Source organism: Urocampus carinirostris, chromosome 14 (genome assembly GCF_059441175.1).
Source record: "Urocampus carinirostris isolate Australia breed hairy pipefish chromosome 14, RoL_Ucar_1.0, whole genome shotgun sequence".
Classification (NCBI taxonomy): Eukaryota; Metazoa; Chordata; class Actinopteri; order Syngnathiformes; family Syngnathidae; genus Urocampus; species Urocampus carinirostris.
This window is the reverse complement of record NC_142362.1, coordinates 31,627,622-31,699,710: the sequence shown is the minus strand read 5'-3', so window position 1 is coordinate 31,699,710 and position 72,089 is coordinate 31,627,622.

Genomic DNA, 72,089 nt, shown 5'->3' with positions numbered 1-72,089 from the left:
AACACCTTGATATGTTTTTGGTGAACCATTCCATTGTAGCATGTGCTTTATTTTTGGATCATTATTTTGTTGGAAGAAAAATCTCCGTCCAAGTCTCAGGTCTTTTGCGGACTCCATCAGGTTTTCTTCCATAACGGTCCTGTATTTGGCTCTATCCATTTTCCCATCAATTTCAACCATCTTCCCTGTCCCTGCTGAAGAAAAGCAGGCCCAAACCATGATGCTGCCCCCACCATGTTTGACTGTAGGGATGGTGTGTTGAGGGTGGTGAGCTCTGCTGCTTTTACGCCAAACATAACATCTTGCATTGTTGCCAAAAAGTTTGATTTTTGTCTCATCTGACCAGAGCACCTCCTTCAACATGTTTGGTGTGTCTCGCAGGTGGCTTGTGGCAAACTTTAAACAACAGTTTTTTATGGATATCTTTAAGAAATGGCTTCCTTCTTGCCACTCTTCCATCAAGACCAGATTTGTGCAGTATACGACTCATCCTTGTCCTATGGACAGATGATCCCACCTCAGCTGCCAACCTCTGCAGTTCATCCAGAGTGATCATGGGCTGAAAGTTCGTGACGGCCCTATCTTGGTCGATTTTCAGTGGTCTGATACTTCTTCCAATTTAATATTATTGCTTGCAAAGTGCTCCTTGGGATGTTTAAAGCTTGATAAATCTTCTTGTATCCAAATCCAGCTTTAAACATCTTCACAACAGTATGTCGGACCTGCCTGGTGTCTTCCTCGTTCTTCATGATGCTCTCTGCGCTTTAAACGGAGCTCTGAGACTATCATAGTGCAGGTGCATTTATACAGACACTCGATTACACAAAGGTTTATTCCATTTATCATCGTTTGTCATTTAGATCAACACTGAATTGTTCAGAAATCCTCACTGAACTTCTGGACAGAGTTTGCTGCACTGAAAGTAAAGGGGCTCAATAATTTTGCACACCCTTTTTTTTCGTTTTTTTTTTGTTAAAAAAGTTTAAAATGTGTTCGACTTCATGATTGAGTCCCACTTTTTTTTGACGCTTCACAAGAAATAACAGTTTTATATTTTGATGTTTGGATTCTGAAATGTGGCAAAAAGTCATGAAGTTCAAGGGGGCCAAATAGTTTCTGGGCCAATGTAGACCTTAAACACACAAAATATAGCACTGAAGCAACTTACGAAACATCGACTGGAACATTTCGTTCATAGGTAGGGCAGCGTCTGTATAGGTTTTCTTTTTAATTCTACCTTGCCATACAGAGGAAAATCCAGTTCACGAGCAGTACCGAAGGGTACCACCAGAGACCGCTCGAAACCGCTCACCCTTTATGACTGCTTTCCCTCCAACATCAGCTGGTCCAGGTTGTGCCTGCAAACTACTCAAGGCAAAACATAAAAACTATCTTTCTTAAGATAATGGTTCTTAAGTAGGGCAGCGTCTGTACCTATTATAAAAACAATAAAAAAATAGTTATAACAAGACTAAATCCACTATGTAATCCTTATACCACTACGATATAACGACCATAGGAAAAGGAATTCGATTTTATATAATCATTATAATGGTTTTTACGGTACTATGTTGTATGTTATTTAGGCTGAAATCGTTCCCATAATACTCCATTACAATCTTGTACAACATGGCATCATGAGTAAAAATAGTGTCATAATGAGATGAAAACTTTTTCCTATGCTTTTTAGGGGGGTTCTGTCCCCCATTAAACATAATAACCGAGGGGAAATGTCGAAAAATTGTTAAAACGTCATATTGTCAGATATAACGAAATTGTGAATAACGAAATTGTGAATATGCTTAATTGCTGTTAAGATTGTTAGTAGTGTCAATAAAATTGTTCAAACCAAAAAACTCATTACATTGCCCATTTTATTTTGTTTGACTTTCTTGGCTTTTGTTCTGAAACGATATCCCAAAAATATGTTCCTATAATCTGATTTTCTTAGTGCCTAAAATCTTTGTGCTGTTTTTATCGTAATTATCCACTAACTCAGGGAGGCCGGCTTCAATTATTCAGTGATAATCCCATTTCCTGGCAAAATGTATAGGTTATGGATCTGTATCGATCAATACTACCATTTATTTACTTGGATCGGCTCCATACCAAAATTTGCAGTATCACCAACCCCTATTTTTGAAGGGGGTGCCTGCCTGAACTTAATCATTCCCCCCAGCGCATGAAATCGTCCGGAAAACAACAAGTGACGGATGCATTATGTTACACGCGTTCATTAGTCACTGTCAAAGCAAATATATAAAACACTCAATTCAAGCATGATAAAGCTCGGCCGGCGCCTCTCGCGCAACAAAACAATATATTTCCGTGAAGAATTTGATGTCATCATTTTCACGGCCACGTGCATCCCCTGATAAGTTCCCTCCTCGGCCTTCCCTGCCGCAGTTGAATTTGTGCTGAACGCTTTTCTTTTGACAAAAGGGTAGAATGGCTGAAATCTTTGCGTGAGGGAGGGCCCGAAAAAGTCACTTTTTTTTAAGTTAAAAACAGAACATGCGACTCTTTTTCATTGTCTGTCTTGTTTTTGTTTTTTTTTAGATTGTAATTTCTTCCTTGACAGCTGGGTAATGAATCATGAAGACAACAAAAATAATTTGTGATTCGCTATAAAACTTAACAACTGCAATAACATTTTAACTATCTTGGAGATGCAGCAATGTCCATCAACTTAATTGCCCGAATTATTATTTTTATTTCTCTTCTTCCCTGGGCTACGTTTGCATCGACACTTGTTGCTCGACGGTTTGTAGGGCTCGAAACATGCGGTAATTTCCATGGAGCACACCTGATTTTAAAAAGCACTTGCTCAAATTTAAGAACCAAAATCAATTTTATTTTTGTACATGCTTCACAGGATTTTAAGCTTCAGGTTTAAATAGCCATACAAAATAACTTTCTAACATCTTAAGTCCGGCACACACCTGACAATGTTTACGGCGGTGTCGTTTTTCAGTTCTGCTACGTTCCGTGTCTTCTGATCACGTCACCATTCAAAATGGTGATTACAAAGACGAGCACGTTTTTACCACTGCACCGAAAAAAACGTGAGTAATGCCTGTATTGCGTAAAATTGGAGCCCTATTGTTCAGGATAACATCGCAAGGGCTACCATAGTGCCAGATTGTAACATAGATTGGTCTTCTTGTGTTTTGGTCATTGGTGCTTGCCGCAGAAATGGCACTGATTGCATTCACTTGTTATTGTTCCTCAAGGATTAAAGGAAACTTCAGTGACTTGACATTGACACTGACCATACATTTTGATAGATAACTTCAGCTGTTAAGTTCAGATATTAAAATGAGTTCTTGATAGGGTAAAATAGTATTATATGTGGTTAGAGGGATTTTGCAGGTTATTCTTTGGTTGATAGGGAGCCAGTGGAGTTGCTGAAGGAGAGGGGGGTTGTGATCGTGATAATGCAAGCGGCAGAGTTATGGACTATCTACAGTTTATGAAGGGGCTTTTGAGGTAGACCATCAGAGGAGGGAATTGCAGTAGTCAAGGCGTGAGGTGACAAGGCTATGGACGATGATTGCGATGATGTTGGGGGTGTGGGAGGGGTTTATGATGCGCAGGTGAAAGTAAGCAGACCGGGTGATGTAATTTATATGAGAGTTGAAGAAGAGTGTATTGTCAAGACAGTGGATTTTCAAAGTAAAAGTATTAGTTGTGTAAACAGAATAGTAAAATCGCTATAAAACAATGTAATCATCAAAAAAAAAAAAAAAAGTATTGTCAAGGATGACACACAGACTTTTAATCTGAGGGAAGGGAAACACTGAGAAACTGTCAATGCAAAGAGAGACCGAACCAACTTCAGAGAGGGGGGATTTGGTGCCAAGGAGAAGTAGTCCGATTTATTGCCGTTAAATTTTAAGAAGTTGATTGTGAACCACGATTTTTTTCAGATAGGCAGGAGTTGAAAGAGTGTGATGGGAACATGTAGTTTGTTTTGCAGAAAAGGAAAGTTCGATGTCATCTGTAAAGCAGTGGAAAGAAATGTTGAATTTATGGAGGATATAGTCTAGGGGGGATATAAGTTATAAAAAGGCGACTGGAGAGGGTCAAACAAGAATGACTTAAGTTGTTAGAAATGAGTGCGACCAGTGAGGTATGAATGGAATGTTTGGAGGGTGGTGTGGGTTATGCCAAGTCTGCAAAGAAGAATGGGTGGGAACTAGTGTCAGAGGTGGGACTTAAGTCAAGGGAGATGAGAATGCGGAGTAAACAGGAATCAGATCTAGTAAGGAGGTACTTTTAGTTTTTAATAAGAGGAGTTTCTGGAATGTGACGCATATGGGAACTGGACTGAAAGGGTTCAAATAAACTGTTGGTATTGAGATGTGCATGAAGTTGGGAGGAGACTACTTTCAAGGATCTTGGAGATCAGAGATTATTTAAATTGTTGGGGCATGAAAGTATTTTTTTTCACATTGGGCGTGACAGTGTTCAGTTTTGATGGAAGATTTGAGGGCACAGGGGTTAGTACTGGTGCAAAGTGAAGAATGGATAGTGGCAGAAATGAGTGCAGGCAGAGAAGAGTTCATTTGACCTGGGTTGAGGGAGTAGGGTCGAGCTCACAATAAACAAATGATGTCAGATACTTTAGAAATACTGGGTAGATTCAAGGAGGAGATGGATTACTTTAGGGGAGGGGTCCAGGTGTAGAAAGAGAACTGTGGGAAAATGATCACCAATCAGCTAGAGTTGAGAATTTTGCTTAATTTCACTAGGAATACAACATGTAAATAGAAAAAGTAAAACAATCAAACTTTTTAAACAAACACAATTGACTATGGTCTTTTTTTATGTTTATTAGCGCAGAAAAAAAAATAAGGACAGCGTGTGCACTTTTTTTCCTTTCATTTACAAGTATTTTTATTTGTTCTTTATTAAGCTGATACAAATCTATAGTATATACTGTATTCTTAGCTACATAACCATCAGAGTTCTCCTTTTTAACGTAAAGTGTTTTTCCTGTGACTTTCTTTGTGTGGTTGTGTGTTTTTTGTATTTATGTGTTTTTTTTTCCTAGATCTTGTCACTTTTCTAGATCTTTCCACTTTTCCCCACTTGCTGCTTCCTGTCAGCAATCACCTGTCTGCAGTGGTGAGAAATAACACATCATTCCTTCCTCTTTCTATCTCACTCTTGTTATTTGTATGTAAGGGACAGTCACACCCAGCCAGGTTAAAATGCATTTTGATGTCTCAATCCTTCGATTGCACTAAAATAATTCAGCGCTGTTGATGGTTATACACATCAAATCTGTGTATTTATATTTATGTAGACTAGCAACGAATCATTTAAACATACACTGCCTTTCAAACGTATATGCTTGGTTCTCATTACAATGATCGCGGACTAGCAGTGGATCACTGAGGTTATGCAGGTGGATCGTGGGAAAGTATTTAGTGGGAGTGTATTTGTTGGGACACGCTGTAATCTAGCACTCAGATGAATTTATTAGCATTGACTTCAATGTTTCTAAAAGCAGTAGCAAATTGGAGAACTCCAACTTTTGTTAATACAGGGTGTAATTTACAACTATTTATTTCAAATGTTTGCTTATGATGTAATAGCTATTCAAGTATTGAAAGTCCAAATGAAATGTAATATTTGCATTTACATGTCATGTGTATATCATTCCATGGCAAATGTTGGAGTTTATCAGAATGCCTTGCAAAAAAAACCTCTTATTAAACACCCATGTATGTTGGATTTTTTTTTTGTTCTTTTGTTAAACAAATGAAGATAGTGTTCTTTATAAACAAGAAAGAAATGCACACCAAACCTGCTGTTGCTACAAGTGTCCAGCAGATAACACTAATGCATCATAAATAACTTAAGAAAGCTATTTTAAAGCAGTTTTCTGATATGGAGTGTAAACTAAGATGCAATTCTTCATGGTTACTATTGTGAAAATAAGACGCCCTTAAACATATACACATTTTAAAAGATCTTAACTATCATTTTATACATCCCGAGAGCCACCACCACTCTAAAGGAGCACACAATACTGTGAAAAAATACAAACTTTATCAACGATTGGAAAAATGAGAATTCTTATCTTATTTGTTGACTTATTTTGGAAATATGTTTCTGCAAAATTGCACTTTTTTATTGAATTATTGTTCAGATGCAGGTAAAACTTACTTTGTAAAGATTTGTACCTATTTATCCTGACATTCTTTTTATGATATTTTTCTCTTTGAATTCTTATTATGTGGTAATCCATGTGTAATCTTGTTTAAAAAAAAATCACTATGAAAATAAAGACAATTCTAATTCTGATTCCAGATCTGAAAAGCTACTTAAAATGTTCTTTTTTTAAATGTGGATTTAGAGTTTTTCTCTAACTTACAGTAAAAAGAGACATATGAAGAAGTCTATTTGTTCTTTAAATATTCTGAATGTAATGTTTAAATAATGAAGGAACCCATGTTGACTACTCAGTTCAGACAGAAATTCCCACCTAAACTCACATGTGGCTTCAACAAACTTACTAAGAATATTTATGAAAAAGAAAAAAGAAGTCTGTTTTCATATGTTAACGGTTTCACAAAAAAGCTAAAACCTCACCTCTCTATTCACAGGTCCTTACAAATAAATTGCCTTTTTTATCATGATACAAATATTACAAAATTGGAAAGCTTTTCCTTTTAGTGCAAGTAAGACATAAAAAAGTTAAACATGTGCAAAAGGGTGGATAAAAACGTTAAAAAACAAAATAGTTTTGATATATAAGAAAAGTGTGCATAGTCACAGTGCCTTATTAATGGCCAGACATGTATTTTTTTTTTATTATTTTATCATTTCAAACCAGCATTGGTTGTGTATTCCAGGCATGTCAAACATAAGCCTATGGGCCGGACCCAGTCTGTTGGATGGTTGAATCTGTTCCGCTAAAAATTTCTGAGTATGTAAAAAAAAAAGCGAGTCTCTAAGTCATCTCAATAAAAAGTTATGATTTTTTTTTAAACATATGTAAACTCGATCCTCTCTTTGGCCACTAGAGGCCAGTAAGATATATACTCTCAGCTTTAGTAGGCCCAGTCTCGTAGTATGCTTTAGTTTCATATTATTGCCCATGCACTGCTAAAATGTTTATATTTGCTTTTTTAATCATTTCAAACCAGTGCAAAAACCAAAGCCCAGATGTGTAATATTAGACCACTAGATGGCAGTGTGTTGCCTGGTATGGGCGAGGTCCAGTGATAAACAGTATAGTGTGGAGGCAGGATGCTAGACAAATATGGCTCAGACTTGAGTGGAAATTCCACTATGTAAATGAAAATGTAAACTTCTTGATGTATAATGAGATATTTTTGTTACCACTGGGAGGCACTATATATTACACACTGTACCTTTAAGGAAAAAAAAATACCACTCCCACCAGTGTGGTAGGTTTGTTCAGGTGTAAGATTGCATTAATTCAACTGTTATAATAAAGGAGTTAATGCATTAAACATCCATCCATCTATTATCTGCTTATCCTCAGTATGGTCGCGAGGGTGCTGGAGCCCAGCCCAGTCATCCTCGGGCAGTGGACAGGGGACACCCTGAACTGGTTGCCAGCCAGTCGGAGGGCACACAGAGATAGACAACTATTAATTTGCTTATTCACACCTAGGGACAATATGAAGCGGCCAATAAACCTGACACGCATGTTTTTCAGAATGTTGGAGGAAACCAGAGTGCCTGGATGAAACCCACAGAGGCACAGGGAGAGCATGCAAACTCCACACAAAAAGGTTGCGGTATATGGACATAAACCCTGAACCTCTGCACCATTGGGCTGTGCCCTAACCACCCAGCCGCCTGCATTAAATATGTAAATCATGATTTTCCTTATTTTTGTGAATAAATGTGTTATGCTTGGAATACTCCCTTTTCAGTGATGACAAATAGGGTAGGTTACCAAAGTAGTCTGAATGATAAAACATAATACTTAAATACTACGGTAAGATGAACATGTTTTATTTACACTCTTTTACTGATCCAAAAACATCAGAGCCTAACTTGTTTATGGGCCACCAGGCTGTACTTTCCCAGGACACACCACAGGAAATGGTGCCCCTACTATGACCCCAGTGGTTGAGGGATCCAACCAACCTTGTATAACTTGATTTTCTGTAGTGCAGTGCTTCGCAAATTTGTCTGGCATGCGAAAGATCCACGGTTCGAGACCAGGTGGAAACATTTGTTGGCCTGGAGATGGATGTGGGCCACCAGGCTGATCTTTCTCAAGACACACTACAGGAAATGGTGCCCGTACTATGACCCTAGTGGTTGAGGGATCCAACTCGCTAATTTTGTTTCATCGATTCTTACATCAAATCTTTTGAGCTATACAATTGTAAAAAAAAGCATTCGATTGGCAGTTGACATTGAGGGGGTGTGGTTTAAGAGCATTCAGCAAGCACGCCCGCAGCATTTAAATCGAAACAAATTCGTAATTCATCATGATTTTATACACTTGCCATTTTTTTTCTATTATTCCAATTTAGTAAAGCTCGTAACAACACTCATCGGTGGTGTGTCAAATTTACAAGACACGCTTATTCTCGCTTTCATGTTTTTTCCCCCGTTAAGTGCCGCACGCTAAGCAACGTTTAATCTTTGAAACTGCAAAACAAATACATTCATGAACATTCATGATGGCACTGAACATCAAACTGGGTTTTTTATTCACGGAGGCGAGAATCAATCTTTTTGTTCGTTTTCACAATTTGCAGGGTGACCTTTGCTCAAGGGCATTGGCACAGCTTCATACCCTGTCAGTCACTATGGCCTCTGGCATTGTTTTCTGTTATTTTCTTCTTGCTTGCCACTGACAGTCTGGATGGTCTTTTTTGGCTGGCTCCATGGCACGCATCATCTTTCTGCGGGGGAAAAAAAAACAAATAAATTAGATGAAACGTCGAAGGACTTCGTTTTTCTTCCATAATGTGACATGAACATTTTGTTCTCTGCAGTGCAAACATGGCGGACATGCAGTTGACAGGCGGGCATTTTGAGTTTAAGGGACAAATAAGGATGTAGAGTGCCTCAGGAAAGTATTGTTCCCCCCCCAATAACTTTCTGTCATATTGCCTCATTTAGGTTTTAAACTTAAAGCTAAAAAACGGAAAACCGTTTCTGAAAATCAACCACATGTGAGACACAATCGTATAATTGAACTTATTTTCAGCATTTTTTCCATTTTTCATTTATTTTTATTCTTTCTTTTTATTTTTGCCCCTTGTTCTCTCAGCTCAGTCAACTGACTCCAGAAGTTCCCTTATGATTTTCTGAATGACCCAAAGTTTTTCTAAATGACTGACTATGACCAACTGTGTGTCTTTATGTCTCAGTTTAAATGCACCCGCTATGTCATTGTTCATAAGTTTCTGAAAGGAGACACTGCAGAACAGACAGCATTATAAAGACCAAATAACACACCAGGAGAGTCTGGGATAATGTTACGGAAAAGTTCCAAGCAGGAACGGGATACAAGAAGCTTTCACAACATTTACACATTTCCCGGAGCACTAGTAGTGTCAAAATGGAGAAAGCATAGATCCACTCCAAACTTACCAAGACATGGCTGTTCCTCTAAATTTTCAGCCCAAACAATGGAAAAAACTAATCAGAGAAGCAACCAAGAGCCCATGATCACATTGGATGACCTACAGGCATACGCAACTGGGCCTAAAAAATCCAGCCTGACATGACCCAGGCCCAGGGTCCAATATTTTTTCAACATCGCTTATCTTCTCATTGTACAGTAGCCTAGATGGTAGAGCGCCCGCTTTGAGACTGGGAGGTCGCTGGTTCGCGCCTCGGCCGAGTCATACCTAAGACTTATAACATTGGTAAAATGGCGGCGCCCTCTGTTGGCTGCGGCTGCATCGGCTCGCTACAACGGGTCAGGTGTATCGACATTTCGTTCTTACAAAGAATGACAATACAAAGGAAATTATTATTATTATTATTATAATATAATCTATTGAAAACATTTGGTAGAGGAACTACAATGACAAAAGGTTATCAAGGGGCGAATACTTTTGCCAGGCACTGTATTTTCATTTTTGCATTTATAAGTTTCTCAACAGTTTAACATATGTTGCCATATGTTACACTGCAATATATGTTATACTGTGAATTATAATCATGAAATAATGGTACGCATCAACAAAAAAAGGCAGAAAGGTTGTAAACATACCGAGCCAACCTAGATAAATAGCTTAGCAAGCTTAAACAAATCCTTGAGGTTTGCTCAAATATTACCGGATATAATTATATTTTGAATGACGAGTTTCGATTCAACAATTTAACATGAACCCTTTGGCAGTTTGGTCTTGAAAAATACATTACATTTTAAATTCAACTGCAGTGGGTAAAACAAAAAACAGCGAAGAGGCAATATCTGACATGAATACCAAAGGATATGGTTAAAACACGCATACAAGTGAAAAATTGCAATTAAATTACTAATATTGATTCACTTTTTGTCATCCTAAGAATATATATATATATATATATATATATATATATATATATATATATATATATATATATATATATATATATATATATATATATATATATATATATATATATATATATATATATATATATATATATATATATATATATATGTCAAAAAATAGAAATTCAATGTTTTAAATATTACTGTTTGCATCCTTTTTGAATTTATTAATTGAGTCATTTTAATGTAATAATAATCTTGTTTTAGAAAATAGCTTCTCGTAGGAAACAATTTAGTTTTATAGCCAACTACATGGATGTCAAAGTCAAGGCCCGCGGCCCCCAAGTGTCCATCTACAGCCCCTGAGATTATATTGATGCACCATTGTATCATGCACCAGGTATCGAGAGCAATGAGCCACATGTGAACATGCAAGTGCACCTGAACAGAATCCTGTACATACGTTGAACACATGACGGACAATTGACGCTTTATTTGCATAACTGATTTTTTTAAAATAGTGTGTAATGGAATGTACTTCAGTTCTGTAGTTGATATAGATACACAGTATTAATTTATTTGTAATGTTGCTGCTTTTTGGTTTGACTTTCTTGGGTATAATTCTGAAACCGTTGAAATATAAATATTTTTTATACTGTTAAAGTTTTCAATGTGGTTATTAAATAAAAAATAAAACATTTTAGTGCTTAGTACGAAGTCCAAAATCAAGAGCCTTCAGCTGGTACAAAATGCTGCAGCGAGGCTTTTAACAAAGACAAGAAAGTTTGATCACATTGCCCTGATTTTAGCTAACCTGCATTGGCTCCCTGTTAGCTTAAGATGTGATTTTAAGGTTCTGTTGGTATTATACAAAATCATGCATAGACTTGCTCCCTCATATCTTTCAGATTTAATTTCCCCTATGTTCCGGTCCGGAGCCTTCGTTGTGAAAACACTGGTCTACTAGTGTTCCCAAGAGCCAAGAAGAGATCCTTAGGTTCGGGAGCGTTCTCCATTCGGGCCCCGGTGCTGTGGAATGCTCTGCCCCCTGAGATTCAATCTGCAACCTCAGTGGAAATTTTTAAATCCAAGCATAAAACACACTTCCATTCTATAGCATATGAATAACCTATATGTTATGTTGACAAGATCTGCGTAATATTTGCCCTCATGTAGGTTTTAGATCAGGGGAGGTCATAATAGTCTGTGGTTTGCAATAATCTGTGGTCTGTGCAGCCCTTTGAGACGCCTTGTGGTTTAGTGCTATAAAAACAAACATGACTTGACTTGATTTCACTTGAATTTGTTTTATAAATTAACTTGAGGGTGAAGAGTTCTTTTTTTTAATGGTTATGACATTTTTAGACAAAAAGTATTAATATTCGATCGGTAATGATTGATGGTTACCTTTATCTATTTGGAAAGGATCTGTATCACAATTCCAAGTATCGCCCACCCGTACGACGTATTTGTAAGAAAAGCACACCTAAAAGATAAAAACAAAGCATAATCATTTGAACATCCGAAATTACAGTAGTGACACCCACGGCTCCATATTTGTACACATTTCACGTCTACTAATGTAAAAACTAGCACGTCTCGATTTTTGTTCCGGTAGAAGTCTCCTTTAACGCTTTTGAAAATTTGGCAGACTGATCTCTGCCAAACGGAAAGGCTATATTTACTTGCCAACAGCACCCCTTACAAGTTATTGGCAGATTAAGACTAGTCTTTAGAACATCTAAAAGCAGACCTAATTCTTGGCGAGGGAGATGCAGCTCAATTTCTGTGGATTTGATGGAGGTGCAAGCAGACATATTTGAGCTCAACCGACGTGGCCTGGCCAACTCCACCCCTGGCATTGATTCTCTTCCTGTGGTCCAGGATGGGATGAGAGAAGCTCCATCCGTTGGACAGGAAGCAAGTGGGCTCTGTTCACACCCACAACGCCACAATCAAACTGAGTAAAAGTAAAACAATCATGGGGGTGTGGGGGATATTTGTTTGTTCATTGGTGGAAGTAAACAGAAACTTGAGCTAAAAACTAAACATCACTTTTTTTTCCAGGTTAAAAACCATCTCAATTATTGACCATTTCTCCAAATTTTCATTTTTAAATCCAAATAATAATGCACATTTTGTTCCATATTTTGAAATCATGCGCTTTAGTTGCGCATTACAGTACTGTATATTGAAAATGACATGTGAGAGTGTTATACTTTTTGTCTTTTATTCTCTTTAAATTTGCTCTAAGTGTTGTCGGTCAGCTGGAAATCTTCATTTAATGAATCGATTCTATTTCAGTTAGTGGTAAGCTCTGGCCTGAAATATCCGGGCTGACACAATGGCTAATAAAGCCCGACCCATTCTGCGCCTGACCAAATAACTTGATTTAAAGGACTTACCCGAAAAACACCCAGATTTTCATATTTAATTTGTGAGGACCTGGATGGGCTTTTCTTTCACCGTTTTTTTTTTTTTTTTTTAATAATTCACCCATCATTGTTCTTTGTTTTTCTTTGCGTCGCACAGCGTCTCGCATCTATCCGAGCGGTTCAGCTGAATCCATTGTGCGACACAAAGAAAAAAAACGGCAAAGAACAACAAAAAACAAAATAAAGTCAGCGAGAGAGAAGCATGACCCGAACCCAAACATAATGATCAACATTTTAGGTCCGGCCCAAGTTTCAACATCTTAACTCCTATTTCAGTCAAGGAGTGTTTATCTCGATTTGAATTGTTTTTTAAGAATCAAATTAGGTAAATATGAACAAACATGAAAAATACACTCTTTAAATAATGAGGACATTACTACAAACTACAGGTACTGATATTCAAAATTAAATAATGAGGAGGCCAAAACAGCTTTATTTAAAGATCTATTAATAAGTGCAATTGGATAGCTACAATACAAATCTATAATCATTCAATTCCTGTGAAGAAAGCAAATTCAGAAAAACAGCAAGAAACAAAACATGCTCAAGTCTTATTTTGTTGCGAAAACTATCTTCAGCTTTGCTGAAAATCTGTATTTTCTTTACTGAGAACTAACATTTTCTTTGCCTAAAACGTCTTTCTTCCACACTGGAAACTACAGTCCTCCTGTTTGCCAATAACTATCTTACTTTACTGTAAAGTAGTGTATTTTTCTTTGTCAAAACCACCTTATTTTCCTTCTTCGAAAATAGTGGCTTTTTTTCTTGGCCAACAATATTTTTTTAAAGAACATTGATCTTATTTTGTTTGCCGAGAACTAGCTTCTCTACTGAAAAAATGAGTATCGGTAGCGAAAATGGTTGGTTAATATGTTGTTCGAAAAAAAAAACAATTTATTTAACAATTGAATTAAGGAGCCTAGTGTATTCTTTTCGAAACTCGTCCCACCTTTTTGGAGCAACACAAAGGTTTTTGGATCAATATATCAGGAAAATGGATGAAACATCTTCTTCATTTATTCTGAAGGGTGGCTACACACACTTGGGATGAATTATTTTTCCCGTTTTTTTAATATACTTTAATCAAGCGGACCCCCTGTGGTGGAGTGGTCACGGGAACCTTTGATGCACAAATGCAACTTAACGTCCCCTCCCCAACCTCACATTTCACCAGTATAAGTCGGATAACATATCTATGTGATTAACTTAAAATACAGTATTCACTTCACATGTCTTGCCATTGTTTGATCATTTTCTGACATTGCGAAACAAAATTCTAACCAAACGTTGAATATTCAAAATATCCATATTTGACAAAAAATAACATATTCTTTACTGAAAAGTAGCACTTACTTCTTTGCCAAAAACTAGCTTCTCTACTAAAAACTACTGTCTTTGTCACGGCCAGAACGGAATCAGGACCTCAATGCGTAGCATAACAACAAGTTTTATTGATAGAAAGAGGAAGGACAGCTCACTGGACGCGGGAAGCAAACCGCTCATGCAATCGGATCGTGATCCGAATACGGAAGTGGATCTTCTGTAGCGGGAGATGGCGGTGTCAGGGACAGAAAAAAACAGGTCGATAGCCGGAACAGGAGAGCAAAAACATGGTCGGGATCAAAAAACGGGTCGCATGCCGGGACGGAAGAGCGGACCTGGTCGGGATCAAAAACAGGTCGTAGAGGGACGAACTGAGAGATCATGAACAGACAGGTGGAAAAACCGGTGCGAAAACGGGACAGGCAGGAGTCAGGGTCAAGATGCTTGCCTTGTAACAACAGAGGTTCGCTGACGGACTGACAACCGGAGAGTGACAGGACTGGGCTTAAATGTGGGGCAGGGAACCAATCAGGTAGCCTGCAGCAGCTCGCGCCAAATGAGCAGGCACAGGTGATGCTAGTCAGTTATCATGACAGTCTTCCTCTTTGCCATTAACTGTCTTACTTTTACTGTAAACTAGTGTCTATTTCTTTGCAAAAAAAAAAACAGCTTCTTGTTTAATGAAAAGTGTCTCCTTTGACAAAACTAGCTCATTCTTTACTAAAAAGTGGCTTATTTTTCTTTGCCAACAACAATTTATTTTTTTAAGAACATTAGTCTGATTTTGTTTGCCAAGAACTAGTTTCAACTCTTCTGAAAAAAAGTGTATGCATATTTGACAAAAATAACCTATTCTTTACTAAAAAGTAGAACCGACTACTTTGCCAAAAAATAGCTCATTCTTTACTGAAAACGAGTGTCTTTTTCTTGGTGAAAATGTTCTATATTCACTCAGTTTGATTATTCATCTTTGCCGAAAATGTATTTTTCTTTACTCAAAACTATTACCTTCTTAGACAAAAACTAGCTTGCCCTTTACACGAGGTACTGAAGTTCAGCATGTTTTTGTTTGGATAAACCAAGTTTCTCCTTTTGCGCTTAAAACCATGATTATTTTTAGTTCTACATAATTACACATATTATGTGTTATTTTATTTCTAAATCTATATACAGCAGATTCATATTTTCATTAGTGAATGCCAGTGAGTTGTAGCAGAACAAGAGTGACCTTGAGCAAAGAGTAGGGTAGATTGGGTATAGACAACCAAGTGTTTGCACTTACATGCACACAATAGACAATAAAAGAAAATGCAGTGTCTTCAATGAAGCTAATGCACTAGCGTAAAAGGCTGACAGTCAATTACCGGGAGCATAGAGCTTAGGCAATCAAGAAATTGTACACATTCACGATCACTGCATTATTTTACAACATTTTGAAAAGGGTTGAGATGATGCAATGCGGGCAGAAAGGCAGGTCGAGGCGGTCAGTGAAGGTTTTAGCCTTACTTTTCGTCACCGTCGGTTATTTGGAGCCGACCGGGGCAGCTGTCTTCTCGCCTTGTTAAAAGGGATCATGCGATGGAGAGACGGCGAGGGGCCAGGCCGTAAATTTGATGGAGAACATAGGAAAGAGAAACTCTTATCGTGTAACTGCTTTCCACAAAGGTCATAAAAGACACCCTGCAGGTATCACTGTGGAAACGCTGGCCAGCAGAGGAGGACTTGTGCTAACACGTGCGTTTTATGCAAAAGGGCCTTGAGATAATGGTCTTAAATTGTCTACGTGCTTGTAAAATATGCGAGGGATTGTGATGCAGAGGTGCCGCACACAATCCAACGGTGCAACAATCGTATATAATGTCCTTCAGCATTGCATTTTATTTCACTTCAGCCAGGGAGGATGCATGCTGTATATTCCTGTCCCCAGATGAACCCCCACTATTTGTATTGTATTCAAAATGATGGCACTCTATTCAGATATTGAGGATTGTAAATGTCATTTTTATGAGTTCCCCTGTCTCTTACGTATCCATAGTGGTAGCTAACCTAGCTAGTTATAGACACAGGGAGCTCTATTGTGTACAGCACTCTATAAAGTTGCTGTAATTTAGTCCTGAGCTTTTGAGAGGACTAGCCAAAAGAACAGCACTTTTTTGCTCTGTGGAAAAGAAAACCCTGTGTTAGCCATGTTATTAGAAAACAGATATTTGTTACAGTTACTACTTTGGAAAACTAATCAAATGTCATGATTACCGATTTGGACCACCTGGACCGCTCATTTGGCTTACGAACCGTTTTTAATCCCGACCACGTCTGCTCTCCGTCCCGGCATACGACCAGTTTTTTGATCCCGATCACGTTTTTACTCTCCTGTCCCGGTTATCAACCTGTTTTTCCGTCCCTGACACCGCCATCTCCCGCTACGGAAGATCCACTTCCGTATTCAGATCATGATCCGATTGCGAGAGCGACTTGCTTCCCGCGTCCAGCGAGCACCGGATCGCGGGCGCTGCCCTTTCCTCTTCCTATATCTCAATAAATTTGTGAGAAACATTACACGATTGGGTCTACCCTCTGTGCTGGTCGTGACATCAAATTGCCTGGATTAACACCCCCTGCCACATTATTTTATTCAGTTGTACTTTGTAGGTATATATCGAAATGCCCACTTTTCGGAAATTGTTGGAGCGGACTGAGGGTTGCGTTTCACAGGGTTAGGAATGAAGGAAAAATCAGCTTGGAAAATACACTATAAACCATGTTTTAAATTGATCAAATAAGTAGCGGAATAAGGCAACAACCCTTGGTGGAGTAACAATAGTAGAAATACAATGTTATTATTCATACAGTACTTGTTACAGAGAAAAGGTATTGCGTTCCAGGAACGCGATCCTATGGAACACTGCAGTCTAAACACATAGCAAGACGTAAGACCACTGAGGGTGCAGTAGTTCCAGGCTCCTCTCCCGCATTCCTCTGCCATACATGTTCTATACAACTTATTTTTTTTCAGTGTGACAAAGGAAAAAAAATATTCAAATGTAGCTATAATCAGCTTTTCTTGAGAGTGGCAAGGGAAGTGTCAGACATGACAGAGGAGTCATTATAAGGGATCGGCGAGAAAAGATGACGAGAGCCCAGGCAATCAGCCCATCCTCTAGTGCAAGAAGAAAATCCCCAAAGGAAAACCGGAGCAAACATTCGATTTGTTAGCGAGCGCGGCTGCTTTCTCGTTTGTCCTACCTTTTGGTGCGCGTCGGGCCCCAACTATTAGAAAGGAACCCCCAGTTTTGCGGATTTTACTCGTGCCTGTCGTTCTTTGGCTTCATCTTGACATCTGTTGTGCTTTAATTGTATAAACTGAGAAAAATAAGGGTTTGATTTGGGTGTAATTAATGCTTTTAATTTGTGTTTTTTTCGTGTTTTATTTTTTATTTGTTGAAAGAATCATTCAGTTTATGCATAATGGAAGTGTGAATCTACTTTTTGTTTCGTATGGGTTCCTAGAGGTTTCGGTACATAAAAGGCGTTTCCTTTTGATACAGATTATCTACAGCCTGTTAGGGGCCGGTCACACAGCCGTTTGCGGCTGAATCACGGCGAGAAATTTCTGCCTGTGAGGCGGACGCTATTGGACGCTTTGAGATCGCCATACAGACGAGATACAGCAGTGCTTTACTCGCGGTCGGAAATTCACACGCGGTTGGCCGCGCGAAAAAGTTTTGAGCTGCGTAGGAGTCGGATTTGGGCACAACACCGGCTCGGGAGCTTTTATACCCGTGGTCCACACGAGAAAATGACGCGGAAATGACGCGATGAGGAAGCGGAACAGTCGCCGGCGTCAGTTTTGCGGGCATACCACCGATGAACAGCGGGTTGGCCAATTTTGCGCATTTTCCATCGCGGGCAACCACGGGCAAAAAAAACCCGCAAAATTTGAGCCGTGATTCAGCCGCAAACGGCTGTGTGACCGGCCCCTTAAAGGAATGGACATGGACATAAAGGAAATACAATTTGCACAACTTAGGAGGAACATCTTCTGACACTTAATAGTTACTGAAAACAGAGCCGGTGCTAAAGTAAAGGCTAAGCGGCTAGCGGCGAAGTGGCGATATAAGCCCACGGTACCGTCCATAATCATGGGGAATGTCAACTCCCTACCGAATAAGATCGACGAACTGGCTGTGCTTGTGAAAGACATCAAAGCATACAGGGAGTGCAGCTTGCTTTGCTTTACGGAAACGTGGCTCACGCCTAGCATCACGGACGCTAACATCGCGCTAAACGGCTTCTGCGCTGTTCGGGCTGACAGAGGGACAAAAGTCAGTGGGAAGCGCAAAGGAGGGGGACTGGCTATCTACGTGAACACGAGGTGGTACAACTCTGAGTCCTGCCATGTGCAAAAGTTTGCAGATGACACTGCGATCGTGGGATGTATCAGAAACGGGCAGGAGGAGGAGTACAGGAAATTGATTCAGGACTTTGTCCGATGGAGCGACGCAAACCACCTGCACCTAAACACCACCAAGACCAGAGAGATGGTGGTGGACTTCAGGAGAACCAGAACTCACCCGGTTCCTGTTACCATCAAGGGAGAATGTGTAGAATTTGTCCAGACCTACAAATACCTGGGTGTGCAGCTGGACAACAAACTGGACTGGACTGCCAACACAGAAGCTCTATGTAGGAAAGGGCAAAGCCGACTTTACTTCCTCAGAAGGCTGGCCTCCTTCAACATCTGCAAAAAGCTCCTGAAAATATTCTATGAGACAGTAGTGGCAAGCGCCCTCTTCTATGCGGCAGCGTGTTGGGGAGGCAGCGTCAAGAAGAAGGATGCCTCTCGTCTCAATAAACTGGCTAGGAAAGCGAGCTCTGTTGTGGGCAAAGAGCTGGACAGCCTAACAACAGTAGCTGAGAGACAGGCACTGAAAAAGCTGAGGTCAATCACGGACAATCCATCGCATCCGCTTCACAGCATTATCTCCGGACAGAAGAGCAGTTTCAGTGACAGACTGCTGTCACTGTCTTGTACTACGGACAGACTGAAGAGATCTTTTGTTCCTCATGCCATGAGGCTCTTTAACTCCACCCGGCAGAGTAAAGGCCCACATTAAACCACACCACCTACATTGGATATTACCGAATCTTACTGCATTATGTGTTCTGTGTAGCACTATTTAGTTACTCTATATAACATGCACGTCACACTGGGTATTTGTATATTGTATTCTTTTGGCTTTATTATTGTATGTTCTCGGGTCAGGGATGCTGCTGGAAATGTGAATTTCCCTTAGGGGATGAATAAAGTATCTATCTATCTATCTATCTATCTAAAACGGCACTACAGTTATTCAGGTTTAAAATGCGTATATTATTTCACTCCCATAAGCCACAATAAACAAAATATTCTGGGCCAGTCAAAAGGACTCTTACATGCCCTACGTAAGACCCAATGGTATTAATTGGTTCAGACTGCATGCTGTGTTCAATAGTGCTTCCCGATAACAACACAATCCTTGCTTTATCTCTGGTTTAAATTTAACGTGTCTTATGGTTTGGTGCACCTTATTCAGTATATGAAACAAATAGCTAACACAGGGATACTATGATGGTGCGCTTAATAATCCGGTGGGCCTTACAGTTACTTCATTCAAATATACAGAAAAGCATAAGGTTCATTTATTGAAACCGAATGAATAATGTGATGATCAAAATTATACAAATATATTCGTGACTACGTATTCAGTAACACATTCTAATAATCTAACAAGATTCATTTGTTTTTGAAAAGTTACTTACAAATACTTTCTGACTCTAACTCCACTTCCACCACAAATTTCTACTCGCGTTTGCAGTTTTTAGCTTTTACATCAGAAAAGAAAGTCGCCTTTCACTCTGCAGGATGCGCGAACATGCACTTGCACACATACACACTTTCTTCCTCTTTTTAGAAGATTCCATTAAAACCTCTTTTTTTCATAAATCAAGTGTAAAATAATTGACCCTGGGGAAGTACTAATCTTATCTAATTTGCGAGCATATAATATCCCTGTCTGATCCCACTCATAATTTGCTTTTTTGGGTTACATGTTGTGTCCTTTATGATCTGAAATGACAGGAAGGATTGCATCATTTAATACTTGTGAAGACTCTTTTTTCCCTTCTTCAAGTGCTTATAGAAACAGAAGCTAATTTCCATCCTCACTCAATTGAATTGGTGGAGACATTCACAGCGACTCCCCAAATGGAGACGAGGGAGCATGTGTGGATATTTCCATGTTTGGGTTTTGTTCATAATGTTTCCGTGTTTGTTCAGGGCTGAGTGGGTGGCAAGAAGTCAGCTACACTTGTGGCTCGTGGGTCAATATTGCAAATAGTGTCTCAACGCAAAGTCAAACACTTTTGATCTCCAGCTGATCCATCTGTTTACCCATACAAATGTATTTCCCGTTATTGCCTGTGGGGACATTGAGCCTCTGTCACCTGCAATGGCGGTCTTTAATACAAAAGTTCTAATAGCAATGTACGCGAGCCAGTCAATCCAGAGTGACTTAAACTCATACAGGTCAAGCTAAAGATTGTGTTTTTCCCCAAAGTGTTATTTGGGCATTTTATTGAAATGAATTTAGTTAGGATAGAAAATATATATCTTCTTTGGTATAAAAAAGGGTAGCACGGCGGAGCAGCGGTTAGCACGTGTGCGGCACAGTTCTGAGGTCATGAGATCAAACCTCCTGTGTGGAGTTTGCATGTTCTCCCCGTGCTTGTGTGGGTTTCCTCTGGAAACTCTGGTTTCCTCCCACTTTCCAAAAACATGCCAGGTTAAATGGCCAGTCCAAATTGTCTCTAGGTGTGAATAAGCGAGCAAATTGTCCCTGTGTGCCCTGCGACTGACTGGCAACCAGTTCTGGGTGTCCCCTGCCCACTGCCCTGAAGATTGCTGGGATGGGTCCAGCACCCCCGCAACCCTACTGAGGATAAGCGTTGCAGATAATGGATGGATGGTGTCAGTTATTAATACAATAATTATGTTTTTAGTGTGCAGCCCCACGGTACAGGGTGCAGGTCCAGCTACCGCAATCTCCCCGTGTGGAGTGAGCTTGTTCTCCCCGTGCCTGTGTGGGCACTCCCGTTTCCTCCCACATTCCAAAAACATGCATGTCAGGTCAAATGGCCGGTCCAAATTGTCCCTTGATGTGAATGAGTGAGTGAGTTGTGCTCCACGACCCTATTGAGGATAAGGGGTGCAGCTTATTCAGATTCAGATTCAGATTCAGATCTACTTTATTGTCATTCTAGTACACGTGTATACAGAACGAAATGTCGATGCATCTGACCCCCACAGTTTCCTTGAATGTACAGATATAAATAAAGTTGTATTGTATTTTGGCTACGTATAGTATTTTACCATAGTGCCGATAGTGCAAGAAGAGTAGCTAACCAGATGTGCAAAATGGGCAGTCAGGTTAACAAGTCAGGTACACAGTAACATTAACACTGTAACAATAACGCTGTAATTACAATAGTGCAGAGAGCGATGTGCAAGGAGTGGCAAGCTATAAAAAACTGCCAGTAGTGCAAAAAGTCAGATTAGCAGCCGTTTAGATTTAAGTTAACTATATGTTAGATTGACCATTTAACAGTCTAATGGCCAGGGGGACTAGACTATTGCGGAGCCTGGTGGTCCTGCACCGCACACTGCAGTACCTCTTCCCAGAGGCTAGCAGAGTGAACAGTCCATGATGGGGGTGAGAGGGGTCCCCGGTAATGTTCTTAGCATGGGATAGGCAGCGCTTCTGGCCAATGTCCTGAATGGAGGGAAGTGTAGTCCCGATTATTTTCTCTGCTGTCCTCGTTACCCTCCTCACACTACCCCAGTCGGTAGCGCTGCAGCCTCCACACCACACAGAGATACAGCTGGTCAGGATACTCTCTATGGTGCCCCTGTAGAATGTGATGAGGGAGGGTGGGGGCAGGTGGGCTTTCCTCATCCTCCGCAGGAAGTACAGGCGCTGCTGTGCCCTCTTAACCAGTGATGCAGTGTTCACGGACCAGGTGAGTTTGTTTGTAATGTGCACCCCTAGGAACTTGATACTGCTGACAACCTGCGATATATATATATATATATATACATACTGTATATAAATACATACATACATACACTATGACAATATGAAATTCAAACGTTTTCTTTTCAAATATTCCCAAATCGAAAGCACTCCTTGCACAGAAATACGGCTCAGTATCGCCTGATTAAAAAAGCGGAGTTATTCTACAAGTGGTGTTCTCTGGACTTGCACACATTAACCTCTGCGAATGCACATTGTGTGTGCTCCTCCAAAACACCGAACAGCAAATTAAAAAAGGCTTTTAGATGCCGCTTGTTTCATCCACTCATATGAAACAAAGTCAATATTTTCTCCAACAACAGAAAACAACAAGCAATGTGTTCTTTGTACTTAAATTGTTGCTTTCATTTGGTCTTAGGGACACATTATTTTTTCAAGGAGATTTTATTAAATGGATGCCTGTATACAGTTAAAAATTAAATTAAAATGCAAGACAAAGGTAAGGTAATACATTTGATTTTTTTCACGTTTATCGGTGTAGATTATTACCATAATGTGTTTGCAAAAGGCGTGGGCAAAACTTGTAATTCATGTATTGATACAATCAAAGTAAACATGTAGTAGTATTGATTGAGTTTTGGATTAATTTAGTTTTGAGTTGGTCATGGTCCCCCAAAAAATGTTTGTGTGTGTTTTTTGTGTTTGTGTTCCCTTTTTTAAAAAAATTCCTTTTTTTGTGTACGTGTTTGTCTTGCACCCCTTTTGAGGGATATGACCAGGGTAGATAGATAGCTAGATAGCTAGATAGCTAGATAGCTAGATAGATAGATAGATAAATAGATAGATAGATAGATAGATAGATAGATAGATAGATAGATAGATAGATAGATAGATAGATAGATAGATAGATAGATAGATAGATAGATAGATAGATAGATAGATAGATAGATAGATAGATGGATGGATGGATGGATGGATAGATAGATAGATAGATAGATAGATAGATAGATAGATAGATAGATAGATAGATAGATAGATAGATAGATAGATAGATAGATAGATAGATAGATAGATAGATAGATAGATAGATAGATAGATGGATGGATGGATAGATAGATAAATAGATAGATAGATAGATAGATAGATAGATAGATATAGATGTGGTCGTGTGACCTTAAACGGGCAGTTCATGCTAGGAAACCCTCCAATAGGGCAGATTTTAAACCATTTTCCAATTTTGCAGGGAAGAATGGGACTCATTACCAATTATTAAAAACGTTTAATACCTGTTATTGCAAAGGTGGCCCAACTCGCTTTTACCTCCAGGGGGCAATTATTTTTTTCACATTTGGCCCAATTGTTTTTTTTTTGTGCCTTAATAAATGGAATCAAAATGGTAAAACAGCATTTTGTATTTCCTTGGGTCGTCACTCTGTGATATCAAAAGTGGTTTAATAATCTGAAACCTTTGTAAATGATACATATGCAAAAGACACAGCATTTTGGAAGCAGGTAAATACTTTTTCACAGCACTGAAATATATTCATATTTATGATTAATAACTGGCCCCAAATCATGTGGGACTGATACAAAAAACAGTGAAACTGCTGGGATTGAACAGGTTGCCTAAGTACAATTGGCTGCCGTTAAATGAGTTAAAGAAAACTCATTCCGAATGTCCACAGGCTTTTGTCAACCGTGCACCGATCCTAAAATTGGCTTTAGATCCCAAATACGAGCCTTGTCCATCGCCGATTTTAAACGTGTTTTGTCACTAGGTTACAGCGCCCCTGCTGACACTGAATTAATATTCATCTCCACCTTGAGACCTTCGCAAAACCTCTCATCAACACGGCTGTAGCAGCCCTTCGTGCACTGAGAGTTCTGACTTTAATTATGGGCTCTTATTATCATTGCACAATGACCACAGAGGTTGATAATTCTTTGCTAAATTGACCCTCGGTGTGTTTTTTTTTTCTTCCTTTCGTCTGCCTGGTTTAAATAAAACATTTTTCCCTGCCTATAAAGGAAGAGTGTAAAGATCTAAATCACAGAGCCATTGATGAACAGAAGCGTGAAAGGATGTATATTAAAAGCTTGCTTTTCACGCATCCAAGCATTTATCAGGAAAACAAGGACAAATTGCATATTTCTCATTTCAGATGAAGACAGATCGAGAAGAGCCATATTATAGCGTTGCATGCAATTATATTCAAAACCATGCATGAGCAGAAACCGGGTGATTTCCCAGGAGGGTTGTGCTAATCCATTCAAGTAGCATGGCACCTTGTCATGCACTTCTTTAAACAAATGATATTTTTATTCCTCTGTAAGGTCACGCTATTTACATGCAATCCCGAAGCTCCCGAGACTATTAAAGGTGACAAGTCCTTTTTCAAACATTACACAGTGTTCTGGATCCCAATTTACACCTTAACTAGGTCTTCAGGATGAGTCAGGTTCGGCTCCCTCCCTGTCTTTGCGTGATTGCTCGTATGCACGTGTACGTGTGCACGATTGTGTGCGATTGTCTGAATTTGTCTGTTAGGGCAGTGAACAGCTCGTTTTATGGCTTTCATTTGCAACCCAGCAACATGTCTCCGATGCGAAAACGTCAACACGGGTCGTCGGGGCACCAATGAGGATGCATCTCTGGACAGTCTTCTCAAATGTTGACGGGCACTGGCCTATTTTTGGGTAGTGGCAAAGTTGGCTTCAGTCCATTCCTCAATGTTGTCGGCCCAGTTCTGTTTCAGTCTTCCTCTCCTCCTACCTCATTGGGCTGTGACCTGGAGAATGATCTTGGTCAGTCCTGATGATCTCGTGACGTGACCATGGCACTGATGTTTCTGTTAGGGAAAAAAACTATTAAAAATGTAGCGTTTACCAAATTGTCCGAATTAGTTATCTGACTCTATTATCCAAACATAACATTCATTCACCCAACAATGCATGCTCTTTTCTTAATGGAAAACATATTGGCAAGAGACCGGCATTTCTACACGGGGGCAGATTTATTTTCTTAAAGTATTTAACTAAGGGGCAGATTTATTTTCTTAAAGTACTTAACCAAGTGAATTAGCCAAATTATTGTCGAATTAGTCAAATTAGTCTACGTCGAGCCTCCCTCTCATTCTCGATCTGATCTTCCGTCTTCCGTCTTCTGAAGTTCTTTTCACAAGCTGGGGTGTTGGCTCCCCACCCAAGGGCGGTCCAGGAAGTCCCCACGTGGCCTACACCTAGTCGCCACCTCGTCTGGACCGGTGCGTCACGAAGGCCCCTCCCACGGGGCGTGCTGACTCCTCCCATGTGACGGGTCAGGTGCCAGCTTCACCACCTCCCCGCCAAAGGGCGCCGCCACGTCTAATTACTCACAACAACAAAGCTTATCAGAACAACTTCTCCAAACAATGGCTGCTTTTCCCGTGTCACAGATGCTCCTCCGGCGTCAGCCCTTGTCCCCGTTCTCGCTGTTTTCTGTAAACATCCCTCTCTGTCTAGGCCGCATTGACCTCAACCCTTCTTTGTTAAAAATATTCATTGTACTCAACAAATGCAACCTGTATAAAACCGTACAAAATCCCGTATAGTCAAATAAATAAAATGTAAAATCCTTCACTACACACAGTTGACAAGAGTTCTTCATAGGATCCAATGTGTTCCCTTCGCTTGTCACATGGGCTATGGAGCTGATGAATCGAAGTCTCCTGAAGAATCACATCTCCATGGCCTGGATTTTCTTTTCCAGTTTTGCAGTAAGAGTCTATGTCTTTTGCAGGTGTAGAGGAAGATGGAAGTAACAAGAGCTTGCATGAGTCTGATCTTTAAATTCACTGCTATGTTTTTGTCCCTCCAGGTCAATTTAAGTTTGAACTATCCCATGATTTCTGGTCCTGAACCCTCTACTGATATTTCAATTTGGTGACTGGTTTTAGCTCTCTGTGGTTAATGGTGTGGTTTGTGGTGATACCTTGGGGATTGTTGGCCATTACTTTGGATTTTTTCTTTGCTGATTTCAATCCCATACTGGGATGATGCTTTGACCAGGCGATTGACCAGACCTCTAAGGTCCTGTTCCTCTACCGCCAGTCCAGCAATATCATTAGCAAAACAGAGTTGATGAGGTTGTGTCCTCCAATACAGACTGTACCAGAGCTTCGGATATGATCTTCTCCAGGAAGATGTTCAATAAAATTGGAAAGATAATGCAGTCTTGTGTCTTTTCGGTCTTCCTCTCCTCCTGCCCCCTTGAGGAATGATCTTGGTCAGTCCTGATGATCTTGGGACATGACCATACCATTGAAGTCTGCGCACAGGGGTTCAATGCACCCTCTAAATGTGAGGACGTGAACATTGAAGGGACTGTGTAGTATTTGGCCACTAGGTGTCACTGTTTTGTGTAGTGCAACCAAAAATGAGTGCTACAAAGAATACAAACTACAGGGACTCAGAGTACCAAACACCCCTTTTTTGGTAAAACAATACATTAGAGAGGGAGAGAGAGGGGGAGGGGAATAACCAAAGAGAGGGAGATAGAAAGAGATATAAGGAGGAGAGAAAGGTGAAAGAGAAAGAAAGAAAAAAAGAAAGAAAGGAGAAAGAACGAAAGAAAGAACTGAAAGAAGAAAGAAAGAAAGAAAGAGAGAGAGAGACAAAGAAAGAAAAAAGGGAAGAAGAGAGAGAAAAAGACAGAAAGAACAAGAGCAATCAATCGAAAAAGAGAGATGACAGGAGAAAGGAAGAGTAAAAGAGAGAGAGATGAATACAAATACAAAGGTGAAAGAGAAAAACAGATAAGAGAGAGAAAGAGACATACAGAGAAATGAGTAAAATATAGAGAGAGATGAGACAGTGAGAGAAAGTGAGGAAATAAGACAAATAAAGAGTGAAAAAGAGAGAACAAGCGAGTAAAAGAGATACATCGATAGAGAATAAGATAGAAAAAGAGAGATAATGAGTGAGAAAGACAGAAAAAAGAGGCAGACAGAAAGAAAGAGATGAATAAATTAAGAAAAAAAGAGAGAGAGAAAGAGTTAAAGAGAGGGATGTATAGAAAAGTGAAATAACATGACATATATAGAGAGAGAAAAAAATATAAAAAAGAAATAGATGAACAGAGGAAGAAAGAAAGTGAAAGAAAGAGAAAAATGAATATCATTGCTTTCATGTAGAAAACGGGTCCCCAAAACGTACATCATCCTGTAAAAAAACACATTTCTGGAAATATATATATATATATATATATATATATATATATATATATATATATATATATATATATATATATATATATATATATATATATATATATATATATATATATATATTTTTTTTTCTTCACATTATAGCAACAAAATTATACATTTATTAAATACTGTACTGGTAGGTCAAAACATTTGTATTTTATTTTTTTACACAACATGAGTGTGGTGTCGTGTAATACACTCCCCTTCCTGCGGTGTCGCTGTATACCAATGTGCAGCCTTGTACTTGTGCTTGAGAACTACCGAGGAAGAAGTTAAGTAAACACTCTATGAATGTACCGTCCGTGCCTGTCTTGAATCCTACTACAACCCTACTACATACACAACATATTGGCGACGAGGATGACTTGTATCGGAATCTCACAACCCCCTGCTTTGCGTGAAACCCCGGGTGAGCTTACGATGTTGTACACCACGTGGATTCAGATGTTCGAAAATTACCTGCTAGCATTGACTGCAAACGACATGCCGGACAAACGAAAACGTGCACTACTGCTGCACTGTTTAGGCACAGAAGGGCAGAGAATTTTTCTTTCCCTTCCTGACACTGGCACTTCTTACAAATCCGCCTGTGATGCGCTAAAAACTTTCTTTGTACCGAAGATGAATGTCGTGGCTGAGCGTAGCAAGTTCCTTCAGCGTGCTCAGAGACCGGGCGAGACCACTGCTCAGTTTATTGCCGTATTGAGGGAATTAATTACTAACTGTAACTTTGGCATGTTTGCTGATGATATGATTAGGGATCAATTCATTGAGAAGATGTCCTCTTCGAGGATCAGAGAACGCTTGCTGTTGGAAACGGACTTAAAACTTGACAAAACGATCACTATTGCTACACAAATCGAATCCGCTATGACAGAAGCTAAGGCTATTGCTCCTGTGCACGTACCCGACGTCCCTGTGAAGCTCGTGCAACAAAGAGATAAAAGGAATCGGAGCAGCACGCATACACAGCGCTCGAGAGATAAAAGAAATCAACACAAAACCTGCTACCGTTGTGGCTCCAACTCTCACCTAGCAAATGACCCCAAATGCCCTGCTAAAAATGCAAAATGCAACCAACGTGAAAAAATTGGACATTTTAGGAAAGTGTGCCACAGCGCAATTCCTACTCGATCAGTGAGAGAAGTTACTGTCCCAGAACTTACTGTGTGTCATGTAGCCCCTACAGCTGCAGTCCCAAAGCGCCTTACGTGTACAGTTGCTCTCCATGCGAATGATGAACAGTCAATTACTACTGACCTGCTTGTGGACACTGGTTCAACAGTCTCAATTCTGCCAGAGAGAATTTACAGACATTCATTCATGCACATACCTCTCTCAAAGCCTACTGTACGCCTGGTGACCTACATGAAGAAGCCAATTCCAGTGTTGGGCTGTCTTCAACTTACTGCTACATACTGCAACCAGAGTGCACATACTGACTTCTACATAGTTCCTGATGGAACTCCACTACTGGGAATGGACCTGTTCACTGCACTTCGCCTTCACATACAAGATGGGCAGATTGCAACACCTGCCGCATCGGAAATGAGTCACACTGTCAACACTACAAATGCTTTAGGCGTTGCTACAGGTTTTATACACAAAGTTAAAGTGCGTGCTGATGTGCCTCCAGTCCAGCAAAAGCTACGCAGACTCCCAAATGCCGTGCGTGACAAGGTGTCTGAGGAGCTGACGAAACTGGAAACAAATACAAAAGCAGATTGCTTGTCACGTTTGCCTCTCCCCATCACAGACGACCACGAGGAGATGGAGATGGTGGCTGCTGTGTCTCCTGATTTTGCTGCAGTCACTGCTGATGAGCTCTCCAGTGCGTGTGAGGAATGTCTGGTGCTACAGAAGGTGCGACACTACATGCAGAAGGGATGGCCTCGTACTGCAAAAGGCCTTGACCCCCTCATCGGGCCATACTTCCATGTGCAAAATGAGCTTGCCTTGCAGAACAGTGTCATTGTGCGTGGCACTCATCGTGTTGTGATACCACAACAGCTACAGGAAAAAATGATCCAACTTGCTCATGCTACACACCAAGGGATCGTCCGCACAAAACAAAGACCGAGAGACTTGTACTGGTGGCCTGGAATGGATTCTTACGTGGAGCTCGCCATCTAATCATGCACCACCTTCTTGCAGCATGACAAAACAGCAACCACACGTACTGCCCTATTACAGCCTGTACCTACCCCAACTGCTGCCTGGGAAAAGGTTGCTGTGGACATTGTTGGTCCTATTCACTCTGCGCCTGCTGATTGCCGCTTTGCCATCACCCTCATTGACTATTACAGCCGATGGCCTGAGATTGCCTTCTGCTCAAATGTTACTTCTGCCTCTGTTATGACTTTTCTTTCCATTGTGTTTAGCAGACAAGGTAATCCACAGGAAATTGTTACTGACAATGGCCCTCAGTTCGTGTCGACCGAGTTTGAAGCATTCCTTAGTGACAGGAACATCACACACCGTCGCAGCTCTGTGTACTACCCACAGGCCAACGGTGAAATTGAGCGTTTCAACAGAGTCTTCAAGGACTGTCTACAAACAGCCAACATCAAAGGTAAACCACTGAAAGCCTTCTTCACTGAGTTTTTACACACTTACAGAGCCACACCACATGCCGTGACTTCAGTGTCCCCCGCTGAACACCACTGAATACAAAGCTTTACATCACAGGTCTTAACTCCATGCGCCCCACTGCTGACAAAGGCAACATGCTACAAAACATACAAAACAAACAACGGAAGTCAAAACAATACACCGACAAACGTCACGGTGCAAAATCACCCAGCTTCCAGATTGGCTCTGCGGTTCGCATCCACAAACCTGGAATCATTGCCAAAGGACACTCAAAGTTCACCAAGCCACTGACAGTGGTAGCCCAAAAGGGTCCAGCCACTTATCTGCTGTCTGATGGAAAGGTGTGGAATGCTTTCCACCTTGCCCATTCTTCCACCTGTGCTGCTGCCTCAGCGCCACAGCCTGCTGATGCTGATGCTTGTCTCCTGCCAAGCAACCAAGGTGCTGAGCCACCTGAAACTGAAACTGTGCCCTCAACACATCCCTCTCCGAGTGCACCAAGAATATGACATGCTCCTGCATGGCTTCAAGATTACGTGACTTAAAAAAAAAAGATACAGAAAAGACATGATGAATGTTCATTGTTTAAAAAAATTGTCATGTTTGTTTATGATGTGATCCTCATACAGTCTGCTTACGTTTACAAGGTTTACACACTTTTGCTTACCGATATTGACAGTATAGTTCATTACAATATTGCTTACCTTTGATAAATATTTACCTCTAATCTGGTAATGAATATTGAAATGTATGTTTTCTATAAGTTCATACTTACCGAAGAGTTATTGCGTATTTCAGATTAATGCTACTGTTTGTGTCCTATTCTAACAAAAAGGGAATATGTGGTGTCGTGTAATACACTCCCCTTCATGCGGTGTCGCTGTATACCAATGTGCAGCCTTGTACTTGTGCTTGAGAACTACCGAGGAAGAAGTTAAGTAAACACTCTATGAATGTACCGTCCGTGCCTGTCTTGAATCCTACTACAACCCTACTACATACACAACAATGAGGATCACCTACAGGTAAATTACATCATTGTACGCCATCTTGTTGCTAGGGGTAGTCAAAAAGACGAACTGCCTTGTGAAAAGCTAGGCAAAAAACTGAGATGGAAAATGGTGGAATATGTTTGCTTTGTGTCTCTGTAGTTTGTCATAATTTGTGTCCACTGTAGCACTCGTTTTAGTTTCACGACACCCAGCACTTCAATCTTTTGACCTGCGGGTCTTTGGATGATTTACACCTGTTGTAAATTGCTTGGTATGTAAAAAAAAAAAAAGTCTCTACCTCATTTCTATCAAATTTAACAAGTTAAATGCTCAATTGTTGCCACTAGAAGTCAGTAAAAGTGTAACAGAGCTAATGGCCAGTCTGATTTCAAGTTAACTACAATATTGTGTTGTATTTTTCGAGCTTCATTAGGCCCAGCCTTCTATTTCAATCTAATGTTATTGCCTGTTCATTGCGAAAAAAATGCTTACCTTATTTTTTATTCATTTATTTCGAAGCTGTATGACAAGTCAGGCAAGACTATTTTTATCCATAGCATACTTGAGTTTATTTATGTTTTTGATGTTTGTGGTGAGTTGGTTCAGATGTAAAAGCTGCATCCGCGCAACCGTTTAATATACAATCTATTACCACATTCAATGTCAAACATGGAAATCATTTTGTTGTATGAGTTGTGAATAAATGTGTAATATTCTGCATCATCGGTGATTACAATATATAGTGTAGGCAACAAATGTAAGGTGAGTGATATTGCATGGTACTAAATAACAAAACTAGATATTTGGCGTTGACTTTTTTTTTTTACTGATCTGGATCACCAGATAACATCACGTGTATCCCAGCCCCAGAGTTAGACATGCCTGCCCCGCACCATACCGCAACATAAAGTGGTCAAAAATTAAACAGTGTCCCTTTAAGCGTTAGTGGTATTAGTAATTGTATCCGTATTGTTGACAACTCAGAAGTTAGTACTGGTACATTTCTAGAAAAACAAATGTAACTAACGTTCCTCAGATGCTTTTCAATGAGTTTGAAAATAGTTTTGTTATATAAATATTTAATGGCAAAATTGTAAAATCTATAGCTAGGTTTACAATGCAGGGAAATCAGATTTTCTGCGACCTTTATCCAATCTGGTAATCTGAATGGAAAAAATCAGATTTTTTAACTCCAGACTCAGGCCACTTTCATATGTGGTCCGAAATCTACACATCCAACCTTTTGGATTGTGACTTTTGTGTGAGCGGTCAGGGCACATTTATGCTACCTGCACGGCAGTGATAGCGGCAAACATCAAGATTCTTCCTATAACAAGGCAGGGGGCAATAAAGAAATAAACAACCACGGCGGACGAAAACTGTGTCACTATATCACACATTCATGGAAGATGAACACTTTATTTTGCAAACCACGAAACAGCCAATATTGCATCACACATTTACAACATGTCGTTCGAGTTCATTCTTAAAGCAATAGTATACTGTAGTGGTAGTTAACAATATTTACATTCAAATCCCACCACAAAGAAACCATTCAATAGGTAAAGTCAAGTCTCAACGGACTGCATAGGTTGATCTTAAACCAAGGAAAAACTAGAGGAAAAACTCAAAACCTCAGCACGGGAAAAATAAGAAACCTTGATAAGGGGCCTCACAAGTGGTAAGCCCCCTTTGAGGATGACAGGTTGCAATAGATTTAGCATTGGGTAGCAGTTCATGAAACTTAATGAACATAAATAAAAATGATGAAACTTGTCAAGAAAGTGCATGAAAGGAACAACGCCTAAAGCCTGTAAAATAATCCAACATGTCTATAACAGCAATGACGAAGCTTCCCATCTCTGTCGGCTGGTCAATGCAGGCATTGACATGCTTCAGGTCCAGACGCTGGTCCGCTGACTCATCTCAAATCAACCTTACTCCTCGTATCCCCACCAGCCAGGCAGTCAGAAAGGACAGGAAAAGAAATGTATGAGGTGGGCATCGATTATAAGCTATAGAATAGAAATGGGTCTTCGGTTTAGATTTAAAAACTTAAAAACACTCCACTACGGTTGCTGATCTTATCTCTGGAGGAAGAGCATTACGCAGCCCCAGGGCCCAGATGGAGAACGCTCTCGAGCCTGCAGACTTCTTCTTGGCTCTTGGAGTCACAAGTAGTCCGGCATTTCAAAGAGTCTTTGTGCATGAACGTAGGGGGGGTCATGGTTAGCGTTAGGGTTAGGGTCAGAGATGAGAGGGCGTAAATCCATGCAAACATGTGTATTTTTTTAGTAAGAGAACCTCAAAGTCACATCTTAAGTGGACTGGGAGCCAGCGCAAGTTAGCTAATATGGGATTAATATGCTCAAACTTTTTTCGTCTTAATCAAAAGTCTCGTTGCCACCAGCTAAAAACTTTTGATGCTAGACATCCGGGGACCGGAGAGAAATCAGTTATCAAGCCGTAAAGTAATAAACCCATGAATTATAACTTCTGCTTCTGATTCAGACAGCATCAGGCAATAATTTTAACATGTAACTGAACAGACGGATTAGGATCAAATATAACACCTAGATTTTTCACCATTGGCGATATTAGATTTGACAAGGTTTAGGGCAATGTCTGAGAACAAATCCCAACAATTAGCTGGACCAAAAATCAAAATGTCCTTTTTTTCCAGGGAAAGCAAGGTTTTGAACTTAATTAATATTTGGGTCGACAGCACTCTGCTGTTAACATCCATGAGTACTTCCGCATACATGAGTGAACTGGTGTCCTTGGGCACATGTAGACCAGTTGTCAGTTCACAAGGAAGGATCATGTTACATACAGGTCGCATTTTGTTGGAAATGTAAACGATGTCACAAAAACATTGGATTTCACACAAAAATCGAATTCGAGAATTTAGCTCCGCGGTGTGAGCCTATGTTGAGGGTGTAGTTACTGTCAAAAAATGTGGCTTCAACCTTTCTTCCCACACACCCAGAAGAACACTCTGTTGTATTATCAAGATTTCACAGCCCATATTTTTGTTTTTTTATGAGGAACATTTTGGTCTTTTTGCCAGGATCGACATGGCACTTTTAGTTTACGCAGTTTCAACATCGTGCAAAGTGTACTAGTCAATTCATTTTCACTTATTGAAAATTTAGATTCTTCATCTAAGAGCTTATCCTGACGCCCCTTCCTCAATCAGCACTTTTCAAATAACACGATTCTTCCTGGAGCAGAAAAAAAACAAACTACCGTTTTGGTTTAACGCTCATAAATCGCAATCGGGCGCTCCCGAGAACAGTCTGTAACTCTGTGGATCAAAAGCAATTATCACGCGTTTACCTCCATCGACGAAGCGGGGAATTCGGTTTTATTTTTTGCGATGATGTGCCTTTTGAAGGTGTAATCTTGGGTCCCCCCATAATCAAACGAAAAGAAGTATGCGATCGGAGAGGCTTGGCGTGCCGGGATGTTTACCCTACGTGCTCGGCGTTATGGTTAACCTACTTTCTCTGGTTCAGAAGAGGGAGAGAGAGGAGCTGGCAGCTGCTCCTCGTACTTTCATGCCAAGTTCTTGTGAATGCGGCTCAAACATCATAGGTGGATACGGAGATTCTCGGATGCTTTATTTAGAACTGCTCCGGCGTCATCAAAGACACACAAAAATCACGCTTTCCTTCAACAATTATACCCTTACCGTCGGTTTTGACCAAGCGATGAGTCGACGAAGTAATCCCTGAAGTTTACTGAGTGAGATTTAACATTTACATAGATCCCTCTCTACTTCACGTTTTGGCTATCTCGGGTTCACTGCTTCGAGGATTTTGAGTTAAATTGTCTACGTTGTCATTAATATCAACGTATCGTGCAGTGATTGTGTTCTGAGCAGAGAGCACAGAGCAAATGCACTCACATGGGCAAGTTAGGTTATATATATATATAAATATATATATATTAATATATATATATATATATATATATATATATATATATATATATATATATATATATATATATATATATATATATATATATATATATATATATATATATATATATATATATATATATATATATATATATTAATATATATATATATATATATATATATATATATATATATATATATATATATATATATATATATATATATATATATATATACATATATATATATATATATATATATATATATATATATATATGTATATATATATATATATATATATATATATATATATATATATATATATATATATATATATACATATATATATATATATATACATATATATATATATATATATATATATATATATATATATATATATATATATATATATATATATATATATATATATATATATATATATATATCCATCTATTATCTGCACCGCTTATCCTCAGTAGGGTTGCAGGGGTGCTGGAGCCCATCCCAGCTATCCTCAGCAGTGGGCAGGGGACAACCTTAACTGGTGGCCAGCCAGTTGCAGGGCACACAGAGACAGATAACTCACTCGCTCATTCATAACCAGGGACAAAAAGAACCGGTCAATTAACCTGACATGCATGCTTTTGGAATGTGGGAGGAAACCGGAGTGCCCAGGGGAAACCCATACAGGCACGGGGAGAACATGCAAACACCCCACAGGGAGGATGGTAACTGGATATGATCCCATTACTTCAGAACACAGACGCACTAACCACTCACCCACCGTGCCGCCCTAGGTTTTTTATATGTATATATATATATATCAACTAAATATGTTTTTTTTTCTGATAAACTGGATGGTTCAGAATTTTTATTCTGTTTTAAATAATATGAACCCCATGTATAGAGTAGCTTACATTATTCCCCACCATCCTGCTGATACTAGTGCCCACAAAAACCAAAGACTGTATCATTGGCTGTGCAAAAAATGAGAAGAAGAGTAGTTTTATATCTTTAAGTCTTTGTAGTTTGTATTTTTCTTTGTGCTATATAACACTTGTTTTAGTTGCACTGCACAGTAAAGCAAAAATTAGTTGTAGTCGAATAATACACAATGTTAGTTTAAGACAAGCAAAGCTATATGTCAACAGAACAAGGAACATTTATTGGACGGATAAAACAATATAATAATGGTTTTCTCAAACAATCATTTTGTATTGATTATAAAACAAAACCAAAACTGTGCTAAAACATATTGACCGCAAGCAATTGGAAGATTGTATTTTTCTTTTCTTTTTTTTTTTCTCAATTTTTAACTCAGTATAAAACTCCATATACCTTAGGTCCTTATATCGTTCAATGTTTGATGAACTACAATACAACACAAGCTCCTCCTGTGGGATGTTTTTCCAATGTATTATGAATATGTTAATATGCATACTGTTGTGTTATTACTGTGCAGCGGAGTAGAACTTCACTGCATCATCATGAGTCCTGCTTCTAATATTTTCTCGACTGATTACAATTCACGCTGGAGACAACCTGCCGCAAATATATGAATAATCGTTCATTTGAATAGCTTACAGTTATTAAATAAATGCAGTAGTTTTTATTAGTGTTGTGGAATAAGTACACTATTTAGCTGATGTCAATCATACATTAGGTTTTTTATCAATATAAAATGAAGCATACGGCTTTTGCATCGAAAGACATTTGTTTGTTCCTAATTATAGGGCCCGTTATTAGTTTTGGGACCAACATTATAAAAAGGAACGCAATTATGTTTCTTCGTCACTGTAACATTTTTATTACAATTTTTGTAACTCTAACGTCATTACTGAGCTATTCCGCTACTCATGTGTTGCACACCATGACGAATCCTCTGGTTGCTGATTTCTCCTATAATACTTACTTTGTCACGTCCGCTCTCGATGTTGAGTGTTATATTCTCATGTTTACACTTACTTACTACATACAGTCACAGTGGGGCTGTCTCAAGCTCAGAGTATGAGGTGGTTGAATCCGTCATAATGGAGATATTCTCCCTATCGTGTATAGAAAATGTGTCATGATGGCCAATTGAAAGCACATGCGACTGCTTAATTGGCGCCAACAGCCTGGACAGCTGATTGGCTGATGCTCTCTTTTTAAACCCCCAGCTTCCAAGAGGAAACCGTCAGATCGTTATGCGAACTGTTGCCACCAGCTCAGTAAGCCTTTACATCCGACTCTGTTACTGCCCTGCTTTTCTCTGCCTGATGTTCATTGCCAACCTGTTTTCGGACCTGACTTTGCCCCGTTCTGCCTGCCTCCTGTTGCCGACCTCGTTTCCGAACTAGACACCACCTCTGCTCTCCAGTCCCGGCCAGCGACTTGTAATTCCCACCTGTCTCCGAGCCTCCTCGCTAGGCACGGAGGTGCCACTTACGCATCGCCCGCTCCCCTTGTCCGTCAGCCTTAGGATCGTGGAAGCAAGTCCTGCTCTCCCTCTTTATTAATAAAAACTGAGAAAACAAGCGCTATTAGGTCCTGTGTCCGTTTGTGGTTTGTGACAAAATTCATATGGAGTGTCTCGCCTAAGTGTTTGATATCAAGTTCTCAAGATTAATACAAAGGGTTTCCTGATCCCACAGGTTGGTGTACCCGATTTATCTTATTTATTATATTATGTGACTGTTTTAGAAAATCTTTAGGGGGCCGGCTTCTATTTGAGTATATGCAGTATATGAATTACTGGGGGTAAATGAATTACTTTTTAAATGAAGCAACTAAATACAGTTATTGTGGCGCCATCTCAAGCACAGAGTACGAGAATGATGAATTTCTACTCATGAAGATATTATTTTTACTGTTTATACTCACATCTAAGACTAATGTATACCAAAAATATTGAAAACAGGAAGTTAGTTTATATGCTCATATTTGGTTGTTTGTCACTAGTAGCAAATAGTAGGCGATGGGAAGAGGAACAACAAAATATCGGGAAAGCAATGGGGGAAATGTGTTCACAAAATTTATGGTAAAAGGGTGGTGAATTTTGGTCTTTTATATGCATTTATTTATTTATTTAATTTTGCAATACATTATGCCTAAAAAAACGTCTTGGACAATACCTAGAAATGGAGAAGAAGATTTTTGAGTGGTGTGAGCCCAGAGACAAAATGGATATGGAGTGGCTTGGCTAAGTGTTGTTTTTTTTACCTTTCAAGGTTGCACAAGCCAATAATTATGGAATTATGATGAGTTAGTTCACTGCTTCCACAGCTTATATTTATTTTACCATGTGACTATTTTCAGACAAGTGTCAATTTTAACGCAAGTATATACGGTAACTTGAAACTAGATAGTTACTCTCTAACTAAGTAGCACTATTTTTTGGTGTCAGGTATTTTCGGTTGTAATTAAATTGATTTTTAAACGAAGTAACCAGTAACTGTAACTTATGAGTGTTTTTCAGTAACCTTCCTAACACTGCCAGGAATTGTATATGGTTGGCAGGTTTCCCAGTCAAACATCGTTAAAAATGCATTATCTCTCCAATAATAATTAATTAATGGACTGAGCTAATGCAGGCGCCGGCTATAAGGTTTCCTTTAGCGGCAGTAAATTGTGACACGAAAAAACACTTTGAATCTAAATGACAAACTATTGTCAACAAAAGCCAACCCTGGATAAAGAAAATCACTTCAATTGTTCAATGTCCATTCAAAATAGCACTCGGAATGAAAACAGAAAATGACATGCCAACACCTGTCGGTTTGATGATTACCCTTCATGCAGTGGGCTGCTCTGACATCTCCCACGCAAGCAATCATTAAGGAGATGTTTTAATCAGCCCAAAGACATGAGAGGGCCCGTCAACGCATGCATCATTTATGCTCCTTTTACTGCCGCGGAACTGTGCTGCACAACTTAACTAAAAAATAAATAGCATTGTGTTTTCTTCGGGGCTTCAGTCTCTGACAACATCGCTCAGAGTAACAATGCTCTTTAATAATTGACCATCGTTTCTTTTTTGTTTTGTTTGTTTCTTTACTTTGTCGTTGCACCACTTGTTCCCCAAAAATGTTGATGCGAGCAATTGAAACGGACACACGGTTCCTATTTGGGGAATGTTGGAAGATAACCCTCGGGCTTTGAGGGCATTCTTCCATTTATCATGAACGCTTTTAGAAGAGCTTGTCTGATACTTCAAAGGCGATTGACTGAGTCTGTGCGCTTTTATATCAATAGTTTGCTTCCTCTGGTCGGAATCAGTTGAAGGGGTTTGTAAACACCTCGCATACTATATCGCCATCTTGAGAGAAAATTTTAACACATTTTGCTGAGCACTCCAGCAGATGATTCGGAAATAAGTTAATAATAAATAACACTTTTATATTTATATTGACTCATTCAAGCTTATAAAGTGCCAATGTGTTTATATTTTTAGTTTTTTTTAAATTTTAGAAAAAGGTTTGGGACAACTAATCAGTAAGTATTAAAACACTGGAAATGGTTTCAGTCGAAAAGAATCACCATTAGATGGGAGGAGTGGCTTTGATCATATATTTGTCCACTCATCGAGGGAGCCTCAGATTGCTGGTCTTGCTTCCTGTATCCATTGACTGAAGTGTTTAGGAGGCCGTATATGGTAAGAATAGACGTAGTAAAGCAAATATATTGTCAAGACCAGCACACAGGGTAGACCCAATCGCTTAACATTTTCTCACAATTTTATTGAAAGAAAGAGTAAGGGCAGGGCCCGCTATCCGATGCTCAATGGATGCGGGAAGCAAGTCGTTCTCGCACTCGGATTGTGATCCGAATACGGAAGTGGATCTTCCATAGCGAGTGATGGCGGTGTCAGGGACGGAAAACCTGGTCGGTAGCCGGGACTGGGAGAGCAAAGCGTGGTCGCTGTCGGAAACGAGTCTTAAGCCAGGATAGGAGAGTAGACGTAGTCAGGATCAAAACAGGTTGTAGCCGGAGACAAACAGGAGCAAAAACGGGACAGGCTGGAGTCAGGGTCGAAAATGGCTTGCCTTGTATACACAGAGGTTCCCAGACGGACTGACAACAGGGGATTGACAGGACAGGGTTTAAATAGGGACAGGGAGCCAAATGAGCGGGCACAGGTGATTCACATCGGTAATCATGACAGAAATGGATCGGTACAGAAAGGTTATGCGTCAAACTTTTTTCTTTCCGTAAAATGATGACGAAGTCCCTCCATCATCCCCAAGGCAAAGAGGGATGTGGTTTTGTGCAAATCTGCAGGCACGCCATTGTGACTAAAACTGTGCGATCACGTCATCAGCGCCGAGAAAGCTCTTTAAAAGTTCATGCATCGTTCATGCATAAGTTCAATGTTCTTGCAATAAACCATTATTTAAATAGCAAAGTTCCCTTGTGTTTATAGTAAGGTACTTGAGGCAGGGGTGGCGAACACGCAGCTCTAGAGCCGCATGCGGCTCTTGGCCAATAACAATGCGGCTCTTTGCCTCATCATATTTTCTATATACTGTGGCTCTTTGCTTCGTTTCATATTTAGTTTTTTCCCCCTCTTGAAACACACTTGAATCTATCAGAGTTAATAACCAATACTAAATAATATTTTTAAATTAAATTAGCAGATTTGTTGTCCGGACACATAACTGACTGCCAATCATCTGCCTAGGTTACGTCTAATGCTGATCAGTGCGTGGTGTGGCTCTTTGACTCTCACAGTTAAAAATGTTGGCTCTTTGTGTCAAACTTGTTCGCCACCCCTGATTTGAGGTATCTTGGGTCGTGGTACGAAAAGTACAAAAGTGAAAAAACAGCTTGAAATGCATCCGTTCACAAAAGTTTTCTGTGAAGTTATCTTTTCTAAACACAACACATTTGGTTTGGCATTAAATGTGTTAACTGGTTTATTTTAACAATTGAGTGAAGACAGTTTTATAGCTGAAACACATAATACAAATCCAACACTGCCCTCTAGCAGCCGGATGGAACATTTGGTCTACGTGTAATTAATAAATCCTAACTTTTAATAGACCTAACTGAGAGACTCGCCTCTTTTACATTTAACTCATCCAATAGGTTGGATATTGCCTATTGGATGATCTGTAGGTGTATGTAAAATAACGTATGTTTTATTTTCATAAAGTCTTTGTTTACTTCATTCTCTAACATTCCTTGTAGAAGAAGTGGAAGGACTGTTTAATCTATCGGAATGCACTATGCATATCAGTGTTTGGGCACCGAGCAAAAATAGCGTGATATTGAGATAAGTCTATGTCGTAACTCCTTCGCACCATTGGTGGTCCTGTGCTAACCTGTCAGCACTCTTACTGGTACTTCTCGGGTTTGATCCCACAATCTTTTAAAATTAAGGTCAGCAATGTTTATCAATTTCATCAATCATTGCTCTCATACTATATTACCATAAAGCATTGTGTGATAATGCATACCAACAATTACTTTATGCATTTCCAATTGTTGCCTGTGTTTTCTACAGTATATAAGGTGCACCAAGTTAAATTCTGGCAAATTGGGGCTTTTAAGTGTGCCTTATAGTCTGTAAAATACTGTATTTATATTTACTTAATTTGGGAATTCTGAGTCCTCTATATCAGTTACATTCGGCTTCACCAAGTTAAAGGACAAAGGAATATGGTCCAAAGAGGTTGTTCCGCTAAATTGGCTTTGAAAATTCCCTTCATTTTGTCTTTCTTTCAGTCACCTCTAATTTTCATGGAACTCTTTTATCCAATTGTGCTGCTAAAAGAGTGGTTGCACTCAAACCTTTCCATATTGTGTTTTGTCCTGGTTTAATCCTTCACTCGTAATCCACTTCGTCAAAGTGGTTTTATGAAATAAATTGCCAAATTAATGGAATTAATACAGAGCGCCAATCAAAACTGATCACTTGTCTCCTTAAAAGCAACGTTGTCGACGCCGTTCAGGGTGGCTGTCGTGAGCCTTAGTGTTTTAAACACATTGATGCTCCGTCAGTTTTATTTCCTCTTTTTTTTCCATGTTGTCCTGCAACTATTCTTGGAGAAGCCTGACGCGTCGCTGTCACTCTAACCCACAGCAGTTAAGACTCTTTTTATTGACCCTCGTCTGACAAAAACCCCTCGAACTACACACGCATTTTATTTAGTTCTCGTTCAAAAGTTGCTCTCCTGCGAGAGGGGTTCACAAGCATGCCAATCTGTCAATCAAGGATAATGTTTACGGCGTTGAGGGGAGCCGAGGCGGGAGGACTTCACACGGGTTTCATCCATTTTTTCATCGTGTGCTACTGGGTCATGACACACTTTTTTTCTCTTTGAATCGGGCAAAAATAGTCCACTGCATGCCTATTTCCTCCTGACAAAGTGGGCCATTAGATGCATAAAGCGGAGACGGGAACGCATTCTGTCATGTTTAAATATCTCGGGTCTCCAAAGTGTCACCTTTTAAGTGTTGTGTCTCTCCACCATAAACACATCGGCTAACTCGAGGGAGGAAAGTTTGCGACTACAGGTGAAAAAAAACAACCTGTGCATTTTAAGAATTGCATTGCTCTCCAGTGTCAGGCACGTGACTGACACTGACACTGAACATTACCGTAAAATCCGGACTATAGAGAGCACCTGATTACAAGCCGCACGCACCACATTTTGCGGATATTATTGGTTTTGTCCTTACACAAGCCGCACCTGTATATAAGCCGTATGCGCCAACATTTAAACATGTAACTCAGTCACAAGTTTATCCCAAACCTGACTTTAGGTGTCGCGATTGTAACTGCAAATATAGTACACAATCCATCTATTACAATCGGCAACATGAACGGAAAATTATACCAGTAACCTTTAAAGTCCAGGTCCCGTTAAAAGTAATCCAACGAAAAAAATGTATATTTCCAAAGTTAAGGGTGGGAAAAATATATATCCACTATTGTCCGCTGCAACTACAAACAGATTTAACTCAGCTTTACCCCACTTCCCGTCAGCCCGCGTTTGCTCCGCCCTTTCTTTTTGATTCGCTCGTAGAAAACATATCACAATAAGTCTCTGAAATAAATACATTACGAAAATATACAGTTGCAAATACATATTATACATGGTTACACATATTTTCAAAGAAAGACTGTACACCGAGAGAGTTTTCAAAGCTTTGATAATAGTAATATAACTTTCATCCCAAACCGTGCCTGTGAAAAGCACCACCACGCTACTCCTAACACGCTCGCAACGCACAAAGTGCAGCTGTTAAAAAAAAGCCGTACCGCAATTGCTAAATTCTCGGTAAACCGTCCTTGTTTTTCTTTTCATAACTGTCGCCATCAAGGGCGTCCTTTTCATAATCGGAATGAACCTCTGTCCTCTGTCATACGGACAATTCGAACATAAACTAAGAGGATGCAGTCTACCTCGTCGCACAATTCCACCGGTCTAAATTTTACCTTTTGTACTCGAGTGCCGCTGTTGGCCGTTAGAAAAATTACATAAATTGGCCGCTTCACTGAATAAGCCGCAAGGCTGAACATTTGGGAAAAAAGTAGCGGCTTATAGTCCGGAATTTACGGTAGTTACAGTTACTAGTTGCTTCTGTTAAAAGTAATTCAGGTAACCCCCAGAATAGTGACACCCAAGAGTAGCGGATTCCTATGACAGAAACTATCTATTTACAAACTGTTTATATTACTTACCGTATATGTTGACGTAGAAGCCAATCTCCTAAAGCTGCTTTAAAGTAAACACATATTAGAAAAATAGAAGAAAACGTATACAGTGAGCTGTGGAAGCAGTGAACCCTTCATATTTCTTGCCTCGTGGAATCTTGAGAGCTTTCACACAAAAAGTCGAGACACTTTATATCCATTTTGTCTCCTGTTTTCAAACCACTCCAAGATGTCCTTCTCGTTTTCTAGGTACTGCCCAAGATGTTTTCTTTTTATCTCCATGCATAATGTATTTCAAAAATAATTTTACTCATAAAAAGACCAGCATTTAGCACAGTTTTACCGGAAAGTTTGTGCTCACGTTTGCCCCAATGATTTCCTGTTGGTATGCTGTTCCTGTATAAGCCACACACCCCAACCCCAAAGCCACCTATTCGTTACTGTTGACCCACAACCAAATGTACGCGTATAATCTGAACCACTGATTTCAGTATTTTATCTCATCGTACTAATTCTCTTTAAACTTGAGTATATACTATCGGGAAAATATCTCTATGAGGAAAAATTCACCATTCTCGTTTACCTTGCTTGAGATGGCACCACCATAATTTTGTTCAGTTGTACCTTATCGGTAAATGTAAACGTGCCCACCTTTCAAATAATGTTGCTGGTCGATCAAGGGTTGCAAATTAATACAGTAACGCACCATGTAGAAATGACAGAAAGAAAAATACAATGTTATTAATAACGGGTTACAATGCTTTATATTCATCCATCCATCCATCCATTATCTGCACCGCTTATCCTCAGTAGGGTTGCGGGGGTGCTGGAGCCCGTCCCAGTTATCTTCGGGCAGTGGACAGGGGACACCCTGAACTGGTTGCCAGCCAGTCGCAGGGCAGTGCCTAATATGAACAAAAGTACCGGTAATTGCGTTCCAGAAATGTGTTCCCTTGAAATGCATTAGCCCTGACACTGTTGCTAATAAATTATATTAAAATGTACACCTATTTGTATAAATATTTGAGTATGTTTCACACTCGCGTTTAGTTATTAATGTTATGGTTTGGTTCTGTCGAACTGAAAAACAGTATCAACACAATTAACAGATTCAGACTTAAAACAAAAAACGAAAGCATGTATTAAAAATGTCCAAGAGAGACAGGCCAGAAAAATAGCTTATGGTGATAAACTACAGATCTAAGAATATGCATGGTGAGGAATAAAATAATGAAAATGAATAAATAAATAGGACTACAGTAAAACTCGGATAAGTCGGATCCAGATGGACCGGTCATTTTCATCCGACTTATCCGAGGATCCGACTTATCCGAGGTCGCAAAATTTCGAACTAAGAAGAAATTTAACTCTTAGAAAAGTGCATACTTGTATATGTAAAATGAAATACCAAGCAATGATATCTTGTAACATGAACGTGATTTATTATCAAAAAAGTTCTTAAAATGAACATGAACATGGTTGATATGAACTATGGTTAATAATACACTGTATATGAACTGGTTATGTAATTTTATCCGTACGATTCATCGTCCATCGATCATTTACCCTCTGCCTTTTAGCGGTCGGAGCTCTAAAATCTGTCGCACACATATCTTTTATCTTCTTCTTGCTTTTCAGAATGTCGCTCAAAGTTTGAGGGCTCATTCCAAACTTCGCCGCGATGTCTTTTTGCTTCATGTGCTGATTCTTTTCTTGGAATTCAATGATAGCGAGCTTTTCTTCATACGTTCTAGTCTTGAGACTCCTGCCTTTGGTTTTAGAACTTGAGGCCATCGCCACACCGTAGACCGCACAGACCGCAAGGAAGTCCAAAGAAATTCACACAAACAATGGGATTATGATTACGAGGCTTTGTTCTATGACCGCGTGCTGTGATTGAGAGTGCTATCATTCAACACTGAGGAGGAGTTTGATGAATAGCCTCTGCCAATCACGGAACGCCACGTCACATCAAGAAATCTTCCCGGAAAATCTGGGAGGGCAGATTTGGGAGATGTCCTAGGCGACCTGATACCGATCCGACTTATCAGAGGCGAAAACCATTAAAAAGGGTCAATTGTACGGAAAAATCCATCCGACTTAGGCGAGGATCCGACTTATAAAATCCGACTTATGCGAGGTGTAATACTACAGAAAAGCCTAGAGAACAAACGTTCCACGCAATTTGTCCGACTTATCCGAGAATCCGACTTATGCGAGTCCGACTTATCCGAGTTTTACTGTATCTCAATCTCGTTAATAGTATTATTATACTATTCGAAATAGGTGTACATTGTTGAATTTTGCGACTGGCTGGCAAGCAGTTTAGGGTGTCCCCTGCCCACTGCCCAAAGATTGCTGGGATGGGCTCCAGCACCCCCGCGATCCTACTGAGGATAAGCGTTGCAGATAATGGATGGATAATGGATGTTGAATTTTGAAGATGAAAATCTAAAAGTTGTGAAGTGAAATGACAACAAACTTAGACACTGAATAATTACAAACATTTTTATACCTTTAGTTTAATATTTCGATGGTAGTTGAGGCACATACTCACCCCTGGCTGCATGCAACTGGGATCCGACATACCTTTTCAGTATGGCTTTTTAATTTACTATTTCTGTTTGGTTACAATATATATTTTTTTATCTTTCGAACATAAAAATATCTACTTCACACATTTGTATTTTAGTTCTCCAGATTTTTTTCCTATATTTCAATGTTTCCTCTTGTGTTGGGGTCCGCACTCGTAGGGTCTGGTTGGCTGGCTGATGGGAGCATGGCTTTGGGGGTCCCTTTCTTCACATGGTTAGTTTGTGCCATACCATTATTTAATTTATTTATTTTGTATTTCTTGTTATCAGATATTAACCATTAAATGTATTTTTAATATGATATTTTGATGACTGCATGTCATTTTTTTGCACTTTTTTGCTTTCCTCTCATTACTAGGTCCGGCTGGCATAGATGAAAAGGCTAGAGTGAACAAATTTAGCCATTTTCCATCTTCAATGATCTTATTCTATTTTGAATTGGTTTTTGAGTATATCGACTAGTTGGGTAGGCATTTTTCTGCTTCGGAAAGCGGATGGGAAAATGTGAAATCCCTGTGTAAATTGCCCAATTAGAGATAAGACGCCAATAACCAGTGATTAGCTATTTCAGTGTTTTTTGGACTCTAAATGATACATTAATTTTCATAATTTGGCTGCTCCTCTGATTTAAACTCATTGGAATAAAATGAGAGATCTGCAAAGCACTGTATGTTGTAAGCAGAGGTGGTATCAAGTTACTTTTACTGTTACATGCGGTTCAGTAAGTTTTGGGACAGTTTGTACGAGTAGTTGTAAATCATCATACTTTTTTACCTCCAATAGAGTAAATGTGTTAATTATTAATTAATCTTGTGCATAATGTTAAATTATTAATGGTAATGTACTAATTAAGGGGACCCTTTGTTTTTCTCTTTTTCCCCCCAGCTTTTTTTCTTCTTTTTACACTTTTTTAAGACAGGCTGAAACATTCACAATGACACACATTCACACATAATTTACATGTGTCAGAACCAGAACAGAAGGAGGACCCAGATGCGTAACGTTTTCACACAAGCTTTATTTTACGGGAATGGGGCAGTCATTACACAAATGCCAGGTATTCAGCAATCGCTGGGCGGGAGAAGTAAGACAGGAGTCCGGTGGGGAAAAACAGGAAGCCAGAGGCTGAGAAGATCGATACCAGATACACGAGCAGATACCGGACCGTGGGGGTCGATACCGGACAGGATGGGACAGACAGGATCGATACCAGATACATGAGCAGGTACTGGACGGACGGAATCGAAACTGGACAGGACGGTACAGACAGGATCGATACCACATACTGGAGACTGGAGTCAGATATCAGACAGGATGAGACAGACGGGCTCGATACTGGAGACTGGCGGGAGATATCGGACAGGATGAGAAAGACAGGATCGATACCATCTACAGGATATTGTAGCAAGATATCCGACAGGAAGAGACAGACGGGATCGATACCAGACACCGGGGACCGATATCATACAGCACGAGATAGATGGATACACAAGCAGGATAACGGACAGAGTCAAAACACGCATCTTGCGGGTGCAGAGGTTCGTTGACGGACTGACAAGGGGTGAGTGAGAGCACTGAGCTTAAATAGGAGGGAAGCCAATCGGGTAATGAGCTGCAGCCGGGGCCAAACGGGTGGGGCCAAGTGAAGGCAATGGGCAACCGTGACAATATGAGTTGTTCTTGTGCTTATGTCTGTCTGCAGTGCCAGTTAAAAAGTACCGGGGCTTTAAATGAGCTACTTGTGCTCAATGTAATTATCTGATTTCTACTGTTATTATTTTATTGTTTATTAAACTACTTTAATGTATCTCGATTATTTCAATCGGTTTTTAATTAAATGCTTTCTATTGTTGATTTGACGGATTTTAATATTTCGATGATCTGATTGAAAGGTTGATTTAAAAAAAAATAAAAAATAAGACTTTGCCACAGTTGCAGTTACAGTACTTGAGTATTTTTTTTGCAAAGTACTATGTTTACTTTTACTCAAGTATATATTTGGATGACTACTTTGTACTTCTACTTGAGTATTCTTATACTAAAGGAACAATAATTTTATTTGAGTAACATTGTTGGCTACTCTACCGACCTCTGGTTGTAAGTGCATCAGAACAATAGAGCCATGAAACTAGTCCAATGACATTTGGAAGCAACATATTTCCAAAATACGTGTAAGTAAAAATACCAAACATGAATGCCAGTTTTACATTACGTAGGCAATAAATATTTTGTCTTATGCGCATAACTAGGGTGGATATTTATTGAGTTTAATGTTTACGGACAGTTCAGTGGGTTGCTGTTTTGCATACCCGGTTCAATTCCACTCACTGTGCTCTTTGTGCAGGGTTTACGCGCTCTCCTGTGCCGGCATGGGAATTTTCCGGGCACAATCCAAAAACATGCATGGCAGGTTGAATAGCTAATCCAAATTGTTCCCAGATATGGATGTTTTTTTGAGTATGTCAATGTTTACCCTGTTTTCGTACCAGTCCAGGGTGTTCAATGTCTGTTGTCCACTGGGATGGGCACCCTAGTGAGGATAAGCATGAATTTCTTCATTTTTCATTTGTCTATTTAATGAATGTTCTGGCATTTTGGGTCCCCTGCAGCACATTTTTCCAGGTAACCATTTAAATTGACCAGCTGCTATGATAGAAGACCGTGCGCATGGCATTATGTTTCTGCAACCACAACCTTTTTCTAACCAGTATGTATTTACTCTGATACAACAGAACTGTATCCCTTCCCAGAATACAAATGTTAGACCCCTGTTTAACCATTACTTATGTCATGTTCCACAACTAGTAGTCCGATATCTAACAAATGGACAAATACAAGTGTCCTGAGCCACTTTGTCGGACTTTCACTAGACAAATGTATCTCTTGGAAATTTCTTGAATCACGTGTAAACGCTCAGACCCGTGGAAAATTAGAGGGAACATAGGTCGTACACAATGAGTTTGAAATTACGTCATCTCGGTGTAAGTTTAACCCGTTGGAGGCTTTATGAAAGTGCGACTTTGTGGATTTTCACTTTTCATGAGTGATTCTTGTCCCCATTAACCGTGAAAACCATGAGATCTCTGTATTTCCATACTAGTATAGTTTTGGTATTTCTGTCATATTTTTTGAAGTAGTTTCATGGATGTATTGTTTTAGTATTTTGTTTGTATTTTTATGATAATACTTTAGTCGTTTTTTTTAGTATTTCTGTTGTAATATTTCTTAAGTAGTGTTTTTGTATTGTAGTATTACTGCTATGGTATTTGTGTCGTATTTATGTAGAAGTTATTCCATAGTACTACTGTTTTAGTATTTCTGCAGTATTTCTGTAGTATTTTTGTATTATTTCCATAATACTTTGGTAGTATTCCTTAAGTATTTTTGTAATATTGCTGTTGTTTTATTCATGTATTATTTCCGTAGTCGTATCACTGTAGTATTATTTTTGTATTTGGTTGTATTTTTGTAGTGTTGCCATCTATTTTCTTTTCAGAATGAATACATAGGGTTTTGTAATAGTTTTCTTTATCCTCAGTAGGGTTGCACAGAGTATTTCTGTAGTATTTCTGTTTGTTTTCGACACACAAAAGGACAAAGGGGACTTAATTGACACCAAAAAATACAACTTTTATTAGTAGTACTCTATTTATTTTTCTACATATTGTCATTATATCTTGACCGTTGTCATTTGTAGGGGATATAAAAAGAGGTTTTGCCCACCCCTGGTATACGTTATAGTGGTTATCTATATGCATTTACAGTTTCATACAAAATATAATCACATGAACTGCACTACACTTCGAAAGAAAAAAATTACCCATGTTCAGATAATATCAAACTTGAAAAAGGAAGAAGAACCAGCACCAATGCCTCTTGTCAGAAATGACCAGTCACATTTCATCCGTCTTCAATTTCATTCACGAAATGGGACTTTGCAACATCGAGCCACGGACAAACACATTTATCCTCTTACCTCTGTGACTGCTGATACTTCTCCAGCCGGGCCGCTGTTTTCAAATCATTTGACCCGAGGATGCATTTTAATTGGTCACTCCTCAGGTAGCGCACTTGCGGGGAATTTTAATGTTTTTTTTTTCAAGATGAAAAAGTACAAGTTATCCTCAAGGTCTTGTGAGTCAAAAAACTCATTGAAAATTTCACAGCCGGCTTTAAGGGTACTGTTGATATCTCTGCCTGCTCTTTACCTTTTGGCTGTGATCCCATTGACGACGTAAATCCAATTTTAAAATCCCACAACTATCAAAATGGCAAGTCATTGTTGAAATACTTTTAAATGAAAACATTTAGGCAGACTTTTTCAATACTACGCTAGTGACGTATAGTAAGGGGAGGCTGTGTCTCACCTATTATCATGGAAATGTAAAATTAAAAAGATATGCAATGGTTTTGTTACTCAGTGTTAACTTTCCTTTTTTTGGTTTTATTTTTCAAAATCCCAGATTTTTTCACATCACATTAGGAATGTGCAATCTTGAAAGCGTTTTAAGGCCATTTGGTTGAGAGAGTATGTTGTTCAGAAGTGTTGGCAAATAGTATAAGTGGAAGGACCATATATGGTTGGGTGGATGAGGGAAAACGCGCTCCCGATGTGAGGTCAGTTACCTTAAAATTCGGACTATAAGCCTCAACCATTTTTTCAAGCATTCAACCCTGCGGCTTTTGCAACGATTTATGCATTTTTTCCAACCTGATTCTTTGATTTTTATTTTGTACTACCTCCAATATCCAAACGCTTACCATAAACCATACAAGGGTACTTTGCTTTCAAAATGACAGTATTTATTGCAAGAACACTGAACTGGATGAACAATGTATAATCTTTGCAAGAACTTTGCAGCGTCCAATGATTTGGTGACGTGATCACAAGATTGGGGTCACTAAGGGGCTAGTTACAAAATACACACTCAACCGCAGCATAGAGGAAGCAACACAAGGAAGTTGGGGCTCCTCATGGACAAAGATCCAAACAAATCCCTTCTTGCTATCTTGTGGTAATTTATCATACTGAAATAATTCCCAAAGGCATGATACTTACCGTTCAGCAAGACCAATGCCTTCATCATCTTTGTTTTTAATGAAATGAAAACAAATCATGTTTTTACTTATTGGCACTCGGGGACAATGGTTCTGAAAACATGTGTACTCTATGGATGTGAATGAATTAATCCTAATTTCATTTTTGGATTGAAAATATACTAAATCGAGTTCTTATTAAAATGTCATTGTACTCCTTCACAGCTTTGCATCCAAACTGCACATTATTAAATACAAATACTTTATCTTGATGTCACTGAGTTTGTTCATTTAATCTAACGACAATCTCTATCCGGCATCTCTCACAATTAGCTTTGTTACGCTCTGCTAACAAAGGAATGCAACCGACAGACAAAAGCCAGTGAAAAGGTTTGCTGTCCGGCAGAACGCTGCCCACCCACTCTCGTGTCACTAATGCTGTTTGCTTGCTGTGATCACAAGTGTGATGGATTAAAGGCTGGGGTCACGTTTTGTGCTGCGCATGTAAATGGATGGCAAAAGAAAATGGAAGAAATTCCTAATGTCGGTTGAAGAGTCTTCTGGGAAATTGGGGCGGTTGAAACCTGACAATGGAATTGTTTTGTATGTTCAAACTGCAGGGTTCTTAAAAAGTACTCTAGCGTGTGTTTAATAATTTTTTGTAACACAACCGTCGCTACAACATGGTGCGTTACTTTGCTACTTACTACGAGGAGATCATAAACTACAAAGCACTCAAATTGCTGAATATTAATCCTGCACTTACAATGCAACCTTTGATAGAAGTCTGCCTGCTCAAGGACAGAATATGAGGTTGCAGAATTTCTCCCCATGGAGATATTTTATATATACTTCCATCTCAGCCGTATTTATAACAAAAAAAATATGTCAACAGTCGCGAACGGGAGGCAGTGCATGGGTTTTGGTGCTAATACAGGAACAAAACAATCAGCAATGGGTAAACGTGAACACATAATTCATGTCAAATCTGTACTGAATTTTGGTCTTTTTATTTGTAAAGTTATTTATGCAATACATAATGCCTGGAGAAAATAAATGAATTGTCTTTGACAGGAGCCGGAATTGAAGAAGGAAATATTCGAGTGGTTTTAAACTCATAAACAAAATTGATTTGGAGTGTCTTGCTAATTGTCCCTTTGCAGGCTCTCAAGATTGTATAAGCCAAGAAATGTGAAGGGTTCACTACTTCCACAGGTTGGTCCAGGCCAAGGGTCAATAAACAGCAGCTCTTTGGCACCTCTTCGTAACTTCCTAGCGCTTTTGAAAAAATAATATGGTTTCTGTATGAGGTTAAACATGACATAAACATCCTTATCCTTTTATGAATGCATATAGAAATAAACAGTACATAGATACATAGAGTACAGGTGAACTTCTAATGGGTGGACTAACAGGTCTTTCAGGATCAGAATTCTAGATGATACACAGGTTTTCAAATACTGCATCTTGCATCTGTATCACACAAACAAATGTTAAAAAATCATGCACTGTGGTTTCTGGATTTTTCTTTTTAGTTTATCCCTCTCAAATGCAAATGAACCTATGATGAAAATTTCAGACCCCTCCATGATTTCTAAGAGGGAGACATACCAAAATAGCAGGGTGTTCAAATACTTATTTTCTTCACTGAATGTACATATATATTACAGTGTTCATTTTACCTCTGAAAAGTGATGGGTCCCGGGGACTCGCATGCTCAAAAATCTATGGGTCCCAACAGAGACCTATGGGTCCCCAAAATTTTGTGTTATCGAGGTTGAAATTGTAAATTGGCGACAAATGTATAATATAAATCTATATATTAATTAAGTTTTAATCATCACAGTTTATTGATAATACAAATCAGTTATGTTTTCAAGATTTTTCAGTTCACAACAATATTTTACATTATAAAAAATAATATTGCTGAAATAATTACATTAATCTATATTCTTTTGTTTATTTTCTTTTGTCGAATTGTTCGCTTCAACACACGTGTTTTCCTTGTCCCCGCCATGTTTTCGTGCCAGAATTATTGCCGTTGTTATCACTTTCTGCATTATGTTTCGACTTATTACTGACACTGAAGAAATTACAAATTTTGTGTTGATTTTCACCTAATACTAACTGTTTTTCCGGAGGCATACTCATACCTGTCCACCTCCACGGCTCCATGCCCTTACAAACTTTCGTATTTTCCCTTACAAAATACCAAAAAAATCTTACACCATATTTTTTTTCAAACGTGTTTATTTATGTAGTTTAATATGTTGTAGTGTACATGTGTTTCCTTATATCATATATTTTGTTAATGAACATTTTGTTGTGAGACACTGAGGTGCTCGACATGAATGAGGTTTATTATGAAAAAAAAGTTAAAAAATGAAGTAGCTTGGACGTTCACTGGAGAAGGAAAAAATACATGCAAATATCATTAAGTAGAATAATACATTTTCTTATTCAAATTATTAATTAATTTTCTGCATTAAATTATTGTTGGTAATATACTGATTAAAGGGATAACCACGAAGCAACGACATCTCGTTTGCCGAGATCGGCGTGCAGAGGAAAACTCGAACCGCAAGACCAAAACAACAATGGTGGATCTGCCTGACAAATAGTAGTATATATATATATATATATATATATATATATATATATATATCATCTCATTAGCTGCACCGCTTATCCTCAGTAGGGTCGCGGGGATATATATATATATATATATATATATATATATATATATATATATATATATATATATATATATATATATATATATATATATATATATATATATATATATATATATATATATATATATATATATATATATATCTCATCTCATTAGCTGCACCGCTTATCCTCAGTAGGGTCGCGGGGATATATATATATATATATATATATATATATATATATATATATATATATATATATATATATATATATATATATATATATATATATATATATAATGTATCCTTAATGGGTCTCATTCCCCTGCTAGATATCTTCCTCAGTTTTGGGGGATTATAATATTTATGCAGCTGTTTTAAAGCAGGTGCAGGGGGGTCAGCTTCAATGTGCTTATATCGGGTATTTTGTAACTAGTTAGTTACCTTCAGAGTAACCCGCAACTTTCAGGTGTCGGAAATCTGGAGGGTAAGGGAGTTACGTAATTACTGTTTTTCAGTCACATGACCCAAACTGTACACAATAGAGAACATATTTAGTAGCTCAAATGTGTTTAAGGAGAGAGAGCGAGATGATTCCAGTTCAGTCGTGAACAAACAAAATAAATCAAGCTCCAATTTAAATGTCAGCCTTAATGCAACTGTCAACTCCTTTTTTTCAATTGATGAGAAACAACAAATTGAAACGGTACCAATTTGGTGAGTCTTCAGCAAAATGAGCAAGGATGGAGTTGAAGCCAAGTGAGCATTTAAAGGACAAACTTGCCTTATTTAGCTTATCTTTGGCAGATTTATCAATAGACGCTAGCCGTGAACAATCCCCCAGCGTGGCTGAGGAATCCGGACGTTCTCCGCAGCGGGCCGAGCTGTTTGACCTTGGACTTGAAAGCGGTCTTTGAAAAGTGTGTTTGCATAGCCTTGAGTGCTAATGCTAGTAAGCCGGGTTGGCCCGCTTGCTTACGCAACCTCTTAGACACTCTACGCGCTTTATAACGGGATTTCATTCAACGGTCGATTAAAATAATTTGAGGTTGTTGCAGAAATAGGGTTGCTTGTTGGTTATATTTGGCAAGAGAGACGTATGAGTCAGTAAACTAAATGTTTTCCTCAAATTAGAAGAGCCATTGTTGGCCATTTTGACTTGTTTTTGAGGTTCTACTGAAAATAAAGCTGTAGCTTTATAAGCACAAGTTGTGTTAAAACAAACCATGAACCCTAATCATTCCTTTGAAAAAAGGGGTGTTTGTAGCTTTCACCATGTTCTTCATAAACACAAGGGCGGTTTTCTTAAAAAAAAAAACATTGTATTGCAAGAACACAGAAATGATGCATGAACAATGCAGCAACTATACATGAACTTTTGGTCACCATGGCGATCGTGTTTTTACGTGTGACTGCGTTCCTGTAATATCGCATAAAACACCATCCCTCTCTGACCAGACAATGACGATGAGACTCCATCCTCTTTTTGAAAGGAATAAGCTCTGTTGAGGAGCCAATTACTTTTTTTCCATAATATGCGACTCTCACCACAATGCCTTACTACAAATGTCATATGAGGCAGCCTACACACACTCATCGTCCAGATACAGGAAGCAATGCTATGAAGTTGGACTTCCTTGATGTGTGGATAAAGCTCTAATGAAGCCACTCCTGCCATCAAATGGTGATTTATTCAATTTAAATAATCACCAGAAGCTTTATACTTACATATGAGCAGTGCCAAACCCTGTATAATAGTCTTTCAAAAATTAAACAAAAAACAAAATTTCATATTTTGGTACTCAGGGATAATGCTCCTGAAAATGTACTTATACCTAATGGCATTTAATTAGGTAATGTCATGGCCAGCATATTATTTTTTCAAAAGCGCGAGGAAGCCACGAGGCAAATCAGCTAATTGGCATGTGTGGTACTTAAGGTTGGGTTGTGGGTATTGCGGGTGTTGGCTCATTACACATTTTCCGTTCTGTTATGCCCTGTCCTGTTTAGTTTGAGTCGGAGGAAACCTGCACTTGCCCATTTTGAGTGTAAGAATGTTTTTGTTCTGTTTTTTCCTGGAGTTTTGGACGACTTTTATTTTGTTAAATAAAAGTTATGATTGTCAACGCAAATGAGTTCTCCCTTCCTGCCTCCTGCCTCCGTTCTGGTCCGGTCTCCCTCGTGACAGAATGAGCCAACCAAGAAATGAACTCAGCGGACGATCCCCTCAAACTCCCCTGCCTGCCAGTCCGACTCCCCTGCCTGCCAGTCCGACTCCCCTGCCTGCCAGTCTGACTCCCCTGCCTGCCAGTCCGACTCCGCTGCCCGCCAGTCCGACTCCGCTGCCAGCCAGTCCGACTCCGCTGCCCGCCAGTCTGACTCTGCTGCCCGCCAGTCCAACTCCGCTGCCCGCCAGTCCGACTCCGCTGCCTGCCAGTCCGACACCGACTCCGCTGCCTGCCAGTCCGACTCCGCTGCCTGCCAGTTTGACTCCTCTGCCTGCCTGTCCGACTCCCCTGCCTGCCCTGATTCTGCCTGTTCTGATTCTGCCTGTTCTGATTCTGCTTGTTCTGATTCTGCCTGTTCTGATTCCGACTCTCCTGTTTTGCCTGTCTTGATTCCGACTCTCCTGTTTTGCCTGTCCTGATTTCGACTCTCCTGATTCCGACTCTCCTGATTTCGCCTGTCCTGTTTTGCCCGTCTGATTTCCTGCCAGTTCGACTCCCTTGTTTACCTGTCCTGTTTGCCTTTCTGATTCCGCCTGTCCTGTTTGCCTGTTCTGATTCTGCCTATCCTGTCCTGTTTGCCGGTCCTGATTCTGCCTGTCCTGTCTGATTTGCCGGTCCTGTTTGCCTGTCCTGTTTGCCTGTCCTGTCTGAATCGCCTGTCCTGTTTGCCCGCCGGACCCCCCCTGCCGAGTCCGATCGTCCGACACCGATGGCGCCTGCCCCCCCCCGTTCCTGCGTGTTCGGAGGAGAAAGCGGGGTTGCCCCAATCGAGATCGTCGACCCATTCCGACTCCGCTGCCGATCGCCTGTCCGACCCTCCTGCCGAGCGCCGATTCCGATCCGCCCGACGCCGATGGCGCCTGCCTCTCCCCGTTCCTGCGTGTTCGGAGGAGGGAGCGGGGTTGCCCCAATCGAGAGCGTCGAACCATTGCGAGGTAATAATTTTTTCTTTTTGGGATCTCAGGAGCTGTCCCTCAAAGGGGAGGCTCTGTCATGGCCAGCATGGTCGCCGTGGCGACCGACGGGGCCCCGCCCCCTGGGCACCAGCTAATTGGCATGTGTGGTACTTAAGGTTTGGTTGTGGGTATTGCGGGTGTTGGCTCATTACACATTTTCCGTTCTGTTATGCCCTGTCCTGTTTAGTTTGAGTCGGAAGAAACCTGTACTTGCCCATTCAGAGTGTAGGAATGTTTTTGTTCTGTTTTGTCCCGGAGTTTTAGACGACTTTTATTTTGTTAAATAAAAGTTATGATTGTCAACGCAAATTAGTTCTCCCTTCCTGCCTCCGTTCTGGTCCGGTCTCCCTCGTGACAGGTAATAGTGATTGATGATATACATTGTAAAATATGTTGTATTTAGTGGTGGTGAGGGTCATTCCTAGTGAGCCAGTCAGATTTTTAAAGAAATTCATCTATCTTTGTTTTGACTTTTCCTGACATGAGAAATTATTGAATCTCTATTAGGAAAAAAAACCAGCAGGCAACGGGAAAAAAAATAACTGGATGGCTTGACTTGTGAAAGCTTTTATTACCTTTATTTTTGGGGCCTTTTGTTTGCAACAAATCAGAAACCTTTGTTTCAATATCAGCCTTTTCCATTAATTATGTGCCTCACTCTGAATCTGTAGAGGCTGAGTTCAGTAATATGAGGTATACTAATTGTATTAACAATATTTATGATATAATGTTAAAATGTAATATAATATAATGTTCTGCCCGCCAAAAATAGGGTCACGGAGGCCCTCGAGCCCTTTCCAACTGTCTTCGAGCAATGGGCAGAGTACACCCAGAACAGGTTGCCAGCCAGTCACATTGAATAAATATAAACATTTAATATGTTTTCAATAGAATATTCCTGTGCATGTCACTGGTTGCGTTACATTTTGAAAAGCTTGAGCTGGTTTTAAATCTTTCTTAGAATTTATCGAATCTTTCTCTTTGCGGCAGTCAACTTATTTTTTAATCTTCCATTATTTCCGATGGGAACTGAGTCACGGGATGGATTATGCTTGACTCCATAACTTTATTATATAATTCTTGAATGCTCGCCAAATATTTTGTTGCTCCTCTCAGACGATCTTGCTTATTGACTTTTAATGTTTTAATATATGTTTAAAATCTGTTTGCACTGTTTTTAGCTTTATTGCACTGAGACAAAAGTAACATCAAAGTAACATCAAAATAAAACAAATATAATGTAAAGTTATTGGTGAAATTCATAGAATGTTAATTTAAGTTTTTTTTTTAATCAAAATATACACCCGATTATTAAGACAATTGTGTTTTTTACCATATGGCTTCAGTGGATTAAGTGTCAACACAGTATGATCACAACGTATTCCCTAATTGTTCTTCCGTTACAGAAAAGTAACACATTACCAACTTTTACTTGATTATCGTAAACAACATTTCCCACCGAGTTTTATTAGAGCTATGTTTTTTGTTTGTTTTATAACTGTATAAACTATTAGTTATTCCGCAATATTAGGGGGAAATTGAATCAGCAGATACCAAGAAAAACTCATCAAATCACAGTTGGAATAAGAAGAAAGAAAATGAAAATACACACTTGAACACCTGCTTTGAATTTCTGTCCACTTGCATTGCAGCTCATCAGTTGGTGAAATGGTAGAAAGTCCTCTGAGGGAACAATTAAATGAGGGAATAAATTAATAAATAAATAAATTTGTACTAAGGAGTTCTTCTTTTTCTTCAAGTTTAACAGGCAGTTGGCATCTGTTCATTTACCTAAACACCAAGGAGTTTTTTAATATTTCTTGTTTGCTATGTTTAGCTCAGATCACTTACCACTATTATTTATCTAACAAAAAACAAGTACATTTTAAAATAATTCAGAAGAGTAAAGATATAGTGTATGCTATTTAAATGTTCCTTTCATTTATTTGTATACTGCATTTCATATTTGTTGTTTGCAAGGAGGAACAGCATAATATATTGTATACTAATAACAAAACATGCACATAGGATGTATCAAACAAATAAGTGTGCATTGCATGAAAATGTCGCCAACTACTGTGTCCCCCTTTCCACTATTCCAACAACCAAGGAAAAACACACACACACACACACACACACACACACACACACACACACACACACACACACACACACACACACACACACACACACACACACACACACACACACACACACACACTTTACCTGTTAAAATAAAAAACAAAACAAAATGAATAAATAAAATAATGGCAAGGCACATAACGACAATGTTAAGAAAACGACCTGAGGGAGGCAGCATGAATGACTCCCATAAGCCAGACAACCACACCACATCAGTGCAGACCAGCAGGGCCTGTTGTTTAGAAATATAATGGAAGGTGGATCAGGTTTTTCCCTAGTTGAGCTCTCTCAAATGTGAAGAAGTATTGGTGTAGTGGATGAGATATATACTAGACTTTTGTGTTTAACAATCGGATAATCGACCTCTTATTTAAGTCTCAAAGGTTGGGTGTGGGTAGGCCGATAATTTTAGCTGCTGTGTGAGTGATACTTATGAGTTGGGTCCAGTTCATAGAGAAAAAACATGTGGAGCAGTGCAAGAGGATGGGTTGAGCAATACTTTGGTGCAGTAGTAATGGTGGTGAGGTGCTACAGAACATATAATACTTGAGTTTACTCATAAGTGACAGTTTTTTTTTTACTCTTTTTTTGATTGTGTGGTGTACTAGCATGGTGCCTAAGTGATTAGCACATCCAGCTCACAGTTCAACGGTTTGTTTGCATATCAGTCAATACCCTGATTGGTTGTGTAGGTTCTACACAAGCGTATTTATCAAAAGTTGTAAAATGATCTTCCATTCCAAGACTCCTCTTCGATTGATGGTCCACAGCTTTTTTGTAAACACCTACGATTCGGCAGGATTAATGGCGAGGCGGAGAACAACTCCTCATCTCGTTTTACGTCCTGACCTTTCCGACATTACAGAATGTGCTCTCGATTCCAGGTGGCAATGGAAGGCTAGCTAAATGAAAATAGCGAGCCACCATTAGTCGACTTTTAAGGGCATTGCCGACACAAAATAGTACTCTGGCCCATTTTTTTAAATAGTTCAGAGCCGAAAGAGGGCCATGAAAAATGTAAGGTAGATAACATCATGAAAATACGACGCCATTCACACTATATGTGATGCCATCTTCTCAACCCTGATTAACGTTTTACGCAACACCTCCTACTAAACTAATCACGGGGCTTATTTTCCATTTTGCAAAGTGACACCAATACAAGCAATTAAACAAAATCAGGTCACAAATTGCATCTGCGTGCATTTCGAGACGATGATTGCTGCACGTCGAGGTGATCGTCGACGGGGCCAATATGTCCGTTATACGGTAGCCGGTAATAAAGCGACATGCATGATGAGAGCATTCGGAGGAAATTGCGCATGCCCAAATTGATACTAGCTTGACTTTGCACTCAGAACCTGTCTCATTATAGAAATGACTTCCCTCATTAAGTCAGAAAGGGTCAATTGCGCCGTTGATTTGGCTGCAAAAAACGGCCATATTTTTCTTGGTAATTCCCTTCCTAGGTTCACTGTTGGAAGGAGAAAAAAAAAATCAGAAGCATCTCTCTGTCTGACTGCAAGTTCAATGTTTGTGTGCATGTGTGTTAAGCGTGTGTAAACCGTAGGCAAAGAACACCAGCTGTTCACAATGGAAGAGTGTCTTACAGAATTATAATAAGGAGTCTCGCCACCTCTGTCAATGTTGCTTGTAAGTTAGGGTGGCGGGTAGAGTTGCTATGCCGAAAAAATTAACAAAGCTGTTTTAATTTGAATCTGTAAAAGGAAAGCAAGTATTATTTAGCGTCTACGAGTGGTAAAAAAAAAAAACTTCATTCGTGAAAACAAAATCTATTTCAATAAGCACAAATACATGAACTATCATGTAAACATACGTTATATTTAATACTTACATGAATTTGCATTTTTTAAATACAACACGCCCCTTACCCATGGGAACCTGACCTCATTGCTTCCCATTTTGCTGCTAAGGGTACCCCACCCCAAAAAAAAACCTTGTGAAAGTGTGGGTTAAAAAATTAGAAGAAAACGAATGTTGTGAGGGTCAAACAGAGTTCCCGGACTCAACCGAATGTTTGATCTTACATGACACAGTCCAGCGTTTTTCTGAATTGCTCAGTCCACAATTAGTAGATTTGGGAGTCCACAATTGAAAGGATTTGGGAGTACAGTCAATAAACATGCCCGATTAAAGTCGCCGTCGACGATAAAGCTCCGTTGGTGTAGTGCAAGCTGATATTTAGCAGCGGGCAGGAGATATAGCGCTATGCTAACGTTAGCATCTGGTGAAACTGTTAGTGGTGGAAAGTATACAGCAAACACAAAGACCACAGTTAACTCTCCCGGTACATAGCTAGAAACTCCATATCGAGTGAGCATTGTGTATCAATGGTTCGACTATTATTGTAGCGCGTAGTCTCCAACCCCTGTTTTTACCGGAGTCTTCGTCTCGTTCGAGCCGGTGATGTAATGCGGCGTCGGGAAAGCCAAGACTCCGTGATGGCAAAAAAAAGTCCTCCAATTCCGGACGTTGTTGGTGGCGATCTGCAGCTCAATTCACTCATTGTGGACGGATGGATCTGGCGTTGGTTGAACATGCTTGGGAGCGCTGGTCTGTGTGGTCGCCTTCTTAGCTTAGCTCAGCCTTTTCTCCGTCGTTGTCATTGTCGGCAGGCGGCAAATCTTCCAGGGAGATCCGGTGGTCTCTGTATATCCCTCGGGATGTAGTGGATATTATTGTAAGTGCGAAGGGAGTCGAAGGGAAAATAAGAGGGATCAGGGGACACTGAAAAACAAAAGACGAACTGGAGCCCGAGCCGCAGCGTCTAGTAGACGCGCCGCCATCTTGACTATTAAATAGGCACATAATCTGCAGATTTCAAAGTAAAGTTGTGTTGATAAGTACCCCTTAGGCGTATTGTCTAGTGTACTTTTACATTTGATGTGAACAATGCTGTTTACCATTAGCGTAAACAAAATCCCTCTGATTAGCATTCCTGATTTCATCTCAAGTAAAATTGATTTTCCAAAAAATGGAGCAACATTTTTTTTTACAAATACACAGCCTAGTGGAGCGTTTACACAAGGAGGTCATAAAGATTGTGCCTACAGGTAGCAAGTCGCCCTCGAGGATTATTTTTTCGCCTTGTTCTAAAAATAATTTATTAATGATTTATTGGGAATATTGAGGTGAATAATTGAGCTTAGACACAAACAAAATATGTGGCTGATACATTTTCTTTTTTGTAGACACTCAAAATAAGCAGATGAGACATTAATTAATGTTGAACCAGCAAGGAAAATAGGAGACGATTGTACGAAAAAACCTCACAATGCCAAATTCCAAATCTGTTCTAAAAGCCCTTCCCTGGGTCCTGTATTTTCTTTAAATATTCTAGGTTACGGAAAAGCTGATCCACTAAAGGGTGTTGGAATGAAAGAAACGCAACATTATTGGCCCATAAGGACAATGATATAACCATGCATAGAAGTTAAAATAAGCAAGAACAGTGAGGTATATTAGTCAAAATAATTATCTGGTACCCTACCCAATCTCCTTTGCGGGGGCCAATATCAAAACAGAATAAACATAACAAAAGCATGACATAAAATAAACAAAAAAATGTAGTTTTCTTAAGTGATACTTTTATAAAAAAAAAAAAGAATTGAATTATACATTAAAATAAGAAAATACCACATATGATAACAGCTTCAAGTGTAGTATAAAACATACCTTAAGCGAAAATAATACTAAAACAGAGGAATACTATTTTACAGTATTATGATAATATATTGAGGCAAACATTCCTTGAATTAGATGTTTCTCAACTGGTGGGTGAGGACCTGACAGTGGGTCAGGACCTGTTTTTATTGGGTCGCGGGCCTGTGCCCAGGCAAAATGATGCTAAGAGGAAACAAAAAAAAAATGAGGTTCAATCACACAGAAGTTGACATGTTGCCCTGCCTTTCCCTTCTTCCTGTTCAATCGCCGTGTCCTGATATCGTTTGAGAGAGACCATATCTCATTTTATTGTGATTTTGTTTGATTTTCTTTTTCTGCCATTAATAATGGGTCCTTATTAATTTCGTAACAAGGGGAAGGGAAATTGAAAAGAAGTGACAATGATCAAGTCGGAGTAAGAAATGATTGGGAAATACAAACGCATTGTATGACTATCTGCTATTGAAGCATTGTTTGAAGGTACAGTAAACGATTTAAATAATTTTAGATTTCATGCTTTTTACCTATGCTGTACTAGTTTTTACTAACTTCACATTTAAGTATTTACTGTTGTTTGGGTACGGATTTTTCTTTATATTTTGGGTAGATACGTCCTTTAAACCAGTTTTAGGTGGTCACTTATATTTGAGTATATAGAGTACTTGAAGTTGTTTTGTTTTTGCTGGTCATTTAGGTTTTTTTTTTTTTAAGTTGAATACATTCAACTGTACATGCTGAAACTGTACAATACTTTAATTTCTTAGATTTGACGAGTAGAATTTCTTTCTTGATTTGGGTCGCAGCTTGTCATTAGGGTGGAACAGTTGATCCTCAATCAGACCAGTTGAGAACCCGTCCATCCATCCATCCATCCATCCATTATCTGCACCGCTTATCCTCAGTAAGGTCGCGGGGGTGCTGGAGCCCATCCCAGTTATCCTCGACTCCCACCCTGAACTGGTTGCCAGCCAGTCGCAGGGCACACAGAGAAAGGCAACTCAATCGCCCATTCACACTAAGGGACAATTTGGACCGGCCAATCAACCTGACATGCATGTTTTTGGAATGTGGGAGGAAACCGGAGTGCCCGGAGGAAACCCACGCAAGCACGGGGAGAACATGTAAACTCCACACAGGAAGGTTCGATCTCATTACCTCAGAACTATGCCGCACACGCGCTAACCATTGCGCTGCCATGCTGCCTCAGTTGAGAACCATTGCTTTAAATTAAGATTTCTACAAATGCGTGATAGATATTTGACACTATCTTTAGATTTTTACCTTGGATTATTCATATAACTAGCATCCGATGCAATCATCTCTACATATGTCAAATGTTAAATAAAAAGGAACAAAAAGGAACAAACTCCACAGTTCAAAATATCTATATTTTTTGTTATTGTACGAAAAAAGTATACGTTTTCACACACTGAAAATGTGTTTTTGCTTACCACTGAGTTTGTACCAGGTGATTTTTTTTTTTTTTTTATGTACCGTATGGAAAATGTACTGGTGCACAAAACCGGCTCGTTAGTTTTCACAGAGGCTAATGATAGCTAACCGGCTAATATTTGTTGCATCAGCGCTTAAGTGGATCTCCACTGGGGTTATTGTATGTAAAATCAAGCTGCCTATTTGCATAAAACACAAGTGGTTGAGTTGGTGTTTGTATCGTTGCTGCCTGTCAACAGAATTGCATGTATTCTACATATACTGTAATGTACTGTAGCACTAGATCTGGCTCGCGAGTTTTCACATTGGCTAATGGTAGCTAACCGTCTAATATTTGATGCATCAGCACTCAAAGCTTAAGTGGATCACCACTGGGGCTATTATATGTAAAATCAAGCTGCCTATTTGCATGAAACATAACATAAACGGTTATTTGACTTATGTCGGTGTCGGTATTGTCGCTGCCTGTCAACAGAATTGCATTACCCCTTCCCCCAACCCTCAAGGCCTCTAGCATTCACTCGAGCGAGGAAGACGCTTCGTGGAATGGTTCCAAAAACACGGAGAAGAACCCTTTGAGATGTATATCTAACGAAAGAAGAAGTTGACCTTTAAGAGACAGAATATTGGCCATATTTGGGGTAATATCTATTGATGTGGCAGATTTCGAATGGAGTTTATCCGAGTCGCTGTCCTGGGCTTAGGTCCGTGCTCTCAAGTGTTTTCAGAGCAGAGCCTTGAAAGCACCATATCACGTATTTATTCATTCTCTGCTCACTCCCCTCCTTTTGTTGATCAAATATGTACCAACCGCCCTCTGGCTGTCGTCTCATATCACAGGGACGACACAATACTATCGGTTTCTTGCTCATGTCTTTTCCAGGGATGTCAAACTCAAAACTCCCTCGGAGTGAGGTAATTAAATGACATTCCTCTTATAAAGGATCCATTACCATCATGTTGTGATTACGACGCTTTGGCGTTCAAAGGTGTTTTGTTGGTTAAGTGTCAAAAGCGTTGATGTTTTTTTCTAATGAATGTTGCTGTCACAGTAATAGTAAACTGTAATCAGATACAGTTACTAGTTACTTCATATAAAGCATAACCAGTCATCCCCAGATTACTGACACAGAAAAATAAAATGTCGTTCCGAAATGAACTATCATATTCTAAATAACCGTGTATACTGGCATATAAATTGACCCCCTAGAAATGCTTTAAAATAGCCCGATATTAAAAGGAATACAAGGAAAAAGTGTACATCAGGGTTGTTACACTCATTTTAGCTTGGGGGCCACATGGAAGAAATATCATTCTCACGGAGGCCGGACGGGTAAATGAATGGCATAAAATGTGTGCCATAGCTGGAGGGGTGGGAGTCTTTTCAGGGGCTAACAATTAGATTAATCTTGAGGGATGTAAGATTTTATTGTTAAACGAGTATTGAAGGTTTATTTTCCTCAATATTTTCATTCCTTCACTAAGGTTTAATCTTTTGTGGTGTTTATCAACTGTGCATTTGTTAAAAGGGACAACAACGTTTTAATTCATTTCCACAACAGTTTATCCAACTCAATAAACTGCAACATGTGACAAAGAAATATCACTTACACTCTAATTTAAGTGCAAATTATTTAAATTATTGATTATTTAAAATGATCTTTTGCTTTTCATTTATTATTTTGATTAAAATGTTTACCTGAATATCACAACTTTGCTGTTAGATATTTTTTTTTTTTTTGTAGAAAGAAGCAAAAGGGTCTTCTGCAAAAACACCCGGGTGCTATTTTTTTGATTTTGTGCTTTCTAATCCAGTTGCTTATCGATACTGTTCAACAATCTTTTGGTATTACAAGCGTAGTGTAAACCAAATTCTAAGAGAAACATTTCATCATATTGTCTTGAAGAGTGTGTTTGCAACTTCTATTATAGGTCAATGATGTGTTTCCTCCAATGCTCTCTGGTTTGATGAATGGCAGTCAGCAAATACAGCCGTGGTTCCTGGTTTAGGCGACAATATAAAACTGCAGGTCATTGAGGCTTATTTGTTTCTTGAGCTTCTCTCAGCCAGATTAAATCTGTTGGTGGGCATGTATTTATGCAAACATTACATAACCGTTATGGGGAATAGTACAAAAATCATTCTCTTTTTTTATTGTGACAATGTGCGACAATTTTACAACGTCGTTAAGTATGTGTTAACAGTTGATTATGAACTGGAACTTGCAAAAGGTGCCAAGTAAGATCGGAATTAAGGCACTGAAATTGAATGTGGAGTAACTCAATTTTGGCCATTTTACCCGTGATTTGAAATTGTATGGCTGCATAAAATCTTGGTGATTTATTCCTCTGTGTTTCACATTCCAAGAATTATGTTTCTTTACAGAAATTGTGGTTTTAGACTAGCGATGAGTTTATAGTCTAATATATGTTCCGAAAAGAATAGAAGACATACATTGATATTAAACTTGCAAGGCGAGCAGGAACTAGCCCAAACCTCAGAGAAGAATTTCCAACCTGTTCTAAAAGCCCTTCGTTGAGCTTTTAATTTTATTTAACCATCTAGGTTACAAAAACAGATCAGCCTTAAACGGTATGGTAATCAGAGAACAGTAACATAATTGGCTGAAAGTGACCATTATGCAAATGGTGCATAATATTCAAAACAACGAACAACTGTCATGATTACTGATTCGGGGCACCTGCGGTTGCCCCGTTGGCGCCAACAGCCACGGGACCGGATTGGCTGTTGAACTCTTTCTAAACTCCTGTCTTCCGAGAGGAACTTGTCAGACCGTCTGCGAACCTATGCTCTAAGCTAGGCAAGCTTTTGTACTCTCCGACATTATCCTGCCCTGTTTTCCTGCCTGATACCTGTTGCCGACCTCTTTTCTGGACCCGTTTCTGTTTTGCTACCCCGTCCTGGCCATCTACCTGTTTTCTCGCTGCCAACGTCTCCGCTCGCTCGACACGGAAGTGCCACTTCTGCGTTCCTGCCATCTGCCACCCGTGACGGACGATCATCGGATCATGGATGCAAGCACTGCTCTCTTTCTTAATAAAAACTGAGTAAAACAAATGCTTTTGGGTCCTTTCTCCCTAGTCTAAATAACAAACTTGCATCCTATGCAATCTCTTTGACAGGTGTCTGATATTAAAGCAGAATACACACAATCCACTATATAATAATGTTGTACTTGGAATCACTTAATAGTGTTACGTGCTCTTGCATTTATATGTTTGTATGTATTTACATTTCTCCATATTTCCAAAAAGTAGAACTGCACATACACCTCAATAGGTGGCAGTGGCACTCACATTGTGAGGGATTGTCCTGGGAAAAAGCTCTTCTCTGAAACGCTGTATTGACCCTTTTTTTTGCACGTGCCATCACGTTGCCTTCCCTGGCAGAATGAGAGTCATGGCGGACGGCAAGAGGCAATAGTGAGCACGGCAGTTAAATAGGCAATTGAGTTGAAACAAATACCAATAAGCACGACAGTTGACTGTTACCTGCACTTTTTAAGATAGTGGTCTATCGCAGTGCCAATTGGCAATTGTTCTTAGCCCGATTTGAAATTGTATATTCCCATTTCGATGGAGATAGAAGACGTCGATGATTATCTGCAAATAACACAGAGGGAATTGCAGCTCTCAAATAATCCAGCGAGCATTTTTCACAAGGTACGTTTGAATCATATCCGATTAATTCAATATGTTAATTTGGTACAAGTATTCTGGCTAACGTTGACCCACCAGCAAACGTATCTCACACCCATTAACGTGAAAGCGCACTCGGTTTTTCTTATCCTTTTTAGGGCTGGGTTTTGACACAACTACTGCCACGATCATAGTCTGCATAATGTGTTTATTAAGGTAATTCGATTATAACAAAAACAAATGCACGTTCACATGAAGGGGCATGAGATTCTACAGGGAAGTCGCAAGTAGCCACAATGAGTCACACAAAATACACTCAACATAGCTACTGTAGCTAAAATAAAAATGATAAACACTTTCGGTTACAGTCGAATTATAATTTGCTGGCACTCTGGATGAAACGTATTAGCATACACAGCTAACGTTAGTGTCTCATCTTTGCCATAATTAGGTGCCTCCCCGTGTCAATGAGCAACGCGCACCGGTTACCCAAGCAGCAATGAAGACTTTTATAAGCTTTTATATCAGCACCGGTGTATGGGGATACTCCATTTACAATTTTGCGGTACATATTTTGTGGACTTAAGTCAGTCAGACTGGACAATTTGTTTAGATGTGTGGATATATCAGTAGAACGGATGTATAGGTCGGTAGTGAACTCTGCTAATACTATCTTCAGTTTTTCCAATTCGGACTTATTGTTGTTTTTTTCTACGAGGTGAGCCACCTCTTCTGACGGCTGCACAATAATTGTTTTACTAGTCATTCTCGATGATGTTGAATAGTATAGATTTTTTGTTGTTGTTGTCACTGGCCTCGTCCGTTGTTTAATATAGTTTTACTACTGTCCGTCATGGTTTTGTCACGTGGCTAAATCACGTGTGTACAAAGGGTCAATAACGAATACATTTGAAAAGCAATGAATGCACTATTAAGTTGATGGCCAGTCAAAGGCACTGACTCAATTCTCCTTCGTCTCCAGCAGGCTCTATAAAGTGCTTTGGTACATTTTTAAAAGACGTGAAGATCGCTTTGATGAGTGTGGCTTCACAGTTGGTCGATTCAAGTCGCATTTATGTGTTGTTATTCACAAAATGTCTATAAGGACTGCACAGGTTACAATTACACCATCCCCTGATCTAAGTATAGTGCTCAGTGTAGAAATTTAGTTTTTTGATTTGCATTTGTTTTGCCGGCGTTATTGACACAAGTTTTTTCTTTTTTTTTTACTGTTTTTCAAACATGTTTAATGCTGTAAAATCGTAACAATTAACAATTTTATAAACCATACCAGATTTTCTTTTTTGTCTTTTTTCAAGAGTCCTAACGATTGCGATTTTAGGTGAACATTTATTAAAATCGGTAATATCGGTTATTCAATGTATAAATACCTATTTGGTATAATGGCGGCGCCCTCTGTTGGCTGCGGCTGCATCGACTCGCTACAACGGGTCAGGTGTATCGACATTTCGTTCTGTGTACATTGTTACAAAGAATGACAATACAAAGGAAATTATTATTATTATTATTATATTTTTATAAGATAGTTTTTTTTTCATAAAGAGAACATCATTAGAAAATAATAATATAAAAAAAAACATATAGCATTTTTCCACTTTTTTGCTGTGAGTAGAATGAAGGGTTTATCCCTAATTGTAAAAAGGAACATCAAACCCAAACATAAAGGGCCAGTGTATATTGTTCGTCCACTAGATGTCACTCTATCACGTAAGCAGCTGAAAATGAGTTCTAAAAAGTTACTACGGAGACTCAAAGTGACCAAACTGCACCTTTTTCTTTTCACATTTTGCCCAGTATTTGCTTAGTTTTATTGTGTTTTTGGTACCTGTAGCAACAAGATGACAGACAATTATCTCAGCTCCTTCTCTGTGATGCTGATGCTATGTAAAATAAAAGCATACTTATGAGCAATTTAAGATATTCATGTTCATATGATGTTCAGTTATTTTGGCTTATTTTTCAAATCAATACCGTTTTTATTTTATTTTTTTAGCTCTAGGAGGCGCTAAAAATATGCACTGCCCTCTTAAATTAAAAGAAAAAAGATGATGTGAGAGGATGATTAGTTGTAATTAAGTTTTTAGTTTTGTTTTGTGGAAATAGCCTCTCCGTTATAGGGGATCCCTCACATTTCTGAATGTCACCGCCAAAACCCTAAACAAAATGAGTTTTACACTTCAAAAGATACTTTATCGGTGTATTGAATACCTGATTGTATCTATATGTTCCTTCAGTAATGGATACAAATCAATAGTACAGTTGTTCATTATTTTCATCATGTTGGTGTATTTTAAATGGAGCCCAGCAAAAGTGGGATATATCCGCCAGCATTTGCATTTACGTGCAAAATATTTGCTATCCGTCGACAATTGCTTCCAACAGTTTTGACTGTTACGGCCTTCAATGTTACTTGCCGTGCTGGAAAATTGCCGCTTCCACTCTGCTGCCGTGTTTGTTGTGCTTCATTTCAAAAGGGGGCCCAGAAATAAGGTACAAAATGCCAGCTTTTACAAAATGGGGGCCCAGAAAAAGGGTGCAAAATGCCAGCTTTTACAGGCAGTGTGAAAGTAAGGAGAGTATCACATTAGAGCACCATTGGACAACCATGACCATAAACAAGGCATTTTTTTACTTTTCAATGCAAAACCTGAGAAGATTCTTGTGGTTTTCATATTGTGCACTCAAGGACATAGGGGAAAACGAGCCTCTCTGTATCCTCTCAGTTGAGGCACTGGAGCTTCTATTCTACCATGTAGTGGTTTGTCCCTTTTCTTTAGAGGGAAATAGCTATAGGACGTCTGAGTGCCGATTGCAGACTACTAAAAGAGGACTCCTAACATTTAACAAAAATGGTTTATGCACTACATACAGCACAGCAAACTTGCAATAAATAAGACGGAATACAAATATTAAATAGCTGCAAGGTAAAAGGAAAAGGAGAGAAATACAAATTAAAATGTATAAGGTTTAGAAGAAAAATGTGCAAAGTATACCCGTGTCATGATTGCCCATTGCCCTCACATGTGACGCTTATTTGGCGCCAGCTGCTGCTCGTTGCCCGATTGGTTCCCCTCCTATTTAAACTCAATGCTTCCATTCACTCCTTGTCAGTCCGTCAGCAAACCTCCGCACATGCACGGCAAGCACTTTTTGACTCTGGCTCCCATCTGTCCCGTACTTTCCTGTATCCTACTCGTCTTCCCCTTGGCTTCCTGATTGTCCCTGCCTCCCTGATTTTTTTTCTTCCTTGGACCACGCTCCAAACTCCCGCCCCGGCTACTCAACTCGTTTCTGCCCATCGAGCATGCTCAGATCAACGATCCCGGCTACTTAACTCGTTTCCGCCTTCCGACCACGCTCCGATCCCATGAACTCCCTGCTCCTCTTGCCCAGCGATCACCGGATTGCTGGCGCTTGCTTTCCTGTACCTGACTTCTCAACTTCCGCAAGAAAGAGTGTTGTGAAACGTTAAGCGTTTGGGTATACCCTCTGTTCTGGTTCTGAAAAGCCAGTGCAAAGACTTTAGTTGATTCACTGGTATTTTCAATAGAACTTATCCCTTTTGGTTTATTAAAACACATACTGTAAATTCCGGACTATAAGCCGCTACTTTTTTCCCAAACTTTCAACCCTGCGGCTTATTCAGTGATGCGGCCAATTTATATAATTTTTCTAACGACCGCCAGCGGCGCTCGAGTCCAAAAGGTAAGGTTTAGACTGCAACTTCTTAGCTTGTGCACAAATTAAATTAGCGTAGACATATGCTCATCATGCTAATTGCAAAAAGAAAGGCACATAACGTAACTTTCAATCTAAACGCAATCGAGCAGTCCGGTATAGAAGGGAACAAAGCTACCGCACGTAAATTTTACCTTTGCGAGCTTGATTCTTTTTTGAATAAGGGAGCGTGGGACGACGT